This window comes from Callospermophilus lateralis, chromosome 6, assembly GCF_048772815.1.
Source record: "Callospermophilus lateralis isolate mCalLat2 chromosome 6, mCalLat2.hap1, whole genome shotgun sequence".
Lineage (NCBI taxonomy): Eukaryota > Metazoa > Chordata > Mammalia > Rodentia > Sciuridae > Callospermophilus > Callospermophilus lateralis.
Genome location: NC_135310.1, coordinates 144,200,677 through 144,272,293, shown reverse-complemented (window position 1 = coordinate 144,272,293; position 71,617 = coordinate 144,200,677). Strand labels below are relative to the sequence as shown.

The 71,617-nt window shown below is 47.1% G+C and overlaps 1 long non-coding RNA gene across 4 annotated transcripts; it reads left to right on the top strand.

The window, feature by feature from the left end:
• The first annotated feature begins 15,304 nt into the window (after positions 1–15,304).
• Positions 15,305–66,679, top strand: LOC143401562 (uncharacterized). Of its 4 annotated transcripts, none has more exons than XR_013091677.1 (3): positions 15,305–17,762; positions 19,081–19,484; positions 23,022–26,526. It is a non-coding gene; the product is annotated as an uncharacterized LOC143401562 (long non-coding RNA). The 4 variants fall into 4 exon arrangements; XR_013091680.1 differs by lacking the exons at positions 15,305–17,762; positions 23,022–26,526 and adding exons at positions 56,308–58,742; positions 62,047–66,679 and having other exon boundaries at positions 18,090–19,484; XR_013091679.1 differs by lacking the exons at positions 15,305–17,762; positions 23,022–26,526 and adding exons at positions 56,308–58,742; positions 60,002–66,679 and having other exon boundaries at positions 18,090–19,484.
• The last annotated feature ends 4,938 nt before the right edge of the window (positions 66,680–71,617 follow it).

The window sequence follows — 71,617 nt, the reverse complement described above, 5'->3', positions numbered from 1 at the left end:
AAACTAAAAAAATAAATAAATGTTAAAAAATTCTCACACTCTCTCTTTAAAAAAAAAAAAAAAAAAGAATAAGGCATTTGAAAATTTTTCTGAAACGAGGCAGGCTGTGTGTGCAAGCACGTGTGTGTGTGCACACAATCAAATACCGGTGACGTAAAATGCTTGAGTGAATAAGAAATATTTGTCAGGGGAGCTGCTTGACTTTCCATTTAGCTCGCGCCAGTCTTTGGGAATGTGGAGAACAAAGCCATTGTTCCTGCCCAAGGGCTTTACAGATTATCAGGGGATTCGGATGAGCTACTGGACCGCCGGAGAAGAGGACAGAGAGCACACAGGGGTTGGGAACAGACAACATCCAGTGTGAGCCAGATGGTGTCCCCTGTAGCCCTCCCCACCAGTCCCCATTACCATGGTCCTCGGCACAAAGCAGGTCCTCAATAATCAGAGCTGATTCAGGGTAAGTTTTTGGAGAAGATGACTTCTCCATCAAAAGTTCAGTACCTGGGTTTGCAGGCTCCTTGGATATCCATTAACCTGCAGATGTCAGGATGTGGCTGGGAATGACCACATTCGGTGACCAGGAGAGACGGGGTGAAGCATCTCTCAGGATGGCTGCATTCGTTCCAACGCTGATGGAGGAAAGAAACGCCGAAGCCCATTTCTGCCATCTGTTATTCTTAGTCCCCAGGACAGTGTTTAATTTGGCATTAGAAATTTCACAGCTGAAAACTAGAAAGATCTTCATATATTTCTTGTGTAGAAAGACTGTTTCACCCTCTTTATATTTTAAAAATTCATCCGTGTATCTTATTTTTTCTTTCTATGCATTTCATATTTCTTTGCCATATTTCTTCACCCCTGGAAGAAAGTCTTGTTCAACAAGTCCCTTCTTGGATGTCCCCAGGACTCTGGATAGGTGGCATTAACTGTCACCCACAGAGCCACCAAAGGACTTCATTTGCCCGGCCTCATGGCTCTTCTCCTTGGCGTCACCACTATTGGGTATTAATTAGACAAGGAGTTTCCTCTGGGACTCCCCCAGGACCCATCACAGGGCCTGTTACCTATGAAGAGAACCCGCAATAAACGGGGCTCATTGAATGAATCAGCTAATGCCATCTGCTGTGGTATAGACGTGTCCCTCAAGAGTTCCTGTGTTGGAAGCTTAGTCCCCGATGTGGTGCCGTGGACAGGTGGTACCCAGCTTTTGGAGGTGGGATCTAGTGCACGGTAATTGGGTCAATTCCCTCGGGAGGATTTAATGCAGTTCTCCCGGGAACATGGTTAGTTCTTGCCAGAGCATTCATTGTTATGAAGGATAAGCCTTCCTCTTCTCTGGCTTCCTGTCTCACTATGCAATTTCCCCGCCTCACACTCCTACTATGATGCCATCTGCGATGATGTCACGAAGCCAGGGAGCCCTCACTAGAGCCAATGCCATACTATTTGGACTTTCAGCCTCCCAAACTGTGAACTAAATACAACTCTTTGCTTTATAAACTACCCAGCCTCAGCCATTTATTATAGCAATGGAAAATGAAATAGATGCCATCTAGTTGCTCCCAAAATTAAAAAAATTATGCTGTTCAGTGATTCCTTCTTTGCCATCACTCTTTTCCCTGGTACCATTTTGTGTGTGTGTGTGTGTGTGTGTGTGTGCGCGCGCGCACGCTGGGGATTGAACCCAGGGACATTTTACCACTGAGCTATATCCAAGTGTTAAGGTCTGTAAACAAGTCAGATTGGCACCTGTTATTTTGCCAGAGAAATGTTAGAGTCTGTAAACAAGTCTGCATGGTGCCTGGCAAAATGCCAGAGGGAGTGGTTTGTGAAGTAACAAAATCGAGCCATTAAGTGTGGAGATTCCTTATTGGTTGACTGCTGTATCTATTTTATGCTAATTAGATAAGCTGTGTAAAATGTATAAATATGGCTCAGATCCTACAATAAAGGGCTTCCACTCCTGCTGTATCAAGGTACACAAGTTATTCGTCACCCCCCCCCCCCCCCCCCCCCCCCCCCCCCCCCGCATCCAAGCCCTTTTCACTTTTTAATTTTGAGACACATTTTTGCTTAAGTTGCTTATGGCCTCTCTAATTTGTTTAGGCTGGCCTCAAACTTGCACTCCTCCTATCTTGGCCTCTTGAGTCACTGGGATTACAAGCATGCACCATTGTGCCCAGCTCCTGCTAACTTTTAACACACACACACACACACACTTAAGATTCTGTTCAATAAATAAATAAATAAATAAATGGAAAAAGAAAAAAAATAGCAGATGGCTGCCTAGTCCTGGCTGCTGGGACATTTAGCAGGGTGGAAACTTTTGGTTGTGTCTGAATTCAGAGCTTACCTGTAGACCTAGTGAGAGCCTGGGCTTCTGAGTGGGCTTGGGAAACCCTTATTTATTATAAAGCTAAAATTAAACTACAAGTTTTTACATGTGGCGCAGCAGCAGCTGATGCAAGTCTTAGTGAGCACAGTGCTTCTCACACCTCGGGTTTCAACTACAGTAAAGGGATTACCACGCGTCATGCCCGGATCGGGCTTTGGCCATGGAAATGAATGAAATCGGGGAAATTAAAAGTCATGTTCTTTCACTTTCTTTGAGTTAAAAAATCTCTTTAAGATCTTTCAGAATTCCTGGCACTTCTCTCTCTCTCTCTCTCTCTCTCTCTCTCTCTCTCTCATTTGGCATCTGTGTCCTGGTGCCTGCCAGGACGTCTGGATCCAAATGGAAAATGCTGAGACAGTGAGGCGATCGTCTTGCCTGGAGCACTTGGGAAGTGCTGGGGTTTGAAGTGCTCATCTCCCAAGCTTGTGTTTGAGGTGCTGAATCTGACAGTCGGCTCTGCGGCCTGCTGCCCCACTGCCCACATGAGTTTGCTGCTGGCAGATGGTTTGTCTTTTCCCTGTGTCCCTACTAACCCATCATTGACAGAACATCCTGATGGTGGTGACAGATCCAGGATCCACACATGGGCAGAGTCTGCTCTCCATGCCAGGTTCCTCCTGGTGCAATACAGCTCTGTTCCTAACAACCCCCCACCCCAACCTCTGTGCACAAGGTTTCATACAATGTGTAGAATTTCCAAAAATACAAAATCACAATGCTCTCACTAACATGCCATTACAGAAACAGCTATGGGCATCAAAAATAAAATGGCAGCCAGAGCATAGGGTGTATTAGTCAGCTCTGCATTACTGCATTGAAAAGCCTGATGCAGGACACTTACAAAGAAGACAAGATTTGTTTGGCTAACACATGGAGGTTCAAATCTAAACAGCATAGTGCAGACTCTGGTGAAGGTTAGGGGCCAGTGGATGGCAATGGTGGGAGCGTGTGTCAGAGTAAGGGGGGGGGAGGATGGGTGTCCTGCAATCCCTTCAAGGGCACACCCACCAATGACCTAACTTCCTCTCACTAGGCCCCACCTCCTAAACCCCTTCAAGGGCACACCCTCAATAACCTAACTTCCTCTCACTAGGCCCCACCTCCTAAAAGTTCTACTACCTATGAACAGTGCCAGGCTATGGACCAAATGTTAGATCACAAGGGACTTTTGGAGGACACTCAAACCACACCCAACTAAGAAAGTGTCATTCCCTGAAATGGAAGCTGAGGATTGAATTAGCATTAAGCACAAAAGCCACTCAATGTGACATGGTGTCTGATGCTGTTAGGATTTGTGTGTTTTTAGTGATTCTGATTTTTTAGATACTTACATCTTATATAAAGTATTTTCTCAATGTTTTTATTTTTATTTTTTTTAATGGAGGACTATTTCTAAGAGTAGTATTGGGTTTATAAAAACATTAAGAGGAAAGTCCAGAGAGCTCCATAGGCCTCCTCACCCTTTCATGCACAGCCTCCCCAGGATCAACCTCCCCATCTGGAGAGATGCATTTGTCACAGTCAGTGACCCCACAGTGACACATCATCATCGCCCAGTGTGCACTGTTGACATCGGGGCTCACTCTCGGTGTTGTAAAGTATCTATTTATTATTTAATGTGTGTGGTCATTAGCCTTGAGCCAGAAGTAGATGCTGTAATCTTTTACATGCGAGGAAGCTGAAACGTACAGCAGTGAGGTGATCCTGTGCACAGATGCCCAGCCAGTAAGCGGAGAGCCAGTGGAGGACAGCCAAGCACGCCCCGTACCATCTTAGGGCTGATGAAGTGGGCGTGTTTCCTTAGATAACTTTGGGAAGCAGACAAAAAACCAATAAGGTCTAAACTCACTAGGGTGGGAAAACCTGCTACAAACTGCAAACAGATGGAGGATGAGCTTCCTCGGGTCTTGAGAAGGGAGTGCTAGGATTTGCATGTGGTTGAGTGTGTCCTCCGGAGGTTCACACACTGGGAATGTGATAGAACCCGTAAGAGGTAGGGAGGTAGGGCCTGGTGCATAATAGTTAGATACCCAGGAGCGCCACCCTCAGTGAGGATTAATGCAGTTCTTGAGAGGCCTCCATTAAGAATGAGATTGTGCTAAAAAGCGCAAATCTGAATCCATCTGGCTTCCTGTCGTGCCCTGTAATCTCTTCCTTTTGGACATGCTTCCCGCAAGGTGCCATCCACCATGTCGTGTTGTAGGTAGAAGGTCTCCACCAGAGTGAAGCAAATGGCACCATGCTCTTGAATCTTCATGACTGTCCGCTAACTGAGCCTCTTTTCTAGTACCTAGCCTTGGGTATTTTGTTATAGCAACAGAAAACAGATGAATTCACAAAGAATAAAGCTAATGATTATTGAATTTTCCCAGCACTGTCAAAAGAGAAACACAGATGTTTAAGAAACAATAATATTCTGGTCTTGTACACTAAAGAAGTATATTCTTCACTGGAGAAGAGATATTGCATCAGCCTGTATTGCAACTATTTAATGCAACATATCAGATTAAGCAAGCCCCATAGTCATTCAAATCCTTTCTTTTTGGCTTGTTAATAACCAAACATCTGGTTATTAACTAGTTAGTACCTAGAAGCTGGAGAGGAGTAGGGTGTTGTTAATATTGGACTATAAAACGATAGTTGTGGGAAAAGTTTGTATTTTCATCTAAAATTAGGGTCTTGACTTCCAGCTTGTGACTTGGGCTTCTGGTGAACTTGACTAACAGGAATCAATTCCCCAGCACCAACTCAAACCTGGGTGAGCTAGTCTTGACTGAGTTTCTGCAGGACTAAGCAGTAGATACAGCATCCATGATTATCATCTCAAATGCAGCCATTTGAGAGTCCCATCTGGATCTGCCTGCTCACCTTCCCCACAACTTGATGTGAAAATAAATCTGATTAAATGGTCCACCAAAGCAATGTCTCTACTGGTAACATCGTTTTTGTTTTTGTTTTTGTTTTTTTAAATTTGGTACTAGAGATTGAACCCAGGAGTACTCTACTACTGACCTACATCCCCAGCCCTTTTTATTTTTTATTTTGAGACAGGGTCTTTCTAACTTGCTTAGGGCCAAGCTATTTGCTGAGGCTGGCTTTGAACTTGTAATCCTCCTGTCTCAGCCTCCTGAGTTGCTGGGATTACAGGCGTGTACCTCCATGCCCAGCAACCACCTGTAGCGTCTTTGAAGTAAGAACTTTGCATGATCTTGCCTCACCTCTTCTCTATGTAGAAGTCCCATGAGTGGTCAGTTAAGTCATTAGTGAGTTTATGTCCTCCACATTGATTTTCTTTGGGAGATCTCTATTTGTTAGAATTTCTTTTTGTTACTATATTGAGCTGAATTTTGTCTGCTTGTCAGTTCATTCTCTAGAACTACACAAAATAAATCCACTTCATCCACATGGGAACCCTTGGAATATCAGACTTGCAGCAATTAAACGTAACAGGTAAACCTTCCTCACAAGGGAATTTTCTTCTCCTTAACCATTTAAGGACTGTTGGCTTTAAGAGAAGAACTCGGTTGGGTGATTTTTATGTTGTAAGCTGAGGAGGACGTCTGCCTGGAACAAGAGTTGAGCGCTTTAATGTTTCATTACATGGCAATGGCCAAGAACGTGAAGGTTCTGAGATTTTACTTGACTTGTAACGTTAACAGGTTAGCCTGCCAGAGTCACATCACTTTCTAGTGGGGGCTCCCTAGACCCCAGTTTCCTCAGAGTGGGCGAATGGGGACAGACAACACCTCCATGCACAGAGGGTGTGTTCCAGGAGAGAAGCCCCGAGTTTAGGAAGACCCCATCTCTTATTATGGGTCATCAGCAAATCTGCCAACTGTTGCCTGGGAGAAGAGGTTTTTCTTGCTATACTGGGGAGCAAACAAATCAGTTCTTTGCTCTGGATAGAGATGCTCTATCTTCCAAGGCTGTTCTCTAGGCACGTATCCTTGAAAAGATAGTCTGTAGCAAAGGCAGCGCCTCTGCTTGCAAGATGTGCAGAGACGCAAGAGGCCCAGGAACTGTCTCCCGACAGCAACGGCTTTTGACTCCGCTTCAGCTCCGCCACCAACCTGCAAATCACTTACCCGTGCATTTACTTTTCTCAGCCTCTCACCAGACCCAAACTCGATGCCAAAACAGGCTAAAGAGAAGAAAGGGCAGGTGGGAGCAGCATCATTCCCTATTTCCCAATTGAGTTTTATTTGCAACTTCCTCTATTAAGTTCTTTTCATTCACATCCAAGAGACGGTTTCCCCTTCAGATAATGCAGATTTTTGGCAATGCATGAATTCAGTTAAAAATTTATTATAGACTGGAAGGACCATATGATAAAGGATAAAATTATTAGAAGTCAAGTGGGAAGGTGGGCATGTTGACATGGACCCGCAGGCCCAGCTACGTGGGAGGCCGAGTCAGGAGCATTGCTAGAACCATTTGAGAAGTAAAAAAGAAAAAAAAAAAAAAAAAGGCAAGTGAGAGACTTGAATAAACCATTTGCAATTTTCTTAATAGACCAAGGATTAACACTCAGTCCATAGAGCTGTGGATGTAGCTCCATGGAAGGGCATTTGTCTAGCCTCTGAGAGGCCCTGGGTATGATCCCTAGCACCACAAAACAAAAACAAAAACAAACAAACAAAAAAATGAAAACAAACAAACAAATAAAAACCAACAGAGAAAGAGAATACAAAAAAGTAATTCCCAGAAAAGTCAATAAAGTGACTGTTCATCTTATGAAGAGACGTTTAACCTCAGACACTAATCGGGTAAATGCAAATTGTAGATAATGAAGTGACTTTAACATATTGTAAAAATGTGAGAGTGATAATAGCCAGAATTGGCAAGGAGTCTCTCAGAGGCTGGAGGCATAGATGAGTTTATAACACATGGTTTGTGCAAAGCCCCTGGGTTTACACACATGCACACACACACCACATTCCAACACCAAAAAAAAAAAAAAAAAAAAAAAAAGAAGATCCCAAACCAACCAAAAAACATTTTCAGCAAGGCTAAGGATGATATAAATTGATAAAATCCTTTAGAGGCCAACTGCTAAGTTGAATCTCTTGAGAGGACTAATTTAATACTGTTGGAAATATTAAACTATTGGAAATAAGATAATTGGCCATTAAGCAGAGAAAGGTTAAATGAATAGGATATTCACTATATCCATATTATGAAATGCAGTCATACAGCTCTAAAAAGAATGAAGCAGTTTCTAATTTTGATTTTTTGAAGGATTTCTAAGAAAAAATATTTGTCTAAAGAAGTTGCAGAAAAATACTTAGGATATGAGGCTATATTTTTTCTTTTAAAAAAACCTCCAAACGATATATTCTACATATGAACATACATGTATATACATGCATGCAAGAAAACAGAGAATAATACACACCTAGTGTTCAATATTCTTTAGCTCTGGGGAGGAGAGTGGTGGGTATAAAGGTTGATTGGTTTTAAGTTCATTCTTCTTCAGTATTATTTTAATTAAATGTGTGGCTATTTTGCTTGAATGATTAAGAGTGCAATAAAAATCGCACTGACGTCAATCAGTTTGGTTATTCTGTGGTATTTGCTTGCGTGGTAAAGAGCCAGTTATGGATCGAAACCATACCTGGGCTGAAAAACACAAGCAGAACTTTAGAATAACTGCGTGGGAGAAAAAAAGTAGGATTTTCATGAAATCCTCTGTGAATGCCCAGCACACGCTGCCTGGTTTTCCATGTCTACTGCAGCGCATCACAGTGAAAGCTCTAAATGAATCACATACTGAGGCTGGGCTGTGGCAGGGGCTCAGGGGCAGAGCGCTTGCTTTGTGTGAGGAACCGGGTTCGATCGATCCTCAGCACCACATTAAAAAAAAATAAAGATATTAAAAAAAAAAACATGTACTGAAATCAAGGAAGAGATCAAGATAATTAAACCATAAGAAGGGAGATGGGGGTGTAGCTCAGTGATAGAGCCCATGCCCACCATGTACAAGGCCCTAGATTCAATCCTCATTCCCTCCCAAAGAGGAAAGAAAAAAGCCACTTAGAGGAAAATTTAGGAATTCCAGGAATTGAGAGGTCAGCACATATAATGAAGCTTTTTGTTTGTTTGTTTGTTTTTAATTTGATATTGGTGACTTGGGCATTGTGGTATCACAAAACAGTGGTTCCCAAAGTGTGGTCCCCAAACCAGCAACAGCATCATCACCAGGGAACTTGTTAGACATGCAAATTCTCAGTCCCCGACCCAGACCCATTGCATCTGAACCTCTGGGGCTGGGGCTCACCAAGGTTTTGCCAGCCTTCTAGGGGATTCTAAGGTGCGCTCAAGATTGACAACGACTGCCTTAGACCAGGGCTTCTCCAAAGTGAACCCAGACATCACCCGGGGAGCTCGGAGGCAGCACCTTCTGATGTAGCAGGAATGGGGGTGGCCCTCAGATTCTGCACTGTTTTAGCATTTCCCGGGTGAGGTCGATGCTGCTGTTTCTCAGAGCACATTCTTGAGTCACTTTTGGAGGAAGATGGAGTGAGCATTCTATGACTGGAAGGCTTCATGAGGAAATGATGAAGGAGAAATACAAAGAGCCACATCAGTTTATTTCCATCGGTAACTTAAAGGCTATGAGCAAGAAGAAGGCGGATTTCTTGGAATGGCTTCGGGATGCCTTCGTAACAATGTCTTTGCACGTCTCCAACATGCTTCCTGAAAGCTCCGAGTATTAGCTGCTACTCCTGATTTCTTGTTCTCCATTCCTTCTCCCAGATGGAGAAGCCCAGGCTGGCCCACAGAGCTATTTGCATCTCAAGGTCACAGGGACCTCGGGCTGGCACAGGCCTCTTGGCTGACTGGCCCCTGCTCTCTCCACAGGCCTTTTCTAGCTGTCTTTGTCCCCACAGTGGGAAGTAGTGACGGAGCTCCTGAGATCAACACGGCTGGGTCTCCCTTGTGAAAACCTGACCAGCTCCATCTCCAGGCTGGCCAATGAATAATAGGAATCTTTATCATCCTTTCCGTCAGAAAGCATTTATTTAAAACCCTTGGCTAACGCCCGGGTGAGCTGGCCTGTCACACACCATCACATGGCATGGAAACTGGCGATTAAATTTAGCAACCCACCTTGGCAAATTCAGACCGGGATGTTTACCGGCCAGTCCAACCCAGAAGGAGCCCAGGGGTCTCCAGAAAGAGGGAAATAAGGCCCAAGTGAGTTATGACAGATTACGAGCACCTGTCCCCGTCAGTAACTTGGTGTCCTCCAAACGCTATGGCAGGACTCAGAGGGCCAGGAATGCTCCCTCTGTACTGGCCTCCTCTCCGAACTCGCAGGGACTCTGGAATGGGAGGCGTTGGCTCCAAGGACAAGTTGTTTGTTTACTGACTCTGGGGACCAGACCAGGAGAGACAGCATTGACCAAAGAATAAATGCCATTTTGCTCCACACACCCGCTGCAGTTGCAGTCTGTGGTGTAACTGTAACAACTTAGCTGAGCAACTGTGGTGGCCTTCCTTGATAGAGAACCGGACGCAGAGAGGAGGGTTTTACTGGTTTACAAGGTGCCATCAGAATGATGGCCCAGATTCATAGGTGAGGCTGCGCCTGCGGCCCAGGAGGCTTTTCAGATGTAAAGATCTTCTTTCTGGAACATTCTTTGGGTTGAAAATTAGCAAAAAAAAAAAAAAAAAAAAAAAAAAAAAAAAAAATGTTCTTATGCCTTTCCGGACCCTACTAGTGTGTGCTGGGATGTCTGAACAAGAGAGATGGCGTTCATCATTTTAGCCCTGGACTCAGCCAGGGTCCTCTGTGTCAGTGCAGCTGGGAGTGAGATCGTGGGGGGCGGGGCGGGGGAGGCTTGCGCAAGCCAGGCTCTTTAGTCACCTCTTTCCCAGCCCTGGATGTGCCTGGTAAATGACATCTGCCCAGCTGCTGTAAAGGTATGTCTCCATGCCGCGGGAGGGAAGGGGACCCTGGCCACCCTAAGGAAGGGCGCCAGGTCCCACCCTGGCTCAGCCACAGTTGAGACTCAGTTGAGACTGGCAGCGCTGCGGGCACACCCACGTGAGTATCTGTGCTCCCACCTGACACAAGAGCCTCTCCCAGAAAAGGGAACAGAACTTCAAGTGTCACAAACCAGGTCTCCAGGGGAGGAGAGAGGCCCGCTGATAGGGGCCCTCCCCCTGCTGAGAACCGAGGGGCGTGGCCTCCGGGCTGCGGGTCGGAGCGCTGGTGAACTTCCAGTAACGTGGGGTCAGGACGTGAGGGCACCCAAGCCTCGAAGGTCGGTCCAACCGAGCCTGCAGAGCCGGGTCCGCCCACACGCCATCGTTAACGGCGGCACGTCCCCCAAGCCAGGCGCTTATCTGCGCTGGCCGTCTTGGGTCCTTTCTCTCTCTCCCTTTCCCCTGTGTCTCCTTTTTGTTTTTTCTTGTTCCTTTGTCCCTAGTTTCTAGACCTCCTGGCAAAGAGCGGCAGTCGGGACGTCCCACGGGCACTGCGGCGGGGTGCTGGTGGCCGCCCGTTGTCGGTGCCTGGTGCGGGACGGGGAGAAGGGTCCCTCCCTTCCTCCACCAGGATGAGGTCAAGGGACAAACGGGATCAGAACGTGCCCGCGGGGAAGGGCACGGCGGAGCGCAGGGCACCAGCGTGGCTCCTCTTCCCCGTCTCCAGCCCTTCTGACTCATCGGGTCTCCTCGTCTCGCAAAGCAGGTTGTGTCTGGGGAGTGGGGTTTGGCTCAAGGTCACGCAAGGTCGAGTGCCTCCGCTGGATTTCAACAAAGAGCAATTGAGCTCCTCATCTGCGGCTCAGCCCAGGGGACCGCAGGGACCTCTGGTCTCCGCACCTGAAAGCCCAGCCCGGGTGGAGGAGGCCGGGCCTGCTCCCCGGGTGGTGTGGAAACCCGTCGGGCGGCTCCTCCCCCGCGGCCAGGCCAGCCCAGCTCGCTCTTTCCACCCGCCCAGCGGGGACTGGCCAGGCGGATGCTCAGTCCATGCCGAGTCTGAGGATGCAGACCCTCTTGGGGAGTTCAGGGGAGATGGACAGCCAGCCCGTGCGCGTTTTCCAGGCTAATTAAAATGTCCCTGTCTTTCCGGCTCTGCGTTCAGTTCCTTTGCATATGAGGCATGGTGCGCAGAAATGGCAGGGCAGACTGAAAAAAAAAAAAAAAGAAAGAAAGAAAGAAAAGAAAAGAAAAATGCCCTCTGAGCTGGGGACCACCCCTGCAGCCGCTCAGCCCTGGGGAGTCGGTGAGGTTGGATTGACGGTTAGGGGAGGGAGAAGGCAGGTGTCTCTCTCCGCCTTGCGCCATCCTGGTTAGGGTGCCTAACATGGTCCTCTGCACAGTGCCAGTCCTCACTGGGCAGCTCAGGATTCCGGTCTGGATAACGCCCCTTTCTAAGCCCAGGGGAGGGCGGGGAGAGGCGTCATCCTGTTCCTTCCGCCTGGGCTGCCTGACCACTCCCAGCGGCTCTGCATTCCTCGGGCACCTTCCTAACCTGTCTCCACCTCCTGTCCCCTCTGTTCGACCCACACTGGGCCCTGCTGTCTTAAGGGACCTGTAGATGCCTCTGAGAGCGTCTGATCCATTTCACCAACCCCCCACCCCCACCCCAAGCTCGGGGAAGCCACGGCTCTACCTGTGTGCATGGGCTCGTGGTGGGACAGCAACCCAGCAACCAGTGCACCTTGGCAGGATCCGTGGCTGTGCTTCGGTTGGGTAGGGGCACTTTGGATCTGAGGCTCAGTGTGGGCCGTATTTTCTGAATAGGAGAAGCCCAGAAAATAAGCTGAAATTTCCAGTTGATGCACAGAAGTGGTTTAAATATTCTAACTCAGCCTGCCTTTGGAAAAAGAAAAGAAGTCATGATAAAGATCAAAAGAGAAACTCGAGCATCAAAATTTTAAGGAAAGAGGGGGACCCTATTTCTCCTTTCTGTTTGCCTCTGCCGGAAGAGCCCAGGCTGGGAAAGTGGCTTCTTTGAAAGAAGAGGAGGGGTCCCTCATCCCTTGTCGGGGACCCTGATGGAGACCCCCGGGCCATAGCCTAGACATTTTTCAGTGACTCCTTGGGGTACATCTAGAGCCTGCCACGGTCACAGCCAGGCCCCATCTCCAGGGCCTGGTGTGTGTGAAATGGTGAGTTCTGCACCTGCTCTGTCACTGTCCCGCAGTCTTCCCAGAGGGCACCGCAGGCGCCAGGGCCTGGCAGAGCCCTGGAGGGGCCCAGTCTGACAGTGGTCCCTGACTCCTGCATTGTCCATGGGCCTCTGAGCAGAGCTGACTGCTGTCCTGCAGAGGGATTGGCCTTTTTTTTCTTGGTACTGAGGATTGAACCCAGGGGTGCTTCACCCCTGAGCCACATCCCCCGCCCTTTCTACTGTTTATTTTTTAGGTTGAGACAGGGTATCGGTAAGTTGCTGAGGGCCTCGTTAAGTTGTGGAGTCTGGTTTTGAACTTGTGGTCCTCCTGTCTCAGCCTCCCAAGCGGCTGGGGCTCTAGGCATGAGCCATTGTCCTCGGCTCTTCTTTTAACTTCATTTTACCTTCTGTTGTGGAGAAGGACACACGACATAGAATTTACCACCTTGAACACTTTCAGTGTACGGTTCAGTGACTCTGCGTACATTCACATCGTCTGCAGCCACCACCACCGTCCGTCTACAGGACTTTTTAAAAATTTCCAAACCGAAACTCTGTACACATTAGTCACTAACCCCATTGTCTCTTCCCCCAGCCCCTGACAACTCCTTCTTTCTTTCCTTCCTTCTTTTCATAGTATTTGGCATTGAACTTAGGTGCTTTCTGCCTGTGAGCCACCCCCCACCACCCTGCTTTTAAACCTTATTTTGAGTCAGGGTCTCATGAAGTTGCAGAGGCTGGCCTAGAACTCTTGATCCTCCTGCCTCAGCCTCCTGAGTTGCTGGGATGACAGGTGTGTGCCACTGGGGCCTAGCTTCATTCTGTTTTTATGAACTTGACAGCTCTGGGGACCTCCTGGGAGTGGAAATGGGTGTTTGTCCTCTTGTGCCTGGCTTATTTCTCTTAGTGTCGTATCCCTGAGATTCATCCATGTTGTATGTAGCAAGTGCCAGAATTTCCTCCCTAGTGAAGGTTGTGTGATATTCTGTAGCATGTGTACAGCACATTTTGTTTCTCCATTCATCTGTCACGGACATGGGCTTGCTCCCACCTTTTGGCTATTGTGAATGGTGCTGTCGTGAACATGGGTGTATAAATGTTTGATTCCCTTCTTTCAACTCTTTTGGGTACACAGATCAGATGGTAGTTCTATGCTGAACTTTTCGAGGCCCTGTGCCATTTATACACCTGCCAACAGTGAGTGAGGGAGGGTTCCAGTTTCTCCATACCCTTGACAACTCTTGTTATGTTCTTTTTCTTTTTGTGCCTCACGTTTTAATTTTCTTTTTTGGTCTAGGGATTGAATCCAGGGCACTTTACCACTGAGCTATGCTGAGCTACATCCCCAGTTCTTTAATTTTTTTTTTTTTTAATTCTGAGGCAGAGTCACACTAAATTGATGAGGCTGGCCTCAAAATTGTAATCCTCCTGCCTCGGTCTCCCAAGTCACTGGAATTACAGGTGTGTATCGCTGTGCCTGGCTTTGTTCTTCTTCTTTTTATAATAGCCTTTCTAAGGAGGATCAAATGCCTTTTAACTTTTAGTTTAATGGTAAAAGTGTTTTCTCCATATGGAATAAAATTTTCACAGTGGTTAAGGGGATGTATAAATGAAATTTGATCTTTCATTCCTTTAACTATGGATTCCTTGTTTTCTTCTCCAACAGCAACAGTTATATCTCAAAGTGCTTCCCAAGATGCCCTGTGCACAGACAAGCTTATGATTTATGTGTGTCTGTGCATACATCTTTTAGAGAAACAAATAGAAACCTAGAACAATGTACTTTGCTTTTTTAAACAAAATATGCCATTTCCCCCTGAATTTAACTGTATCTGTAGGTGAGAAAGGACTTAAACCTACATAGGATGCAGATCCCTAAAATTAGAATCCTCATCCCTCCAACCTAGTTCAGAAAATTTGGGCTTCAGAAAGATGATATCTACACATGCTGTATGTTGGTGCCACTCTCGGCAGAGACTGGAGCAGCATCCAGTCATCAAACACATCCATCTTTCTGCAGAGAAAAATAAGAATGCATTCCTCTGAGATAAACAGCTGTGCCTGGGTGGTACTCAGGCTTTGCCAGAAGATGAGTTCAGAAAGATTTTCGTTTTCAGAGTTTTTTGGATTTCAGAATGGCAGGTAAGAGATGACAATCTGTGATATCTAGGGCCTGCCAGACCCTGGGTGGAGAACGTTTCACATCTTATTTTCGATACTCACAATAACCTCAGGAGATAGAGATTTAGCAGGAGGGCAAACAGGCTCAGAACAGAGAGTTATTTGACCAAGTTGCTGTCAGGATTCGAACCCAGACCTGCCTGAGTCCCAAGCCTGGGCTCCTTCTGCTCCTTTCCGGGCCACGTCTGCCTTGGTCGGCTGTGATAATCAATAGAGCCCCTTCTCTCTCCAGGAAACCCTGACTCAGAAAATACGCCCTGCGGTCCTGCTAACCAGACGATGCTGAGCCGCGGGGCCTGAGCCTCCTGGGCCTGGCCCTGGGCCTGGCGGGCCTGGCCTGAATTCCCGTTCACACCCCCAGGGCTTGAGGACCAGCCTCACTATTCGCTGGGCCTCCTTCTTCACTTGGATCCACTTCCTGGCTTATCAAGAGGGGCGTGAAGAGCCACCTGGGCATGGCCTCATCCAGGAAGCTCCCGGCACCTCCCCGTGTCCCAGGAGCTTGGGGTCCATGTCCCACAGCTGGCCTCTTGGCTTTGTGGGATGATTTGATGGTTATTTATTTTAATTTAACAAATTCTGATAGAATGCCCATAACATAAGATTGTCCCTCTCAGTCATTGCTGAGTGACCAGCCCCATGGGAGCAGGTTCAGTCGCGTGGCTGGGTGACCATCACCGCCACCCATCAGCCCTCTTCATCTTGCAAAACGGGGAGTGTTACCCATTAGACACCAGCACCCCACTCCTGCCCCCCTCCGCCCCCCGGGAGCCCCCGTCCTCTTTCTGGCTCTGGGAATTCGTTCTCATTTATTTTATGAGGATGCCAAGACGAAGGGAGCCCCACAGGACCTGTCTTTTGTGACTGGTGTGTTTCCCTGGGCATGGTGTCCTCAACATGTCGGAGCATGCTCTGGCTTGAGCGTCCCTCAAGGGACGTGTGTTAAAATGCATTCCCTGTCGGTATGAAGAGGGTAGACCTTGGTGTTCACAGGTAGGGCCTTTGGGAGATGATGAGGATTAGATTAGGTCACCAGGGGAGAACCACCGTGGTTGAGTACTGGTGGCCATTTGAGAAGACAGAGACCAGAGGATTATAGATGTACACATGTGGTCCCTGTGTCTTGTTCAACCACCTTGGGACTCTGCCAGCAAGAAGGTCATCCCCAGATGCAGCCTTTCAACTATGAACCAAAGCTGTGAGCCAAAAGAAAACTATTTTTTTTTTCTTTTTAACTTTCTTTTTAACTTTAACTTACCCAACCTCAAGTATTTCATTATAGAAACAGAAAATGGACCAATGTATACATGTGCAGGGGGGCATTTCCTTCCTTTTTAAGGTGGGCCTTCTAATTAAGGCTAAGGCTCTGAAGGTCAGGACACCCTTGTGTCTTCAGTCCATTTTCTGTGGCTCTAATGGATTACTAGATAACTGGATAATTTATAAAAGCAAGAGGTTTATTTTTTACAATTTCTTAAAATTCTGGAGGATGGAAGGTTCAGATGCTGGCTTTGTTGCTGCAGCCTAAACTGGTAGGAGGCATCCCCTGTAGACAGAGCAAGTGCGCTAGCTTGGGTCTCTATTCCTCTTCTGATAAAGCCACTCATCAAGGGAACCCACCCTCATGACCTCATCTGTCCCTAATTATCTCCCTAAGTCCCCACCACCAAATACCACGAGCATGTGAGTTTGGAGTTAAAGTTTCTACCACATGAACTTGTGGGAGACACAGTCAAACCACAGCGGGACTTTTTGACTCTCATGCCACAGGGCAGCACATCAACTCCTCGGTCCGTAATAACGAGTGAGTGAGCCAGGCCTGACCCTCTGCCGCCATTTGTCATTACCCTTGGAGTGAAGCAAGAGACTGGTAGGCGAAGAAGACCCTCGAGCAGTCAGTCCATGGCTGGCCTCTTGTGGCACTAGTGCCATTGACCAGACCTACACTTTAGTTCATGGCATCGATTTCTTACTGGTTTGCTGCACTTTGAGTGACAAGCTAGACTGCCAACCAGGGGTAGCCTCTCCTCCTGGGTGTCCCGCCTTACCAGAATCCTGGCTTTAGAGGAACTGTGGCGATGCCAGGTTCTGAGTCTGAGGCTCTAACTGGGCTTCAGTGGTTCTAAAAGGAAAGAACAAGCCTTCAATTTCTTTCTCCTTCTTTTGAAGCGAAGGGATGCTGTCTTCAACAGAGGCCTAGAAGGAGGGCGCTGGTCTGTCAGCTCTTGTCTTGTTTGAAGCCAAGGTCACCACAGCCTGGGCTGCCCTTGGCCAGGGTCTCCTGTGGCCAGTCGCTGTCCCACGTGGTCTCGGGCCAAGGGCAAGGTTAGGGTTTTATCAGACTGATTTATGTTACACCAGGGGGAGGCCTGGAGAGACCTGGTGACAGGCACATGGTCACACAGCTGATCCAGATGGGGCCATCGGGCTCTGGCGAGGAGCTTCGTTTAGGGCCTGGTGTTGGGTGTGAGTGGGTCGGGCCGGCCGCTCACGTGTGCTGGACCAGCAGCAGCCTGGTGCTGCCCACGGCCTCTTCCTGCTCCTCTCCCCTGCCCTGTGCCAGCTGACGGGGCAGGAGGACCCCTGTTGAAGGAGCCCCAGGAGTTGGGTCCGACATCCTCCCTCTGCAGGTCTCAGGCCTCACTTGGCCTCTGGACTTTGCTCTGAGCTCAGCCTCCAGTTCTGGCTGGCCTCCGAGGCCCATAGCTATGCTCCATGGTGGGAGCACTGCCCCTTCTGGAAGTTTCCCTTGGTGAAAGAGAAGCCCAGGAGCAGGATGGAAGACGGAAGATGGACGGCCTTTGAGGTTCATCGTCCGGGGACAGTTCTCTTTGTGTTTCCGGAGCTCTCGGGAGTCTTGAAAGCCAACGGGGATCGCACACAGTTTGAGCAAACAAACGGAAGCCAGGGCAGGGCACTGCCACCTCCAGGATGCTGCCATCTGAAATGTGCATGGTGTCCCCGGAGCGGCCTGGCCTGGCAGATGTACAAAAAGAGCCCTGGGTGGAAACGTGTTGGGGGCCTCACGGTCCATCCCAAACCAGTGGGGACGTGTCCGAGGTGGGCCTGAGATTAGAGTCAGAAGCGCTCTAGGGGTGTGTGTGTGTGTGTGTGTGTGTGTGTGTGTGTGTGTGTGTGTGTCGGGGTGGGGCTGGGTATACTGTGTGATTTCCAGCATGTCCTAAGGTGCTGGGAGGAAGGCCAGCCTGCTTGGGTCAGGGTGGTGGACGTGGCCTGCAGAACAGGTTCCCTGGTGAGGGTGGCCAGCCGGCGGCCAGGCCTGGAGCTGGTGTGCAAAGGCTGCTCCCCGGCCGGCCCCAGGGGAGGAGGAGGAAGGAGCCGCAGAGGTGGCCGTGGGGGGGGGGGATGGGGGGGGACTGGAGGTCTCAACCTGGGCCTTGAGGGGCAGGGCTTGTGCAGGCCACCTCTCCCGTCAGAATCTGGGTTTCTTTGGGGCCCAGGACAGTACGGATCCAAGACAAGCAGCCTGCCTGGTTCCAGTCCGTCCCTTGATACGTTTTAAAATCTCGGGTTCACGTTGACTTTGACCCCAGGCCACCCACTGCTGGGGCAGGGAGCTGGGGCTCTCCTAGTCCTCCCCCAGGGAAAGGTCCTCTGAGGCCATTGTATCCAGGCAACCCGAGGCCTGATTGTGGGAGAAAAGTCACAGTTTGGCTGTCCTTCTGTCCGCTGGCTGGTGGTGGCTGTGGCTCAGTGCACCTTGCCTGTGACATGGCTGTCTGTCATGTGGCCAGGCTCTGATGGAGACCCTGGGGTGGGGATGGCGGGGGCAGGTCCTCCCAGAGGGCAGGTATCTCCGCGGGGTCCTGCGGTCCCCGGAGCTCACATTCACTGTGTGTGCTTGCACGACAGTCTGAGCACCGGCATGTCACCTTGTGACCTTGAAAACCGTTGCAAGGCAGCCACTTTGGAGAAGGCCCCTGTGAGGAGCTGTCCTCTGGCCTGCCCAGGGCTGGTCAGCCGCCCCAAGGGCCCAGCAGCCTGGCCTGGCTGCCGGAGTTTCATTTTATTTTACTGATTTTTATTTTATTAAAATGTATTATTTTTTTGCGATTTATTTTATTCCATCGTGTAGACTTTATTTTTAATTTTAAAATTTATTCACTTAAAATTTATTCGATCATTTAAAAAAAAAAGATTCTTTCCCTTTCACTATGTTTTATTGATGCTTTATTTTCTGTCCCATCTAAAATTCATTTTGATCTATGTTATTTTTATTTATTTTTAAATTTGTCTTATTATGATTTCTAACCTCGGTGGTCTTGGGTGCAGCCATTAGAGTCTGGCATGTGTCCTTCTCTCTGGGGACCCAAGACCTGCTCCTTATTTCTTGACCTTACGTTGCCTTCGCCCCTAGGGACGTATTTTTGGCAATGACCCCACCGCACGTGGACACTCTGATTTTTCCTGGTTCTCAGTGGGGCCCGGGGAGGAGCCTCGTCTCCCAGCCTCCCCTGATGTCAGAGGATTCAGGTGAAAGGGACAGGGCAGCAGGAGAGGCCTGGCGTGGGGGAGGAGGGAGACTCCAGCGCAGTCGTCCCTGGGTATCCATGGGCTGGGGCCCAGGACCCCTCAGATACCCCGCCCCTGATGCTCAAGAGCCTGCTGTAAAGTGGCAGGATTTGCAGGAGAACTCTGCACACCCCCCTGGGTACTTTGGACCATCTCTAACTGACCTGTGATACCTGCTGCCAGGTGGGCGGTTGTTGTCCTGCCCCTTTTAGGGAATCAAGGCAAGAAAGGAAGTGACACGTGTTCACGGTGAGCATCTATTTTTCCAAATATTTTCGACCCAAGGTTGGTTGAATCCATAGGTGCGCAGCCCAGGGGTGGGTACCGGGTGGGCTGTGCCAGTTCCTTTCGGGCATTGGGAATAATCCCTGTGATCTGAGGCACACCCTAGACCCATGTGGAGAGAGGGGTCATGAGGGAGACCTTTTGTCACCCCTCAGCCAATTTAGGCTGATCTTGCCTGCTCCCCTTGATCTCTTAGAGAGACTTCAGACACGAAATAGAAGGATCCAGAGATTCTCCCGGTGGAACACCCCAGTCTCTGCTCAGGGACCTGTGTTCTGAAAGGTTGTAGCCTATCCAGTGTCCTAGCACCTACTGTGCTCCTAGCACCTACTGTGCTCCTCTTGAAGCCAACAAACCATCAAATTCTATTAGTTCTACCTCCTAAACATTCTTCAGTGCATCCATTTCTCTCCGTCACCCCCTAACTCAGGGCTCAGTAGACTGTAGGCCTGGTACTCAGACTGGCGCTATTTTGTAAATAGTTTTCTTGAAACATAGTCACACTCATTCTTTTGCAAATGCTTTTTTGTTTTGTTTTTGTGGGGCTGGGGATTAGAACCCAGGGCCTTGTGCATGCGAGGCCAGCACTCTGCCAACTGAATGCTACTAGTGGTTGCTTTCTTGCTACAAAGAAGATTTCCCTCCCTCCCTCCCTCCCTCCCTCCCTCCCTCCCTCCCTCCCTCCCTTCCTTCCTTCCTTCCTTCCTTCCTTCCTTCCTTCCTCCTATTAGCTGCCTCTAAGAATTCTAGATACAAAACAAAAACAAAAGCACTCCACGCTCCTTGCTGCTCTTAGAAGCTTCCGCGCTTGCGGGGAGACAGAAATACAACTTTAAGACGCTGGACGGAGAATGAGAGAGGAACCAATCTCCTAAAGAGAAAAAAAAAGTAACTGGGGAAGAGGGTGTGAACACGGGCACTGGCCCTTAGGATGGGCTGGTCCCCTGAGATGTGCCTTTTGAGTGACGGCTTGGAGGGAGGACGGGGGAGGGAGGGAGCCAGGCATCTAGACCAGGAAAAGACAGGCCCAGGGCTCTGGAGGCTGGGGATGTGGCTCACACGGTAGCGCGCTCGCCTGGCATGCGTGTGACCCCGGTTCGATCCTCAGCACCACGTACAAACAAAGATGTTGTGTCCGCTGAAAACTAAAAAATAAATATTAAAAATTCTCTCTCTCTCTCTCTCTTTAAAAAAAAAAAGTGTGAGCAACTGTCAAAGTCCTGAGGCCATCCGAGCCCCTGTCTAGAGGCACATTAGTAGACGCCCGTGTGGGACACTTGCCTGCTCTCCTGATGGCCCAAGGCCACTGGGAGGGTCTGTGGGCAAGGGGAGGAGGACGGCAGGGGAGTGTTTGAGGGCACAGTCGGGGATGAACTAGGAGAAGAGGAGTCCCTGGTGGGGAGGGGCTGGATAGCTCTCTTCAAGTATCCAGATTAGTAGGTCAGAGAGGGCTCAGAATGACTGGGGTCGGGTGGGACAGGGCCAGCGGGGTCAGCCCAGCCAATGGGAACACTGTCCCCACAGTAGACATGTTGGCTCAGAGAGGGCAAGCGACAGGCAGGAATGCCTGAGAAGGGGCTGAAACATCAAGGAGACACTTGTTATTGAGTGTGGTAGAATCTGTCGGCCACTCCCTGAGATCCAGCTTCTACCTCTTCCTTGGTAATGACCTACATTTTTACCATGCCTTTCTAGAATAAGGGCTGCTTTTCCCAGCCTCTTGTAAAACTAGGTGCATCCACAGGGTAAAACCATGGCTAATGAACTACGACTGAAAGTACTGAGTTTAACTTCTGAGTAGTGTTACAGGGAGGACTATCTTCCTCCACACTGCAGGATGAAGTGGGAATGTGATGACCGGAGCTCAGTAGCCATTTTGAGCCATGAGGTAGAAGTTCTTTGTTGATAAGGAGCTGGGGTTCTTGATGATATTGGCCACTATTGAAACCATAGACTTCTTACCTTTCTTCTTTATTTATGTGAGAAATACATAAACTTGTGTTTTTGACAAGACGACAGTTACGATGGTTTATCTGAAAATTTCAGATGACTCTGTTCCTACCTAATATAATATAGAAAGTACACACACACACACACACACACACACACACACACATGAAGGAACAGCATTGAAACCAAGGGCAAAGACTTAACTCAACCTTCCTGTCTTCAAATCTTAGCTTCATGACTTGCTAGCCCTGTGATTTTGGACCAATGCCGTATGCTCTTTGAGTTTCAGTTTTCAAACCGGTATATCAGAAACAGTAATAGTAACAACAATCGTGTAGGTTTGATTTGTTTATTTTTGGAGGGGATTAAATGAAAGAATATATTTACTTAAGGCATAGGATTGTGGTTGGCCCATGGCGAGTAAACATTTGATGTGTGAAAGCTATTATCATTCTCTTAGTCTATTTTCTATCCTATAATGAAACACCGGAGGCTGAGCATTTTATAAAGGGGAGTGCTCCTCACCTTTCCATCACTGTGACAAGATGCCTGAGAAAGCTGACTCCATAAAGGAAAAAGTTGATTTGGGCTCACAACTTACCAAGTTTCAGTCCATATGGTGGCTTGGCCCTGCGGCAGCACAGTCCATCTCGGTGGGAATGGGTGCAAGTAGGTACTTATTTCATGTGGCCAGGAAACAAAGAGAGCGGGAAGAAGGGGCTGGGGTTCATGCTCCCTGTGACCTAACTTCCTCCCACTAGGCTCCGCCTCTTAAAGGCACCACCACCTGACAACACTGTCACAGGAGCCCTTGGGGAAACACTCAGTCATGTCCCAACCAGCATCGTCATCTAGGCCCAGCCTGCACCTTGGTTTGCTCCCGCGGTCCTTCTCTCCACACCAAGTGTTTCCTTGTTTCTTCATTTGATACCTCCATTGATGTTCCAGAAGATGAAAGGAAGCAGTCTAGGTCAAAACGCAGTTTCTGCATGCAGAGTGGAGACGGTTTTCTTACGACAATCTGCTTCAAGGCACCTGTGGAGACTGAGTCGCGTCTAGGACGGGAATTGGGATTCGCTGTGTATTCTGAGCACCTGCCCGGTTCTGGCCACTGGTGTTTAGATCCTATGGAACTATGCATTGCACGTCCGTAAGCCTAGGGAAAGAGCGGGCTTCTTCCCTGCTTAGGGGTTGTCTTTCCGAGTTTCTTAAGGAATCCAGTCTGGGAGTAGGGCTAGGCCTCTCTAGTCCCAGCTACTCAGCCCATGGGCAGGAGGCTCCCTTGAGCCCATGAGTTCAAGGCCAGCCTGGGCAACATTGTGGGCCTCTATTTCTTACAAAAAAAAAATTATAAAGAAGAAGAAGAAAAGAAAGAAAGAAAGAAGTCGAAGTTTGAACACCACCCCTTCATTCACTTCTTAGTTCATGCAGTCCAGAGGGAGTAAGGGAGGGCCCATCCCTAGGATGCTCACAGCTTCCTAAGGAGGGCAGACCTATTTCCTGCACCCCTCTGGACGTGCCTCTTCTCATGTCTGGCTCTCTGGGCTGCAGGTGCCAGAGGATGAGTAAGAGTTTGTCAAGAATGGGAGCTGGGCGGTGCTTCTGGGAAGTTCTGCCCTGGTGCCGCCGGCTCATGAATGGAAGGAGACACGCACCAAGTTACTCATGGAAGTACTGTGCGCAGCCTGGAAGCCCTGGAGCCACCAGCGGTCACCGCTTAGAACAGTGGGTAATCTCTGGATGTCCTTCAGTAGAACACTATGCAGCAAGAAAAAAGGACAGGCTTGCTCTCGGTGTGCCAATAGGAAAGCTTTCCAGAATATACCATTAAGCCAAAAGAACAAGGAGCAAAAGGATGTAAAATGGGTTGCTTTTGGGGTAAGAAAAGGCGGGGGGAGATAGCTATGTTTTCTCATGTTTACAGAAAGACTCAAAAGATACATGAGGAACCTGTGAAAGCCGTGATTTCCCAGGAGGGAGTGGGGTGAGAGGAGGGAAAGAGCTGATGAGGTCGGGGTGGGAACAGAGCTTCCCAATCATTCTTGTCACCTGCTACAATTTGAATGTGGAATGTTCCCCCAAGGCCCATGTGATGGAGACTTGGCCGCCAGCCCATGGCACTACGGGGAGGGAGGAGGTGGAACCCTGAGGAGGCGGAGCCTAGTGGGAGGAAGTTAGGTCATTGAGGATATCGGGCGCCAGCCCTTCCTAACTCTCTTTGCTCCTCAGCCACAGTGAGGTGAGCAGCCTCCTCCACCACACGCTGCTCCCATGAAGCATTGTGTGCCACCAGCCCAAAGTGACAGACTAAAACCTCTGAAACTGTGAGACAAAATGAGTCTTTCCTCCTTTTAAGTTGCTTGTCTCAGGTATTTTGTTACAGTGACGGATGGCTGGTTAACATATCACCAGTTCCAGGAAATAAAATGGAATGGAATAGAAGATGGGAAGGACACTCTCAGGAGAAAATTAGTATATGCAGCAACACGGAGATTCTGACGGAGAAAGTGGCCAGTTCCCCTCACTCAAATCTAGTGTTCCTCTGGTTTCCAGAACTGGGCATCTTGGTGTTCTTTTTTTTGGCTATCAACTGGAAACTACCCATCTAAATAAAAATATGTAGCTCTGGATGCTCTCTAAATACACGTGTATTTAAAAATACGTATGAGCGTGTACTTACACACACAGAAGGCTCTGTGCAGTACCCAATGATAGGGCACATCTCTTACCTAGGACCAGAGGGGCTACTTGAGTAATTTTTCTAGAATACTGGTTTTCTTTCTTTCTTTTTTTTTTTTGGTAGTGAGGATTGAACTCAGGGGCACTCAATCACTGAGTCACATCCCCAGCTCTATTTTGTGTTTTATTTAGAGACAGGGGCTCGCTGAGTTGCTTAGTGCTTTACCACTGCTGAGGCTGGCTTTGAAATTGCGATCCTCCTGCCCCAGCCTCCCAAGCCGCTGGGATTACAGGCATGTGCCACAGTGTGTGGCTTAGAATACTGGTTTTCAAGAGGTCTAGCTATGTACCTCCTCAAGGAATTTTAAGAAAACCTTCCCAACGTTTACAATGCAATCTCTAAAAATTTATCTACCTATTTTTACCGTACTGGAGATTCAACCCCGGGGTGCTTTATCACTGAACTACATTCCCAGACCCTTTTAATTTAAGATTTTTGAAGTTTGAGATAGGATCTCACTAGGATGCCAAGGTTGGCTTTGAACTTGTGATCCTTCTGCCTCAGCTTCCTGAGCTGCTGGGGTTGCAGATGAGCAACTCCACGCCTGGCAACACCTACGCTATCCTATGATAAGTTTAAATAGTCGCAAACAATGTGCCTTTGGGCAGACTACAAAATGTTGACATTTTAAAGTAAAAATGTTAACATTACTTTAGAATATGTGCCTCATGGAATTTAAATGCTATGCTGATTTTATACCTGTTACATTGTAATATTTTTTTCAAGGACTGAACCCAGGGGCCCTTTAACCACTGAACGTCACCCCCAGGCCTTTTTATTTTATTTTATTTTTAGACAGGGTCTCACTAAGTTACCCAGGCTGGTCTCCAATTTGTGACCCTCCTGCCTCAGTCTCTCAGGTAGCTGGGATTACAGGAACATGTCACCATGCCCAGCCACCTGTCACATTTTTAATTACAGGAACAATTCTTACTAACATTCAGAAATTTTTCATTTTCCCTTTTCTCCCTTGAGTTCCTATGTCTATTCTATTTCCTTAAAGCTTTTTATTCTAATGTAATATATGCTCCTGCCTGAGAGTCTTTTACTAGACTTGAATTTATCTCTATCAAATCTATAAGGGTTGGGGCTGGGGATGTGGCTCAAGCGGTAGCGCACTCGCCTGGCACGCATGCGGCCCGGGTTCGATCCTCAGCACCATGTACTAACAAAGATGTTGTGTCCGCCGAAAACTAAAAAATAAATATTAAAAAAAAATCTTTAAAAAAAAAATCTATAAGGGTTGGATGGGGTTGTGGCTCAGTGGTAAAGCACTTGCTTCACATGTGTGAGACGTAGGGTTCGAATCTCAGTGCCGCAGATAAATAAATGAGTAAAATAAAGCTCCTTTAACAACTAAAAAATGTTTTAAAAAATCTGTGTCAATTGCAGCATTGTATTTTTTTTAATTTCCCGAGCCAAGTCATCAAAAGATAAAAAAAAAAAAAAAAAATCTTTCCTTCAGAATGGAGTTAGTGCTGAAATAGATGGTAGAGAATTTATCAAAACAAAATATTTTAGTGTTCTTTTGCCTGAAATAGGCCACAGACATTTGCAAACATAACAAAAAGTCACCTGCGCTCCAGAGACTGTGCCTAGGCTGAGTGGACCTCCAGGCCTCGGGTGGAGGGCTCCCTGGGCCACCCTCTCCAGCAGGCCAGCCGGGTTCTGCCCAGGGAGGCACAACAGGGCTCCAAGAGAGCAGGTGGGATCAACGAAACCTCTCAGGGGGATTCAAGATGGACTCCTCACTTCTGCTTCTTCCTATTGGCCAAAGCACCTCCTGAGGCCGCCTTGAGTGGCCTCAAGGTCACCTTGCAAGAGGCAGGCACAGGGGAGTGTGAGGAACTAGAGACAATCTGCGAGTCGGGGTACCCCAAGTTTTACTAAGTGAAATAAAAAACAATCATTCAACATAAAAAGTAGATTTTAAAAAATGAAAATCCATAAAGCAAATGAGATGGACGGCAATCAGACCTTTCCTTAGCATTTTAGGGGAGAGAAAGGAATCCACTCTCAAAAACTGGTTGAGCAGCAAATTAGCAAATCTTTGTTGGGGGAAAGGGGGGTGTCAGGGATTGAACTCAGGGTCACTCCACCACCGAACCACATCCCCAGCTCTGTTTTGTATTTTATTGGGAGACAGGGTCTCACTGATTTGCTTAGCACCTCGCTTTTGCTGAGGCTGGCTTTGAACTCGCAATCCTCCCGCCTCAACCTCCGGAGCCACTGGGATGCCAATCTTTTTTTTTAAAAAAATAGAAATTTTAAAATATTGGGGACGACTCTCCAGGATTAAATAAAATAAAGGGTGACTCAAAGTGGAATAGGATTTTAGAAACAATCTGATAACTCTCTTATTAAATAACATATTGCATTAGAAAGAAATCACGTGAAACTTTAATCCGGGGGGGGGGGGGGCTTTTTGCTAATGTATCTTGAAAATGTTAAAAACTGTGAAAAACATTCCCTTGTCCGTGAAGGTGACCAGCATCTATAAGCTGTAAGGCTCCGGCTACATTAGTGTGTTTTTCTTTGCAGCCGATGACACCTCCTAGGGATGAGTTTTAAGAACAGCTGCAAAGGATTTCTTGGTTTTAAAAACGTGGGGGAAAAGTCTTTTTTTAAAACAGTCTTGCAGCTGTCCCCTTGACTCGCTCTTGTAGGACAGCAGCACCTCTCTTTCTCCACCCCCCCCCCTTCCCACCTCACCACCCCCAGGTGAGGAAGTGTAAGGGTCAATTTTTTGAGGAAAAGCTGTATTTCTCCATCCTGTCACTGAGTGTGGAATATGCCCACGTAGGAATATTAACAAATAAACAAACAGATACATAAACCAGAGGACTCCCCAGAGCCCTGTGAGTTGAGGGGCCTTTGTTGGTCATTGAGGGGGGCTTCCCTTTTCTTTGCTGCCCGGAGATTTCCCGTCACGGGATCCTGAACCTTGGTAAGATGTGGGGGAACTGAGGCGGGGGTGGGGTACCTTCTGGGGAGCAGGAGAAAGGCTATTATGACCTCAGGGCACCCTCTCAGGCCAGCTCTGTAGGAAAGGGTGCAGGGAGGTGGCCACTTGCAGGCTGACTCTCCTGGGAGTATCCCTGGAAAGGTTCCAAGGATCCCGAGGCTGGAGCATGCCCAGTGAGTCAGGGGATCTCTCAGGTGGTCAGGGGCAACTGGGGCTCTCAGGGCAGGCATTTCTTAACAAAGAGGAGGATTTCACCCATCGTCAAGAATCGGGCTTTGTGCAGGAGGACTGGGGACCAGCAACTCTGAGGACTTTCATTGGGGATCACGTCCCGAGAGGCCACAGAAATTTCTTTGTAAATAGAAATGCTTGACTTATGACGGCATTGGACCAACAAACCCCTCGTAAATGGAAAATACTGTCAAGTTGAAAACGTGTTCACTACGCGGAAACTCCTGGCCACCCTAGCTTAGCCTCATCGGCCTGTTTTATCATGAGGCACTGGATGCCTCGTGCAGTTTATTGGATCTGTTTATTGGAAAATCGTGGGCTCTGGAGGTGTTTGCATTTATCTTCTCTTTGTGAGAATTCAAATTTAAAACAAAACACAATGTTAAAGCAATTTTTCTAACTTTAAAAAAAAAAAAAAATGTTGGTGCTCTTCTTGGGGAAATGCTGTCCCTCTCTCCCAGAGAGTGCTGGCCGTCTGCTCTAATACCGGTTCTTCCCCAGTCATCTGTGCCCTCGGCCACAGCTGGGCACCAGGCTGCCCAGGAGAAAGACTGAATTTCCCATGCTCCCTTGCACCTGGCTCTGGTCAGAAAGACAGCTCCGGGAAGCTCCGTGCAAGACAGTAGACACGTGCTTTGTTCCTCCTCTGCTCCTCTAATCCATTGTTCTCTGTTGTCTGTTGCTTGCACCAAATCGTTTCCCACACGAGTGGCTAAACTCACGGTGGTTCACAGACAGCCTGTTTGTTGGTGTCCTGGGCGATTACAATGGAGGTGAAAATTCCTGTCGCCCCCGTGATGTGGTGACGTTGGTGATGTCATGGAGCAATGCACTGTTCAGGGGATCTGCCTGTGTGATGCTGGTATCAACAACAGTGTGGTGAGGGTCTGCAGCCGTGTTCTGGCTCACACTGCCCTGTTTAGAGTGCACAGCTTCCGCTGATGGAAAGGTTACGGTGTTTACTGGTCTCCTGATGGCAGCAAGAGGCCACAGGAGTGATTGACCCGTCCACCCCCCAGGTTACTGTGAGTGCACTCTCCAGGATGTTTATACAATGACAAAACCACTGAACAATGCATTTCTTAGAACCTGTCCCCATTGTTCAGTGACACGTGGCCGTAGTATTTTTTGTTCCACAATCTGGGAGTTTTCCCACGTGGGTCTTTCCCCGTGTTATTGGACATGTCCAGCGGCAGGGGCCCCTCAGCTCTTCTCCACGAGGGGTCTCATCCTCCCACAGGCTCTGTGGGCTTTGTCACAACATGCAGACTCGGGGTTTCACGAGGGAGAAAGGAAGCTTCGGGATCCCTTAAGGGTCTCTAATTCATTCAAAGTCACATCTGCTATATTCTGTTGGATTCAGGGACAGACCCCAGCTCCTGATGGAAGGAAAGACTTTTTGACTTTATAAAGGGATTTAGACACAAAGAGGGAGGATTTGCTGAGGGACTGTTATTAAAAATGATCTATCATACTTGTAACTGGGATATGGGCGTGATGTCTGGAATTCAAGCTGCAATCTTAGACTTGTATGGAGGCCATATGCTAAGAATGTTGGAGCTGCAGCCGGGAAAGACCCCGAGTCCCTGGGGACCTTGTGGAGCTTCCTTAGGCACCCTGGACTCTCTACCTCCAGTGTGGCTTTGCATTAGAAGTTTATAAACTCCTACATTATTTAAGTCATTGTCACTTGGGACTTCCTGTTGCTTGAAGCCAAATCTGATTCGAAATTCCACGTTTTCCAGTTCTCAGCCTCTCCTAAGTTTTCAGCTCTAGTTAGCAGCCGAAGTTCCCACCGTGTAGAGTTTTCTACAGATTCAGGGTTGGAGAGGGAGGGAGGCCGGGGACCTAACACTTGGGGTGAACCCTAATGATGTCATTTCCTGTCCTCCTTGGCCAGAAGGAGGAAGGTGAGCAGGAGGGAGGCTCCCATGGGACTGGGAGAGGTCAGGGATTATCACAGGCCCGAAGCTCTGCCTGGTCCCACATCGGTGGATGCCGTCTCGACAGCTCACCGAGGGGAGGGCCCAGGAACCACGGCGACGGGTCTGGGGACGTTCCAGACACACTGAGGAGGCCAAGCGTGCCCACGCATCGACGAGTGGATGAGTGGATCGTTTGGATGTGGTCAGAAGTGGGCCTGCCCCCTGATGTAATGATAAGCTGCGTATCTCAGGGTCCATCTGGAAACCATTTTTCCATTTACATTATGAAGACTTGATTCTGGAGTTGGGGCTCTCTTGGCTCATCTGTTTTACATGTGCACGGGGTGGGTTTTGGGGATGAACAACAGCTTTTCTCCTCCCCATCTTCCCCCCCACCCCGCCCTCAAGTTTTATGGTTGAGTTTTGCGCTTTATTTATAACATGTCACATGCAGATACAGAGCAGGGCACTATCCGGAGGCCGGGCAGCGTGGATCATTTTACATAGTCCCCACTCATAATTAGTTTAGGCTGTTTTAAGTTTGCATTTTTTTTTTCTATAATGATACAGTAGACACAAAGTGTTAAGTAGAAACAGAAAGAGGCCCTCTACCTCTGACCCACCCTTCTTCCACCCCTCCCCACGGCACCATCCCACCACCCTCCTTCCCCCAGGGAAAAGCAGATTCATCTGGAGGTTTCCGCCACCCTTAGAGGCCAAGGGACCTCAAGTTGCTTATCTCACTTCTCTGTCTCCTCCCGTGGAATGGTACACAGACAACCTGGGCAGCTAAGACGCATCCAGCTACTTCCGAGGGAGCCTCCCGACGGGCTGGGCCCTGGGCCCTGGCTTTGTGGCTCATCTGAGTTTAGAGGCCTCGCTCCTGGGGAATCTGCCCTCTGCTTCGGAGGCCTCCGATGGTGTGTGGTCTCCTTTGGTCTCAGGGACTCCCGCTGCCGACTTGGGATGCTGCGTCTTGCTGATGTTTTAATGGCCTTTAGATCTCTCTGAAGGACATGCTGGTGAGACCAGATGCAGAAAAACTAAGAGACAGCAGAATACAGTCTAGTTAAAAGGAAAATTTGGAAGGGGGGCTGGAGCGCAGTGGTCGAGAGCTTGCCAGGCATGTGTGAGACCCTGGATTCCATCCCTGGCAACACTACCCCCCACCAAAAAGAAAAAAAAATAGGAAATACATTTAAGGTAAATTTGCATGTTTTCCTAACTTTGCATATTTTTGGGTCCAAATTTGTATGTTAGTTTCATAAGTTTCTACCTCTCAATAAAGTTATATGAAAACCCTCATTTATACGATTGTGTAAATACTCCTGCTATTGTTCCACTTAGACCCACGTCATTAGCTGTGTTACTGATGTCCTGTTTCCCCGGTTGATCCTCGATTTCCCAGAATTTGTTCTGATTTTGAAGAAATGCTTACTAAAAATCACCACTGTTGTGAAACCATTCCCTGAAGGATGTCAAAAGACCCCCTGTGAACTGGTAGCTCTTGTTAGGAGTTGGCTGTCGAGACACGGTTTCCCCAGAGACCTCCCACACAGTCCTCCAAAACAGAGTTAGTGATTAAGTTGGGCCTTAGATCGTATTGATCGAAATTATTATGTTTATATTTGTAGAAAAGATCATATCTAAAAATTATACTTGCATAAAAAAGAAATTTACCCAAAGCACTGGGATTTACATCATAGTCACTCTCAAATCTGGTATTAGGGATATTTATTGGTGTTCAAGAGCAATGTTATAAAACCTACCAGCAGAATTATGTGTGGACTTGGGTAAGGTGTGTTGAAGGAAAGACACCAAATCTCAACACTTCCCAATCTCAGGCCTTTGTCATTTTTGCCATATCCTCGTGTGACTTTATATAATTGTCTTCCTATTTTCCTGGAATTTAAGAACTTTTCAACATAAACTGTCATATATATATATATTAAGAACATGCATAAAGAACTAAGTAACATGCATAAAGAACTGTAAAAGGCCCTCAGTAGCAGCGGTACATGGCAGCTGAGGCAGAGATGGCTGGTCTCCTGGTGCAGCATGCCTCTTCCTTCATTGTAACAGAGCACTCACCTTCACCTGGGCACACACCTAAAATATGACATTTCCCAAGATCCCTTTAACCTATAACCACCAACTATGTTTCGGACTCCATTTGGAGTAAAAAAATATTTGGTGAATTTCTAAGAAGCCCTTGTTTTGGTTTGAATGTCTCCTCCAAAACTCAGGTTGGAATTTAGTTGCCATTGTGACAGTGTCAAGGGGTGGGTCTTCAAGTCACGAGGGTTCCTCCTCCTTCATGAACGGGTTAGTGCTGTTATCACAGGGGTAGATTCCTGATAAAAGGATGAGTTCACTATCTCCCGTCTGTCTTGCCCATGCAAGTTTGCCCTTCGCCATGTTCTGATGCAGCGTGGAGGCCCTCACCAGATGCTGGCACCATGCTCTTTGACTTTCTATCTTCCAGGGCCATAAGTCAAATAAACCTCTATGCTTTACAGATTACTCAATCTCTCTCTGATAATTTGTCATAGCAGCAGAAAATGGAGTAAGATATCCTCTTAGGATAAAAAACAGACACGCACTTTGGCAACTTCCTTCATTCTGATCATTCAAACTTGGATGGAATGTCAACCATCTTGAACCATGAAGATGAGGGCTGTCTCCAAGGGCTGGCAGAACCAGGAGCCAGGAAGCCAGGTTCTTGATAACTGTCTAGGACTACCATTGTGGTTCTGCACTACCTATCTGGATTTCTTTCACATGAGGGAGAGACAAACTTCACTGTGAAATCACTACCTCTTAGGAGTCTCTCAGCTGAATATAATCCTAGTGATACCATATTATGTCCGTGGGTGGATGTCATCGTGAGCTGGGGCTGTCGTATAGGTGGAACTGGTCGTTAATTTTTCATGAATTTTGCATGATGGTGAACATCATATTAATACCTTGTAAGTGGTCATGGTGGGGAGTATTTACACTACCGAAATTGGCAAATGCTGCAAGACTATCAGGGCTTTTTCTTTCCTCTGAGAGATCCAATTACTGACCACTTACTATTTACTCTGACATCATTGATGGAATTAAAAGATGATCCATAAACGTTTGATGATGTAGTGAGGTGATCTGACTCCTTCATTTGCTCTCAATTTGTTCAAATTGGAAGATGGGGCTACATCGGTCCCCGCATCCTTATTTTCTGGCTCTGATCGTGAGCAGAGTAAGCTTGAATGGGCCTTGGAGATCTGATGTGCTCAGGGCCCCACAGATTGATATATGCCTTCCCATGACAATAATGATCAGAAAGATAAAATATCATTCCGACTTTGTCGTCAGGTGCTTAATACGTTGAGGCTCACATACATATGATTAACCTAACTACTGTTTTTTTTTTCTTTTTTTTTTTTAAAGATGGGAACAGATAAATGGGTAGTAGACCTGCCCACATTTAGCATATACTCCTGTATCACAACCACGTGTACCTCCACAATACATGCTGCATATTGATGAAGCATAAATATAAATATTTCACATTAGTGTAGCTAATGAGTTTAAATCTTTCAGAGTCATATCTTACCTTTTTTACTTTTCTTGCTTTTTTATTAGGAAGTATGTATTGACCTGTTTTCTGTTGTTAATAACTGAATACCACAGACTGGGTAACTACACAGAAAAGAGGTTTATTTTGGTCTATGTTTCTGGAGGTTGAAGGTCAAGGGACTGCATCTGGGTGGCAACTTTCTTGATAGCAGAATCTCAAGGGTGAAAAACATCACACAGCAAGAGATAGGGAATACCTTTCTTTTCTGGTCTCTCTCCCTCTTCTTATGAAACCACCAGGATTCAATCATGGGAGCCCCATATTCTGATAACCTTATCCAATCCTAACCACCTCCCAAGGCTTTGTCCCTATGCACCATAATCAGATTAAGTTTCCACCCTCTTCCTTCATCACAACGGGGACTAAATTTCCACTTATGAAACACAGCTGGATGTGTTTGTTAGCTTTCCAACACTGTGACAAAATGCCTGAGGTAAGCAACTTAAAAGGTTTGTTTTGGTTCACAGTTTTGGAGGCTTCAGTTCACAAATGATTGGCCCTACTACTTTTAGGCCTATGGTGAGGCACCGCATTGTGAGAGGAACATGTGGAAGAGCAAAGCTGCTCACCTCTTGGCCAGGGAGCCTAATTTTTACAGACTAATTCTTCAATCTTGGCCTCTGGGTCAGTAGGGATTCCTGTGTGTTCCTAGTTCTCCTGCTCCACCACTTGCATAGAATGTTAGGGTCTGGTAGGGCTTATGTCTCTTCTTGTTAAATTTTCTTAGACAGCTTCATTAAGAAATAATTCACATGTCATACAGTTTGCCAATTAAAAGTGCATAATTCAATGGGTTATTAGCATATCTACATCTACATATCTATCATCACTACAATCAAGTTCAGAACATTTTTGTTACCCCCCAAATAACTCCCAGTGTGGCTCCAACTAGCTGATATCCTGGAAGAGGCAACACTGTGCAGACGGCAAAGAGATTGGTGGCTGCTGGGGGTAAAGGGAGGGAGGGATGGGCAGACAGCATGTGGGGTGTTGAGGGCAGTGCAGCCTCTCTGCGTGGCTCTGTTCTGGAGAACATTTGTCCAAATCCATAGAATGTTCAACACCAGGAGTGAACCCCAATGTACACCGTGGACAGTGGGGGCATCTGGATGTGTCCATGTAGGTTCTTTGATTCTAATGAATGTGCCACTCTGGTGGGGAATGTTGATACCAGGAAGGTGATTTGTGGGGCAGAAGATATATAGAAACTCTAACTGCTTCCCAGATTTTCTGTGAACCTAAGACTTCTTTTAAAGACAGTCTTAAAAAAAAGAAAAGAAAAAGAAATCCCATACCCATTAGCAGTCACCTCTCCTCTTCCCAGCTCCAACAACCACCGGTTTCTCTCCTTTTCCGTAGGCCTGCGTGTTCTAAACATCTCACGTAAATAGAATCATACAGCATGTAATCTTTTGCAGCTGGTTTCATTTATTTAACAGTGTTTTCAGGGTTCACCCATGTAATGGCATGTATCAGTGCATCATTATTTATTCATTTGCCAAATAAGCATCCACTACTGTAGCACATTTTCTGTGTGCATTCATTTCTTGATGAACACTTGGGCTGCCTTCACTTGCGGGCTATTATGAAGAAAATCACTCCGGATATTTATGCAGGAGCTATTCTATGGACATATGCTTTCATTTCATTATTTTGGATACAATGGAGTGGAATTTCTGGGTCACATAGTTTGACCTTTGGAGGACCCGGCAGAGTGTCTAGGAAATCTTCCTACCAGTCAGGCATGGCAGTTCCTGTTTCTCCAGCTTCACCAGCACTTGTTATTATGTGTCTTTTTACTTGGAATCATGCTAGCACTTCTGGTTACTTCTTGCTGCATTAAAAAAAAAAAAACAAAAAACAAAAAAAAAAAACAAAACAAAAAAAAAAAAACACAAAAAAAAGATAGATAGCTACACGTGGCAGAGTTTAACAAACGGTTTGGGGCTGACAGAAGGTGGCTGGGGAGAGGCCTCCCTGTACAGCAAACAACCTAAAATTAAGTGCTGACATGGGGCCCTTCTGGCTGGTTGAGTCTCCTCTTGGGGACCTGTGGTCTCGTTCTCTGTGCAGGCCTCCTCTTCCCCTCCATGGCCACTCATTTCTGGGCTCCCCTGACTCTTGCTCTGGGACTCACAGTTCTTCCCAGTCTGTTACATAGAACCATCTTAGCTCCCCAATATCACCCTTATCCACCAGACTTGCCCCCAAACTACCTTTCCACAACCAAACAACTGCTAAAATGGATTCATTCATTCATTCATTCTTCTTCTTCTTTTTTCTTTCGGAGGGGGATTTGACTCTAATGTTTTCCCCTCTGAAAATTTCCACACAATCAAAATGCACACACACACACACACACACATACACACACACACCTCACATCCCAATAATAAAGTTACAGAATGAAGAGTAAAACCCTCTCTCTCCTCATCCCAGCCCATTCCCCCAAAATTGACAAAGGTAACTATCTCATGAGTATTTTCACTATTCTCAAGAGCTGAGATAAATAGGCACACGTGTGTATAGCACCTATCATGCCGGACACTGGTCTGCAACTTTTATCTTTTCATTAATAATATGTGATTACAGGCCTAGGTCCAAGTTTAGTTCATCCCATTTAATAACCTGTGCAGTCTGCACTGTGGGTCTAGCATGATTTGCTCTCCCATTTCCCAATGGTGGGCATCTCGATTGCTCACAAGCTAGCACCATTGCTACCTTCCATCATCAATGATAATGGGCCTCTGACTCTTGCTGTGGTGAAATCCTTCAACAGGTACCTTTGTCTACCAGGCTGGGACTGAGATGAGGCAAGTAAACACCTCACTACTCCAATCATTCGCAGGATCCTGGTAATGAGCACCTCCTTGCATTTGGCTCCCAAGACCCCCGCTCCTTCTGGCCAGGTCTTGGTCCCATTCCTATTACCTACTATATATTGCCACCTCTCTTAGAAATGGGTGGAATTAACAGGGTCTTAACTTTAGTTATCCAAATATGGCGTTGCGTTTCCCTTCCCCACTGAATTGGAATGAAACCTTATTCTATATTAAGTCCATACACATGCTCTAATTTGTTCCATTAAATCCATTTATTTTTACTAGGTGAGAGCCATATTGTATTTGTCTGTAAAATTTTATAGTAAGTTTTAACATGTAGCAGGCCAAGATCTCAGCACCTACTAATCTTTTTCAAAAACGTCTCAGCCATTGTTTAAAATATATTTTCCTACTCGACTTTTAGAATCATTTGGACGAGTTCCACCTATTTTTAAACTTCTAGAAAGTATTTTGGCTGCTCTAACAGAGTGTGGTTGACCGAGGGGCTAAAACGACAGACATTTCCTCCTCACCCTCCAGAGGCTGGGAATTCCACCATCAGGCGCTGGCAGACCCGGTGTCTGGTGAGGGCCCTCACCCTGGTTTGCAGATGGCTGTCTTCTCCTTGTGTCTTCCCACGGCCATGAGAGCAGAGATCAAGAGCAAGCTCTAGGATTGCTTCTCGTAAGGGCACTGGTCCCAGACACGGGAGCTCCAACCTCTGGGCCTACTCACCTTCCAAACATCATCATGTTGAGGGTGAGGGTTTCAACAGACTAATTTTGGGGGAGGGGACACAAACCTTCAGTCCATAATGAAAAGTCACCCATGGTTTCCTTTAATCCTCATCCCAACCTGATATGGTCGGTACTACAGAGGAGGAAGCCGATGATACTCAGAAAAAAAGGAAGGTACAGTACAGAATCGTACAGTGAAGCAAAGTACAGTCAACAAGTCATTTAACTGCAGAGCCCGCTCTCAAACACCCTTAAATAGGAGTGGACAATCATAGACTTTCAGGGTGGCTGCCATGATTTTGGCTCTCCCACTGGGAAGGAGCTTGGCTGATGGAGGGTCTTCCCCACAACGTTCCCAAATCCATCTGAGTCCAAGGTGAGGCCACGCTCATCAGGCAGGAGAGATTCGTGTGGCGCCCAGAGATCCCCTGAGTGCTCTCGAGACCCCCTACCTCCCAGCAAACCTGGACAGAGAGGGTATCAGGTTCCTCCAGGAATGAAGTTTGGGGCGTTCCCCTACGTAAGCCACCAGAACCTGCCAAGGTGAGAGCTGAGAATGAGTGACCTTCGGGCTGGAGGGTGGAGAAGGGAGAGCATGAATGTGAGTTTGGCCTCAAGATCGGCTGCAGCTCTGGGGACCGACTGTGTCCCACTAACTTTCTTCTTCTGAGTTTCCTCTTGGGACAAGGGCTGCTACCTGAAACTGGGGAGAACGAATGCTTGGCATGTTATAAATAGAGTTGTGTCCTCCCCAAATTCGTAGGCTGGAGTCCCAAGCCCCGGGACCTCAGAATGTGACTGTATTTGGAGAAGCGGGGTTTTTAAAGAGAGGATTAAGCTTAAATGAAGTCAACAGGGTGAGCTCTGATCCAATGCACCTGTGTCCTTATAGGACGAGGTTAGGACACAGAAACACACAGAAGGACAGTCATGTGAGGGCATCTGAGGAAGACAGCCATGCCAAGCCAAGGAGAGAGGCCTCAGAGGGAACCAACCCTGCTGACCCCTTGGCCCTGGGTTTCCAGACTCCAGAAATGGGGGGAAAGAGCGTTCTGCTGGCCACGTCCCTCAGTCTGTGGTGCTGTGTCACACACCACCTCTCACACACTAATATATGGCTCAGAGATGGACGATGGTGTCTAAGAAAATGTGCCTGTCACATCTCCAAGGACAGGGAGGACAGCTGTCAATTGCCACCTCTGAACCTTCCCCAGAGCTCTGGAAGAGTGAGGCCAGGCTTCCTGCAGGCTGCTCCCAGCCAGTGATGAGCACAGAAGGGAAACTGAGGCAGGCCTGTTCGCAACAGACCCGCGACTTTGGGTTGAGGGCTGCCCCTCAGCTTGGCTGACACTGCAGTGCAGATGCCTCCCCCGCCGTCTGCTTCCACCCCCCTCTCCTCTGCACGGTCAGGTCTGCCGCAGGGGCTCCCTGCTTTCCCAGCCTCTTCTGGTTTCTTCTCCATTTTCTGCCACAGGTGTTTTCCTAGAGACATCTAAGGCATGCCCACGCTGCTCTCTTTGTCTGTTTCTTAGGACGTGGATGAATACACCTGGTAAGGGTGGACACCCTCCCTGCTCCATTTCACAGATGCATTAACTGAGCCCACTCCACAGGATTCTGTCTGCACCACCTCTCTGTCCCTAGGCACCTGCCGTGATAGGGAGCAGTTTTGAAGCTTCTCTTTGTTCAAACTGTGTTTTGTAATTAATATTGTGAAAAAGAGGGTCTTTTTTAGGAATTTTCTTTGAGATAGTAAATTCATATCCCTGTTCTCTGGTTTATTCTCTGTTTGGCACTCAGGGCTAACATTTTTTCACATTCTACTTATTTATCTTATTTACTGTCTGATGCACGATTACTGGATGAATGAGTGAACCAGCTCCCCACTTCCGTTCCCTCTGCTCTCCCAGTTGGATAGCTGATGTCAGTGATCATCTTGCCATTTATTTTATTGGATCTTGGAATGCTTGTTGATTGGAAGCTCCTTGAGGGCAGGTGAGACTGAATGAGGGACTTCCAAGTTCATCCTAGGTTGTGTTCCGAAGGTGTGGTGGGACTGTGGAAAGCTCGCCCTCCTCATTCTGCTCCCCCATGGCTAAGTTTAGAGAGGGTGGTCCAGCGTGGAAGGGATTCAGATTGTAATTCCTGATGAGTCGGCAGATAACCAGTAGTGAATCCAAATTTCCAGGTAAACAGGTATGAGGCAGAACCAAGTAGGAACCATGTGCTAAGTGGGGTGACCACACGGCTCAACCATTAGGACAGAATCAGGGTGACATTGTATTTTAAAAGAAGAGGGGCTGGGGTTGTGGCTCGGTGGTAGAGCACTTGCCTAGCCTGTGTGAGGCACTGGGTTCGGTTCTCAGCATCTCATATAAATAATAAAATAAAGGTCCATTAATAACTAAAAAATATTAAAAAAAGAGAAAAGAATAAAGAAAGGAAGAAAGAAGGGGAGGTATCCAGAGAGACAGTGCTAGGAGTGGATGCTTTGGGCTTTGGGGCTGAGACTGTCCTCTTGGAAGTTGGGGGTTGAGGCACAGCTGGGAAGGAGGGAGGTCGGTGAGGCTTGTCAAGAACAGGGCTCTGACTTGGGCACCAGCATCCTCCAGCAAAGGGGGTTCCTTAGAGCAGGAGCCCCAGTCCCAGGAGGTGCTAGGGAGGCACTCAGGCAGAGTCTGTGCTGACCGGGGCTGGACCCGGCTTGCTCACCTCTGGGGCCAGAGCATAGGAAGGAGGCAGATACCCTAAAGCTGTGGGTACCAGTGACAGCCCCAGGCTGCGTTGGGAAAGGAATCCCCTCCTGCTCCTCCTTAGGGGTCATAGGGTGCCCTCCTCCTCCCCCTTGATGGAAGGAATGGGGCTGGTTTAGCACCTTGTGGAGTTTGGGCCTCTGCCCCAAATGTTACTGAACAACTTGGTGTTGGTTGATACTTAGTGACACATTTACTTTATTGAAGTCAAAGTATGACAAGTTTACAGTATTAACTTTCAGTGGGTTCCTGTGGTACCAAGGCTCTGCGGACATGTCTGGCAAATCAAACCCTTATGCCGCCTTCAACTCCTTAAAAAAAAGAAAAGAAAAGAAAAAAGAAAAAAAAAAGAAAAGAAAGCTTATTTTCAGATTTCAAAGAAAATGCATGCGATTGTCTACAGGCTTTCATGTTTAAATAATATTTGCAGATGTAATGTTTTGAGAGGCAGGAAAAAAAATTGTAAAGTTATTCGTTCGTTCGTTCATTCATTCATTGTATTAAGTGTCTATTAGATGGGCTCTCTAGACCGATACAGAACTAGGGATCTTACTTCAAGAAAGAAAATGTTGCAGGAGCAGACAAGTAATGCACTTCTTGGGAATTCTTCCAGCTCTCAGGTGATGGATTAGGTCTGCTCTTTCGATAAATGGCTCTTGAGCACCTGAAATGTGTCTTGTCCATAATGAGATGTTCCATAATTTTACCAAAAACATTGGATTCCAAGGAGTTAGCATGAAAAAAAAAACCCACAAAATATATCACTGATAATTTTTAATATTGACTGTATGTCCAAATGATAATATTCAAATTACAATGGGTTAAATAAAATGTATTACTGGGCTGGGGCTGTAGCTCCGTGGTAGTGTGCTTGCCTAGCATGAATGAGGCACTGGGTTTGACCCTCAGCATCACATGAAAACAAACAAATAAAATAAAGGCATTCTGTCTATTTACAACTGCAACATATATTACTGATGGACGTGGTGGTGATCACCTGTAATCCTAGTGGCTCAGGAGGCTAAGTCAGGAGGATTACAAGTTCAAACCAGCCTCAGCAACTTAGCGAGGCTCTGTCTCAAAAAAAAAGGCTGGAGATGTGGCTAAGTGCCCCTGGGTTCAATCCCCAGTATAAATAAAGAAATAAGTCAGTAAAATTAATTTTAGGGCTGGGGCTATACAGCTCAGTGGTACTTACCTAGCATGAATGAGGCCCTGGGTTCTATTCCCAGCAGTGTGTGTATGTGCATACACACACACACACACACACACACACACAGAGAGACAGACACACACAAACAAATTTCTCCTGGGTACTCCTTACTTTTAATGTGAGTACTACCAATCTTAAAACCTTGTACACTTGTACAGTAAACCCCCAGTATCCATGGGTTCTATATCTTCATAATCAACCATTTGTAGATCAAAAATATTCAGAAAAAATAAAATTGTGTCTGTACTGAACACATTCAGACTTTTTTCTTGTCATTATTCCCTAAACAATATGTTGTAAGAGTTACCGACCTAGCACTTACATTGTATTATGTACATCTAGAGATTATTTGAAGTCAAGAGAGCTGTGTTCACAGTTCACAGGCAAATAATATGCCATTTCCTAGGGGATTTGAGCATCTGAGGACTGGGGGACCTGAGGGGTCCTGGAATCCATCTCCCTCAGAGTTGAGGTGTGGGTTAGACCCTGAGAATTCATTTCCATCTTCAACTTTCTGTGGAAACTTTAAAAAGTCTTTAGATATTTAACGGAGACACAATGGCTCTATGCAAGGAAGATTTGAAGAGTTTCTCAATTTAGGGAAATTTTGTTGGAAAGCTGGGATTTTGTTCTCCCAGAAGATAAGCTTTAAACAAGGGCACACGGGTATGGGGGCATGGAAGATGGCGGCTGTGGGGTTGCAGGTCAGATAATGCCATCTAGTCTCTGTTGGAAGGTCCGTGCGAAACTGGCACTGTGTCGGGTTCCTTCTGCCAATTAGAGCAAGAGTTGAGGGGAAACAAAACAAAAACAAAAACAAAACACTTGTAAATGCAGTGTCCTGACTTACGGGAGTCCCAGGGACTGGGTTCCTACAGCCTCAGGGAGCAAGCACAGATGACAGCATTTTAACTCAGATTCATAATTAAAAATAGAACTCCCCGAATACAATGTCCACGAGCTTCTTTGAGCCCGGAGCTCACCAGCTGTTAGGGAGTGTGTGAAAGAAGTAAGATCATATTAAATGCAGAGAAATGCCCATCACGGTAGCTAGAGGCTCCTTTCCCCCTAAGTGGATTGAGCTGGAACTGAATAACAGCCTCTCAGTCTCAGGGCTGTCTGCCCACCAAGGCCACGTGGGAAGCAGGCCTCGGATGGTTATGCAAGGTGTGATCCACAGAGCCGTAAGGACTCTGCGTAGGGTGCTGGGGGGTCCCCAGGCTGGAGAAGGGGCGTCCTGTAGGGGAATCAGTCTCTTCTCCCTCGATTCTCACTTTGCAGTCATTGATCCAGACACGGGATTATTTAAGCACATTAGATGACCTTTGAGATGTAAATTTGAAATCTACAGAAATGAGGAAGTTGACCATTGAGACGAAAATGCAATATCATACTTCAACCTTGTGTCACATTCAAGGGACTTTCTAGAAAAGAGTTTGGGGTAAGATCCTCCAACGCTGAGTTTCCTTTTGTGAAGGATTTTAGTCAGTTGGTTGCTTTTTCTAGTAAATACTGACATACCAGGTGATTTCATTTCATTTTTCGTATCTATACATTATCCAGCAAGGAGAACTCTGACCACTATTTTCTCCATTCAATATAAAGATGCTGTTCATAGAATTCACCTGTGGCAACCACAATCCCATTTCAATGCATCCCCTGCTCAACTGTATAGTGCAGTAGGAATTTGAGCTAATTTACAGTAGATGCTTGTCTATTATACCTCTACAATTAAAAAAAACAAAGACAGTTTAAGCAAATTTATTTACTACATGTTTGGAGCACAACCCCATTGATAGTCCTGGGGCTCAGTGGGGTAGGAGAAAAAAGAACAAAATAGCTTTTTTTTTTTTAATCCAGGGGGGATTTTATGCTTAAATATGGGCTTTTTAGATAAATAAAAGGCAGAGAGGATAATGAGTATCACATTATCTTTTCCTTTTGTTAAAACTATTTTTTAAAAATTTATAGTGGGGCTGGGGAGATAGCTCAGTTAGTAGAGTGCCTGACTCCCATGCACAAGGCCCCGGGTTCAATCCCCAACACCCCCCCCACACACACACAAAAGGTGAATATTGAGGCTGGGTTCAGTGGCATATACCTGTAATCCCAGTGGCTCAGGCAGCTGAGGCAGGAGGATTGTGAGTTCAAAGCCAGCCTCAGCAAAAGCAAGATGCTTAGCAACTCAGTGAGACCCTGTCTGTAAATAAAATACAAACTAGGGCTGGGGATGTGGCTCAGTGGTCGATGGCCCCTGAGTTTAATCCCCGGTACCCCCGACAAAAGTCAGTAAATAAATAATTTAAAATTTATAAACAATAGAAATAGATTGCTCATGGTTCTTCATGAAGACTAGGAAGTTCAAAATCAAGAAGCCAGTAGATTTAGTGTCAGGTGATGATCCGATTCTCATAAGTCTGCTTTTATATATCCTCTGTGGAAAGAGAAGGGACAAAAGGGTTCCCTCCAGCCTCTTTTTAAAAATTTCTATTATGTAGATGTGTATATATGTACACGTGTGCTTGTGTGTGTAGTTTTCTTTCTTTCTTTTTTTTTTTTAAAGACAGAGAGAGAGAGAGAGAGAGAGAGAGAGAGAGAGAGAATTTTAATATTTATTTTTTAGTTCTCGGCGGACACAACATCTTTGTATGTGGTGCTGAGGATCGAACCCGGGCCACATGCATGCCAGGCGAGCGCGCTACCGCTTGAGCCACATCCCCAGCCCAAATAATTTTATTTCTTATCTTTGCAGAAGTGGAGATAGAACCCAGGGTCTCACCTTGCTGGGCAAGCACTCTACTACTATGTTGTACCCCCTGAACCCCTTCATTTTTTTTTAAGATACATAAATGTCACGACTATTTTTAGTCTCAACTGATTCAGAAATTGAGGCACCCTGAGATCCCACTGGGTCCCCCTTTCCTTTGCTGCTAAATGTTCCGATGTGTGGCTACACTTTTCATCTCTTGGCCTTTCCTCTAGTAGTCACTCAACACAGTTTGGTCAGCCCATCCACAGTTACTCCCTCGATGTTTCTCCAATAGTCCAGGCCGTGGAGTCAGACAGTTGGGTGTAGCCTCACTTGTAAGCTGTGTGACCCTGGGCAAGTTCTCCCCGTCTTCCTAAACCTCATCTGTTAAACAGGCATAAAAGTGGTGCCAAGTCCCAGCGCTGGGTGAGGATTAAAAGAGATTATGCACATAATGCCCTTAGCCCAGAGCCTGGCATTCTGTAAATCGTGACTACATTTATTATCTCTTTCCTGCCAACCGCACCCTGGCTTCGTACACAGCAGCATGCCAGGAAAGGTGATTCCAGAAGCCCGAGCATCTCTGGGAGCCGGTGAGAGCCCTGCCGCACCCTCAAACCCACACAATCAGAATCTCTGGGGATGGACCTCAGCCATCTGTGCTGATGACAGGCTCTCAAGGCCAAGGGTAAGAAGCACCATCCACAGATCCTGGCTTCCTCCCACCTCCCGGAGATTCTGCACATGGGCACACACCTGACTCTCTCCTTCTGCCCCACCTCATTCCTGGGAACAGTCTGGCTCAGGTGTGGGAAGAAATTGAGGTGGATTCTGGGAAACGGCTGTTGACTCAGGACTTCCGGATGGGTAGACCCGGGTGTGGAGGGCACTTGGCCCGGCCCTGCCCTCAACACAGCTGACAGGAAGGAGAACTGAAAGAGGATTAGGCAGGCCCTAGCGGGGAGGGAGGCAGGCCTGAATCCCTTGCTGGAAGGTGAGGCCTCTCAGCCCTCAGGATGCAATTCACCAACTAGAACTCCACTGGGTGATCCTGGGGAGGAGCAGGGAACTGCTCTCCCCCTCACACCCCCAGTCTCCCACAATGGCCTCGAGCAATGCCTGTGTCCCACCTGCTGTACCTGGCTTCCTCTGTGGCTGTACCAGAAAGAACCCCCCCCAGCTCCTGTCACCCCATCATTCCAGCCAAGTAACCCCAACCTTGATCCCCGCCCATGTTAGTCATAGCCAAGGGAGTCACGTCTTTGCCAAACTTGGGAAGTCCTGAGCTCCCTCAGGCCAGGGTTTTACTCATCCTCTTGCAGCTGGGCCCTGTCTGGAGGTTGGGGCTACAACTTGGGACCAGGTAGACCTGTCCACATCTAGCCTCCCCGACTCCAGGTCCCTGGGGCCCTGATAACGGGGCCCCAGACTGATTTCCTTCCTTCTGATCTCCCTCCCTCCCACCCACTTCTCAGACTTCCCCCCCAGAGAGCACTGAAAAATGCAATCACTTTAAACTCCCAGCTGGGAATTTCCTACTGGCTTCCGGTCCAATAGAGTAGAATCCACATTCCTATCTGAGACATACAAGGCTGTGCGTGCTCATTCTAAAAGCCTGGGCCAACTCTCTGCTCTCATCTCCTTCCTCTCTGTTCTACCAGCTTCCAAACTTATCCCTGCCCCAGGGTCCCCCTCCTGGGGTGCTCTTCCTACACCCCAAGACTGGCTCCCTCTTGATCACTCACCTAGCATCCCATCTCCTCCTCCACTCGGTTTTCTTAGTAATGTTTATCACTATCTAACATTACAGTCTATTACTATTAAATTGCAAATGCTTTCGTTGACTCATTTTTATCAGCCACCTTTAAAATTTAGAGGCTCCTGGAGGCAGAGGTTTGGGTGGACTTGTTCACTGGCCTCTTGCTGGTCTCCTAGAAGCTGGCAACCCAAGGAACTCAATAAACAGTTGCTGAATGAATGGATGAACATATGAGTGCCCTTGGAGCGTTTCTTTTCTTTCTTTGGCACCAGGGGTTGAACCTGGGGTGGGGGTGGGGGCTTCATCACTGGGCCACATCTCCAGTCCTTTTCATATTTTTATTTAGAGGCAAGGTCTCGCTGAGTTGCTTAGGGCCTTGCAAAGTTGCTGAGACTGCCTTTGAACTGGAGATTCTCCTGCTTCAGCCTCCTGAGTCACTGGGGTTATAGGCGTGCACCACCATGCCCAGCTAACTTCTATCAACTAGCAGATTTTGTGCCTAACAGATGTTTGCTTAAACAGATACACTGAGGGACCCATAGGACTGTCCCCTAGGTGGGGCCACCAAGTAGGATCTGAATTTCCAGTTCTGATCTTGGGGTCTGGATGCTTGGGAGGGTGGAGAGGGGAGTTCCTGGGACCCTGATGGGTTGGCCGAGCTCTCTGGAATTGAAGGAGTGGGACCCACAGAAACCACATGCTCTTCTGTACAGAGGCAGAGCATGTCTAGAAAGTGCCTATGTTTAGTGGATTAGGCCTGGGTTCTAATCCCATCTCTGTCCTCCAGCTGTGTCAGCTTGGATTATTCTTCATCTAAGGGATGGAAATAAAAAAAAAAAAAAAATACTGTCTATATCCGCCTCTACCCATTGGAATCTTAGATTTCTGTTTTTGTTGTTGTTGTTGTTAATAATGGAGCCTCAAAGCCTGGATTGGTGCCTGGGATATAGAAAGTGCTTAAAAGTATATGTTAAATAAATGACCTCTACTGTTCATCTTCCCACTGCTAAGAAGACAGCAGCATCATAGAAAAATCCCTCGTTGCATTCTAATAGGACACGTGGTGGGTCTCTCTTATTTGTAGTTCTTTCTTTGCTTTCTCTTTAAAGCTCAGCTCATAAAAGGTGCTTTAAATATTGGCTTAAATGAGGCTTCAATTCCTCCTAGACTTGAAAGACCAGAGTTCTAGAAAAGGGATCTGAAAACATTTTCTATAAAGGACCACACAATAACTATTTTCTGTTTTGCAGGCTACGCAGTCTCTGTCAAAACTACCACGTGGCCTGAAATCAGCCATAGACCAAACAGAAGTAAATGGTCAATGGTTGGTTTCTAATAAAACTTTATTGACAAAGCCAGGTGGGGTGGGGGGACCTGTTCTAAAGGAGACCATAAAGTCTGAAGTGTGGTTCTTTAGGTCACAGTTTTCTCATCTGTAAAAGGAGTTCTTACATGAACTTGAAAAACTGCCTCTTAGCTATATTTTTAATTTTTTTAAATTTAAAAGTTTTTAAAATTACTGTGTGCGTAAAATGAGGAAGTGATTCCTCTATCAGCTAGACTAAAAATTAGACAAATGGCTCTTTAACAATTTCATTTCAAATCAAGGGCACATGCGCATCTTCTATAAAAGTTACATCCCCAACTGACCACATTCTGTGCAAACATGTGGTAGCAGATAAAACAGGCCACCCTAAACGGTTGCCTAGTACAGAGGCAGAAATGAAGAATAAACTAGCCGGGCCAGGCTGCTGTTTGCAATAAAAGAAAACTGTCCTCCCCCTCCCCCAACCAATTGTTAAGGTTCAAATTTTTCTTATTGTTTTTTGACTTCCTGGTCTGCTGTTACTTTGTGAGCTGCTGCAGATTGTATCTTAAGAATTTATTGCCCCTTTTATTGAAATACGCAGGTAATCTTGTTTTTTTCCACCTTTGCACTGCCTGGACCTCTGGGAATATGCATTTGTGTCAGGCTAAGTCCATTGGGGTGTTTTTTAGCTGAACAAAGAAACCATTTTCTTTGCCACTTCTGGAAGCTTCAGAATTTTCCAGATCAGCTTAAATTGCTGGTGGTTCACGTCCCTCATCACCTTCCTTATAAGGTTCCTGCTTTCCTTGTGCTTGAAGGAGCTGACTTTTCAGGAGTACTTTGTACTAGCATCATTCTTTAACTTCAGTTGCAAGTTGACAAGAAACCTAATCTAAACAAGTTTAATCGAAAAAGGGAATTTGCTGACTGGCTTTAACGAGCAGAACAAAGTAGACAGGGTGCGGCAGCAGGTCTGACTTATTCAAGTTTGAAAGGATCCAACGTGGTCTGTTTTAGCCTCAGCTTCCTAAACTGTGAGCTCTGTCTTTGCAAGACCTCTGCCAATCATCCCAGGTTCAAATGCAGCAGAAAAAGGGAAAACCTTTGGCTCAGCATAAAAAAAAGCTCAGTTGCATGCACAAGGCCCTGGGTTCAATACACACACACACACACACACACACACACACACACACACGGAAAAAAAAAAAAAGCTCATGCTCAGGTAAAAAAAAAAGCTCACAGCACCTCATGACCTCATGGTCTCTGATTGGACCAAGAGCCTCTCCCTGAGCAAATCATGGCCAGCAGCTTATGAGATGCTGATTAGCTCAGACTCGCGTCCCGTGCTCCAGAGTTGTTTAAGTGCCCCCAAAGTAAATGGGATGTTGAGAGAGCTTGGACCAGCTGCCCAGGATCTGGGTCCGAAAGGAAACTGGACAGTGAAAATGGGCCGCCCTCCTGCATTTTCAGAGAAGCCAGAGTAGAGGGAGTGGTGGAACACATAATTTCAAAGAAATTCTACAAATATGATCACAGTTCTTGGGGGGGAGGCGAATTTAACCAGCAGTGGAAGTTCCTAACTGGTAGGTTATCTGGGTCGTTAGGACAGGAGAGTTTCGGGGTGGGACCCACTGAGTGGAATGGGTCTGTACTTTCAAGATGGTCCCAGGTGATTTAGAAGGTCGGCTGGAGCAGGGAATCCTCGGATGTGCCCCTGCCCCAGCACAGGGGACAATCGGCTGGTTGGTTTGTGTTTGAAGCTGTCCCATTGCCTGCAGCATCAAGCCCACAGAGCCTGGCTCCTGGCGGACTTCTCTGGTTTATCTCACTTATCTTCAGCTTGCACTTTTGATTTGTCCATCTAGAAAGTCAGTTTCCCCAAAATGCTTCCTACCTTTTCCATTTTCCTGTCCTTTCCTATGTGACGTCTTCTGAAAGCCCCCCTCTTCTTCCTACCCGTGACTGACACCTGGCCTTCACTTCGCCCTCTCTTGGAAGTCTGGCTGGATCACCTACCCAGAGGACTTAGGAGGATAAGTAGAGTTTTTTCTTAAATAAAATGAGAAAGGCAGAAAACCTGACTGAAGAAAAAAGATCGATAGATTTGAAAACTAAAAAAAAAATAGACATTTCTACATGGGAATGTAGATCTTAAAGTTGACAGATGAGAGGGAAAAAAGTTGATGATACTTATAAACACCAAATTTCACTAATTGATATATTCATGATTTGATATGCAAAAGTTAACACCCCAACCAAAAATGGGCAGAGGATAAAAATGGGCAACCCCGAGAAGAGGCAGGACAAGAGCCAGGGTATGGCATGATGCCGGGCGGCATTGCAGAAAGGGAACAAAGAGTGAATTTAGCCAGATGTCAGTTTCAACCCATCCAAGGTTCAAAAAATTTAAAACAACCCATAACATCCTGAGCCAGAGGGTGGTAAAACGGGCATCTTCTCCATTGCCCATGGGGGTATGAACTGCTAGAAATGTTTACCAAAGTAGATTGGAAACATCTCTACAATAAACGATGTTTATATCCTTTAATTGAACCACTAATCCTATTTCTAGAATCCAACTGTGCAGCTTGCAAAATAAAACCGCAGATGTAAGACTAAAGGTATAAGGATGATTTCAGCTCCGTTTGAGGTGGGGGGGCGGAGGAGCATGACTACCCCACCGTAAAGGAATACGCATTCACAGGAATCACAAGGAGATCTGCATGTGGAGGGGAAATGACTGTGATCTGTATGGCTTACCATTTTTATAAAAAGGTGATAAAACCCTTCCCTTTCCAAGTACCCATATTTCTACATGTTTATGAACACCTAGAGAAAGGTGTTATGGTCACCTACCAGTACACCCAGGTATTATCATCTCAGGAATAGAAGTACAGTGGGGGAGGTGGCCTGCCCTTAGCTCTGTGAGTGGGTGTGGGGTCCCATCCCAGAGGACAAAGAGAAGCTCCACTTGGTCTCCCTTGTTCCTTCCTGCAGCTCTGGCGTACTGATGGCCTCAGGCACAGATGTTGGCAGCCTCATGGCTCCTCCCAAATGCTTGGATGGGGGGGGGTGGGCTATGGGTGCCCTTGTCCCCAGCAGGTCCAAAAGGTGCTTGGGTCTTCAAAGGGGGCTGGAGGCCACCGGGACAGAAAATTCTAGCATCCTGGGTGCTTGGGGTGCCCGGACTCCAGTGGGCCCATCTCCCGGGCCTTGAAGACGCCTGTTCCTTGGAGGATGCTCAGCCTCCTAGCAGAGAGCGCAGGACCAGGGCCCCAGGTGGCCAGGTCTGAGTGAGGTTCAGGGGAGAGAGGAAGGTGGCAAAATATTCTTTTATGGTTCTCTAAATTATTTGGCCCATTACAATCAGCATTCATGGCCCTTTTGTTAAATTTAAAAACACTCATTTAAACATTTTAAACTGGAATATAAAAATCTAATACAGAAAAAGAATCCCAGCTAAACTAATCTCTAATACAGAAATGCTAGGCACAACGCTGACTCGCAGGTAGGGAAAGAGCGGAGCAGCCGGCCTCACCTCTCCTTGCTCCATCTTCCCACCCTGAGTAGCTCATTTCCTCTAAAGCACCCACATCCGTAGGGTCGGTCAGGCACACATAGGTACATACACATTTTTTTTTTTTTTTTTTTTGAGGAGGGCAATGTCCATTTGTTTTAAGAATTCACTCTTTACCGAGGGCTCCTGTGATCAACACCATTTCAGGAGCTGGGAACACAGCAAAGAAATAGCAATGATCTCAATTTATGAGGCAGACAGAAAACAAGACAAATCTATAAAAGCAAAGGTGTGTTCAAAGGTGCTACAAATGAAGCCAGAGAAGAATGAGGGTCTGGGACTGTTTTTTTTTTTTTTTTTTTTTTTTTTTTTAAACATGGAATGGCTAAGAAGGTCTTTCCTGGGAGATCTGAATCCAGATGGGTGGGAAATGAGGGGGCTCAGGTTGGACTAGGGAAGAAAATCAGGTGGAGTGAAGGGGCTGCCCACTCCCCTCCGCCAATCAGTTAGGAAACAAACCAGACGCAGAAAGGTGTGGAGGAATCAAATGCATGTTCCTAAGTCAAAGAAGTCAGTCTGCAAAGACTGTAGGTGAATGAGCCTAACTATCTGATATTCTAGAAAAGAGACAGTAAAAAGACCCAGGTGTACCAGGGGTGAGTGGCGGAGTTTTCAGGGTGGTGAAGTGGTTCTGGATGATCATACAGTGGTGGAGACATGACCCCACGCATTTGTCAACACCCACAGGCTTCAGAGCACAGAGAGGGAAAGAAAGATGAGACTCATTTAGAAGGCGAGGGAGTCCCAGGAAGAGAGGCAGACTCTGATAAGAGGTTCTGAGAGCATGAAAAATGTGTGAGACCATCTCCCTGAAGAGGGCGGGGCAAAGGTGGTGCTGATCTGAGCTACTGAAGACTCAAGTTGAAGGCAGCGGTAAGATCTCGTGTTAAACTTAATATACAGATGGAGGGGTGTGTGTGTGTGTGTGTGTGTGTGTGTGTGTGTGTGTACACGTGTGGGTTGGAACATCCACAAACGTTTCTTTTCCCTGTCAGCTGACAGGGTCTAAAAAAACCAAACCAACAACAACCGGAATAGACCCTCCTAGTAGCAAGGAACCTACCCAGCACTCGGATCCCGGCTTCTGGCACCCTACTCCCCTAAAAAGACGCAGAGCTCCTCAGGAAAGTACGACTGGGTCAGGAAATGCACAGGATGAGCCCGGGGAGTCTGTATAAAGTAAACACCCATGAGTCCATGTGGATATAAATAAGTGATGGAATGCATAATTAAATGCCAGGTGGAGCAATCTGACACATAGTGCCTCTGCCTGGTGACCGAGGTCAACATCCCAGCCATAGGCCATGTGGACAGCAGGTACCCTTGGCATGCAGGGCTCTTACCTCTGCGCCCTTCCACCCAATAAACCATAACCCAATCTAATCATGAGAAAAAGCATCAGTCAAACCCAACGGAGGAACATTCTACAAAATTCCCGACTGATACTCAAAACCCATAAACCAGTAGGGTCTGAAGGATCACAGAAAAAAAGAAGCCTAAGGAAATATGATCATGAAACATGAGATGATGCCCAGAAAGTGGTGGTGGTGGTGGGTGAAATAACTAAGGCAAAAACTTAAGAAATCTAAATAAACTGTGGGCTTCACCAAATAATAATGTATCAATACTTATTCATTAATCGTAACAAAATGTATTATACGAACACATTAACTAAAGGGGGGACTGGGTTTTTGGATATATAGTCAAATGTGTACTATCCTCTCAAAATTTCTGTAAACCTAAAACTGTTCTTAAAAATAAAGTCTATTATTTAAAGTAAATCTGGGTATTAGTCTATCATCTGTTGCTGTAACAAAATACCCAAGGTTGGGACTTAATTTAAAAAAAAAAAGAGATTTATTTGTCTCACAGTTCTGAGGGCTAAAAATCCAAGATTGGGTGGTCTAATGGATTAAGTCTCTGGTGAGGGCATTTTGGCTACATCACAACATGGCATATGGCATCATGGCAAGAGGGGACAATCACATGGCTAGACAGGAAGTCAGTGGAGAGGTGCCAACCTTGTTCTTTTACAATAACACACACATGTGGGACTAATTGGGGTCCCATGAGAACTACATTAATTCCTTTTAAGGGTAGCACTGCCAGTGACCTAATTTCCTAGTATTAAACTTCCAACATTGTCAGGCTGAAGACCAAGCCTCCAACACACGAACCATTGAGGCACGAGTTCCAACAATTTGTATGTACCCATAAAGTTACAATCAGGATGTTTTAATTCCAGTTTTGTTCGAGGGAAATGTAGTTCTGAGCTTTTGCATGCATGCACACCAGAAATGTATCATTAGCTTCTGAACACTGGCTCCTTGGGTGATTTCCAAGACCTTCAGGTGGCTTTGGGAGGCTGGAGCTCCTGGAACTTGAGCAGCCACAAAAATAACTGCAGGGGACCTTTCCTTCGTCCTCAATGTCCACAGTGAGCATTTTTTTGCTTTTAATACGCTGAGAATTTACTAGGATGTGTAAACTGGAACTGCCTACTGGAAATGGATTCTAACTCATAAAGAATGGACTGTGTCGTTTTGGGTGCAGAGAGTTTCCTGGGAACCTGTAAAGTTCCATCTCGTGTTGAGGAGTTAGAGCCAGGCTTTGTACACCGAAGAGTTCTTTTGGTTTGGGGTATAATTTTTTTTTTTTTTTTTCTGTCTTCCAGAGGAAACTGTTAATGAATTACCTTGTGCAACTGCAGGTAATTGTCTCCTAGATTTTCCTGAATTTTCTGCTGAGTAGTAAAGTGTGATTTCTTCTTTTAAAGGAAAACAGATCACTGTTCCCTGCTGTTGGGGATGGTAGGGATGTCAGAAGCTGGTCTCCAGGAGGGTAGCATTGTCATGAAGATCAGGTACAAGGGGAGGTGGGAAGGAAGCCGGCCTGGGATGCAGAGATTATGAATGATGACTTGTTATACAGACCACCAGGTGAAGTGGGGGTCAGATGTTCAGACGAGGCTGTAGCCCTTCCCAGAAGCAGTTCTTGAAGGAATTGGACTTGTTTGCCTTTAAATAGGATCTGAAAATACTCAGAGCATTTTGAGTGACTCACAGCAGCCTGGTGTATTTGTAAATATCTTTCCTTGGAGAGATTTAAACAGGAAGTCTGGTGAGTCTGTTTCCCCAACATGTTGAATTGGTGGTTGAATTCTGCTTCTGGGGAAGTCAAAGAGGGGCTCATTTCCAGTCTCCTTGGAGGTGCTACCCTAAAACCATCCATCTTGGCCTTGAAGGAGGTAGGGCAGAGATGTTCTGAGAACAGTCCTACTTAACCCTCATGAATTACAAATAAAGCCTCTGCAGTAGAAGACCACCTCATGTGCAGACACCCTCCTTGCCTAACCTTAACATTCTCCCTACCACCATCCCATGCTAGGCCAGGCCAAGCCATGCCACACCATGGATCATCTCACTCCATCCTATCACATCCCATCTATCCCATCCCATCCCATCCCATCCCATCCATCCTAGCCTACCCCATCCCAATACCATCCCATCCCCTCTAGTCCCATCGTGCTTGGGATAAGCATCAGGGTTGTTTTGGACTTTCAGCTGCTTAAGTAAAATGTGAGTGAACAAACCATAGCCATAAACACCCCCAATGGAGTTATGCAGCCTTATTTACCTCCTTACATTTCATTTTTACATCTCATCTACTTTGTACACACTGCATTTCTTATATTTTTATATTTACGTTGTTTTTTCCTTCCCTGTTTCCGATTCTTTAACACCTTTCTCTCTAAACTCAAGGAGGTGGTAGGTTAGTGAGACCTGTCCCTTTGTGGAGCTGTCTGGTGTGACGGTGGAGGTTAGGGTGTGTGGAGCCCTCTAAGGTCGGCAGGCTGAGTGGAAGTCAGATATGGGCTGACAACCAGGAACCCATGAGTTGGCCCTCAAGGATTTTCTTTCTCTCCCAGTGCGAGTTGGGCAAAGGTGTGATTTTTCTTATTTCTCCTGTGATTTATAGACATGACTGTCCTTTTGCCAGAATGATCTTCCCTTATGCACTCTTGAATTAATTCCTGCTTTAAAGAAAATGATTTAAGCTGGGCACGGTGGCACATGCCTGCAACTCAGCGGTTTGGGTGGCTGAGGCAGGAGGATCACGAGCTCAAAGTCAGCTTCAGCAACTTAGTGAGGCCCTAAGCAACTTAGTGAGACCCTGTCTCTAAAATAAACAAATAAATAAATAAATAAAATAAAATAAAATAAAATAAATTAAGTGTCTCTGGGTTAAATCCTGATCCAAAAAAAAAAAAAAAAAAAAAAATTCCGCACAAGGGGTGATGCTCACCTGCGCATGCGCCCTGTCCCACCTGGAGGAGTGCCAGAGCCAGGACAGTTCTTCCCCTTCCCTTCCCCCATGTCTAGCCTCTCCCTTCTTCCCTCTTTCATTCTCTCTTCCTCTCCTTCTCTGCATCACAAAGAATTGGGTGCTTGCTCATCCAGGTAGAGGAGGCTTCGGGAGGGAAATGCTTAGGGAGAAGCAATCAGAAAGAATGTGGACACGCTTTGATTTCCAGCCTTTGCTCCTGGCCAGGCTCTGGGAGGAAGGGGGGTGCCCTTCGCCCATCTGGCTCCTGCTCGTCTGGGATCTGGGTTGCACGTCGCCCTGACACCTGGCAGCTGGCGCCCCTCCCCCCAGCAGGCACACAGGCCACACTGTTGGGGATTAAGTGGGACATATGCACATAAGATGCTGACAAGACCACTCCCAGCCCTGGAAGCAGCTTGGGCAAAACAGGGCAATTAGATGAAGTCTCCTGCTGGGCGCAAAGCCGGGCCGGCCGAACCGAACGCCTGACCCCTCCCTGCCGCAGCCACACCCCTTCTGGTCTTTTTTTTTTTTTTTTCCTCTCTTTTCCTACTTTTCTTTTTCACCCATCTACTCCAGCTCACCTCTTTCTGACGGCACTCATCCTCCGTTTCCCCTGGTTTCCGTTTCTCTTTTGCTCTTCTCCCGCCCCGCCCCCACTCCTCCTCCTCCTCCTCCTTTGCTTACTTTCCCTCCCCATCTTCACCATCCCCCTCCCTCTTCTTCGGGTCCATTGCAGTTTTTTTTTTTTTTTTCTTGGCTCACCTGTCAGCTGAAGTGGGTTGCGGTTCTCCTGGAGGGGAGCTGCCAGGGGCGTAACTGAACACTAACGTGTGGCGTCGTGTTTTTGCTGCTGAGGGGCACAGGGGCCCACACAGGGGCCCGCACAGGGGCCCCAGGACAAAGGGAGTCACAGCCGCCACTGATTGGGCACTGCGACAGATTCCACGGCAGACCCACTAACTAGGAGATGGTTTCTGCTTTGTGGTTTGGGAGACCCAGGCTGAGACACCAGCAGTCTCACTCAAGGTCACCTACAAGTTAGAATGCGGCAGTCTTAGAGGTAGTGGCTCAGTGGGTATGGGTGTTGGGTAGTGGCTCAGTGGGTATGGGTGTTGGGTAGTGGATCAGTGGGTATGGGTGTTGGGTAGTGGATCAGTGGGTATGGGTGTTGGGTAGTGGATCAGTGGGTATGGGTGTTGGGTAGTGGATCAGTGGGTATGGGTGTTGGGTAGTGGATCAGGGGATATGGGTGTTGGGTAGTGGATCAGGGGATATGGGTGTTGGGTAGTGGATCAGGGGATATGGGTGTTGGGTAGTGGATCAGTGGGTATGGGTGTTGGGTAGTGGATCAGTGGGTATGGGTGTTGGGTAGTGGATCAGTGGGTATGGGTGTTGGGTAGTGGATCAGGGGATATGGGCGTTGGGTAGTGGATCAGTGGGTATGGGTGTTGGGTAGTGGATCAGTGGGTATGGGTGTTGGGTAGTGGATCAGTGAGTATGGGTGTTGGGAAGTGGATCAGGGGATATGGGCGTTGGGTAGTGGATCAGTGGTTATGGGTGTTGGGTAGTGGATCAGTGGGTATGGGTGTTGGGTAGTGGATCAGTGGGTATGGGTGTTGGGTAGTGGCTCAGTGGGTATGGGTGTTGGGTAGTGGATCAGTGGGTATGGGTGTTGGGTAGTGGATCAGGGGATATGGGTGTTGGGTAGTGGATCAGTGGGTATGGGTGTTGGGTAGTGGATCAGTGGGTATGGGTGTTGGGTAGTGGATCAGGGGATATGGGTGTTGGGTAGTGGATCAGTGGGTATGGGTGTTGGGTAGTGGATCAGGGGATATGGGTGTTGGGTAGTGGATCAGTGGGTATGGGTGTTGGGTAGTGGATCAGTGGGTATGGGTGTTGGGTAGTGGATCAGTGGGTATGGGTGTTGGGTAGTGGATCAGTGGGTATGGGTGTTGGGTAGTGGATCAGTGGGTATGGGTGTTGGCTTGATTCAAACATCTAAAGCGAAGATCATCCAACTTCAGTGGGTTCCAGAGTCACCTGTCTGGCTACCCCAGAGTTACCTGGCTCAGATCTGGGCTGGGATCTGAGAATGCGCATTTCTGACAGGTTCCCTGGAAGGGTGATGCTAATGATCTGGCACTGGCTTTAGAGCTGGGAGCTGATTGGAACTTAACCCCAGGGGACAGGAAACATCTAGACCTTCATATGTGTGCTGGGTAGGTATACTGAGGTAGGTATATTTGAAAGCTCTTTCATAGTTAACCCCTGACTCTTTTCACAAAGTTTCTTGAAAATGACTTAAAAATACTCACCGACTAAAAAATGACACATTGTGGAAAAGTTAGGGGAAAGGAAAATAAAGATAAGAATTTCGTATAAATGATTGGAATCTAATCAGGATTTTTCTTCTCTTTGTGCAGAGTTATGTGGTCTTCTCGTTTTGTTTTCTGGTTTGCATCTGGGGAAGAGAATCTTTGAATTTGATCCCTCCAATAAAAATTCTTCTTGCCCAAACTCCTCACAGAGAATGTCTTCTTACTTAAACAATTTAGATGGTTTGAGTTGATCGATCAATCTTTGTATAAAAGTAATTCATAAAATTTTGCAAAATGACAATTGTGCAATAATTAGATATAATTAATAATAATAATAATTGAACAATCGTATATGTTAAACATCTGTCACCTGTTTATTCAAGAAATCTAAGAAATATAATGGGGGACCCACATGAAAGCTAAAATAAAATTCCAGCTTTCAAAGTACTTAAAACCTAGTGTGCAAAAACACATGTACAAAATAGCAAGAGAATAATTATGTCTTTAACAGAGTCCCAAGATTTTAAGCGTAACAATTCGAAGAAAGGAAAGATCAAAATAGGCCGGTAAAGGCACAAAAGAGCAAATTTAAATTTGATAGAGAGGAGAAAAAAGAGCAGTGACAGTTTTGAGCAGTTTTACCAAAATTCAGATGCAAAAGTCTCACTTTCCTCAAACAAAAAAACTCCAAGACTTTATATAATACACATACAGCTGTGGCATAGTAAAGAGAAGTAAATTTGCAATCAGAAAACTTGAATTGAGTTGCAGAATTGCTATTTACTACTGTATGACCTTGCAGGAGTCATATGACCTTTTTGAGTCTTGGTTTCTGCAAAAATAAGATGGGAATTTCCAGTATCAACTGGGCTTCAGTTAGAAACACAGAAACAAATATCTGAAGCGAAAGGGCAATGGATATGGGTCATCAGGCGCTTAAAAACAGTAGGAAAGACTGGAAGAACAGACATGGAGAGAAGTAACAGCACTAGCTTTCTCATTTCCTGGCGTAACTGCGGAGTCCACTCAGAGGTCCAGGAGCCTCATGCTGGAGCTAACGTCCAGAGCAATGCAAAGCTCATATTTACCTGTGATCACTGAGGATTGGCTCATGGTCTGCTGGAGGAAGGATAAATTGCATTGACAATCTGTCTTCCAAATGTCGCACAAGGCCATCACATTGGGCATGAATTAAACTAGAGCCCTGTCAGTAAGGTAGTTGAGGAAGTATAGTTCTTAGGTTTCCAACCCTGAGAATTCATGGAAGTGGGTAGAGCTGAAGGTAAGTCCTGACAGTGGTCACCCACTGAATGAAAGGGTGATTGACAGCTGAAGTTTGCATCCCGTTAGTGGGTCATGAAATCAATTTAGAGGATTCTGGCCTGCATTAAAGAAATAAAATTAGATGGAATAAAGTAGAAAACAACATGATGCTTTGCAGACTAAGGGTAAGTATTATTTTGTGAAACTTTTATTTTGATGCTCTATCTTTGTGTGTGTATGTGAGATATACTGGCTCAGGATATGTAAGGGTCAAAAAGATTTGAAAACGCAAGAATAAAAAATTAATTAAAAAATGGAAACACTTTGTGTACTTTATGAATTGTAAAGTGCAAAGCAAATATTCTGAATTACTGACCTATTTGCCTTTCCTGAGCACTATTTTCCGTTTTTATCCAACCTTAGTATTGTGTCACTGTCACATAAGATACCACCTGACTTCCCCTGGCTTGTACACTCAGGCTTTTCACACACTTGTTGGTGTCCACAAAATAAAATTAGTAGGGACAGAAAACGGAGGACACATACAGACACAAACTGGACCTGGTGTCTGATCTCTTTCAGAACCAATCTAACTTTCTTGGTAATTGGCATATTTACTCATGAGAAATGCCTGCTGCCATTTAACTACGGGGAAGGGAAAAAAGAAGCAGAATGGCATGTAAAATTTCTCTCAAAAGATAAATTAAGCACCTTCCTCATCATCGTGAGGTCAATTTCCACATGGAACGGTATCCCGTTCATATGACTGACTGCTTGGCTTTTCCCATTACCAACATCTGGACACTCTCAGATAATATTCCAGGGTCAGATTCAGACTTCACGGAAAGCATGCTTTGAAATTTTATTAACGGAAAGATCATCAACATCTTTTTCCTCATAGGCTGCATTATTTCAAGGCTTCTCATATCTTTTGGAATGGGTTGAATTTCATTCTGCTGGAGGGTAAGTGAAATTTTAAACGGGGTACAAATCAAATCATGTTCTTGATTTTTTTTTTTTTTCTAGTGTGGAAGTTTCTCCTTATCTACCCTTCCCTGTACTTGCTCTGTTTTTTTTTTCCTTTTAATTGCTTGTAAGAGGGTTGTCTGTGATAGAATAACTGGTTTTTCCTGGAACGGTTAATACATAATAAAAAGAGCACCATTCACTAATAACAATTTACTGATTGTTCTCGGAGCCCCCTGGGAGGCCAAGAGAGGTGGCGACTCCTCTTTACTGCAAGGGTGTAAAACAAGGTGGTAGGATCCAGGTCAAGGCCAAGTAGGAATTCAAAACCGAGACGTGTTTATTCTATAGAACAGCATTTTCTACCTCTCCTCCAACTCAGGTGACCGGAGGAGAGTGGCTATCAGAGCCAGCTGCACTTATCAAAATGTTCTATGCTCATATTTGTCCCCAGGCGTCAGGGAGACCCAGGAAATGAGAACGAATCTTCTCGACACCCAGGACAGGTGGGGTGGTGGGAGGGGGAATAATTGGTGGGGGAGACCTGAGAGGTGCACCCTTGGGAAGATCAGCAAGCAAAGCAAATTCAGGAAACATGAAGAGTAATTAAGTTAGAAAACATCTCCCAAGGCTGATTCATAGTGGGATAGGGAGGGGGCGCATGGGCGGAATAGGCAAACTCTAGATAGGGCAGAGGGGTGGGAGGGGAAGGGAGGGGGCAGGGGGTAATTAATGATGGTGGAATGTGATGATCATTGCTATCCAAAGTACATGTATGAAAGACACAAATTGGTGTGGATATACTATGCATACAATCAAAGGAAAAAAAAAATTCCTTCTTTTCGTTCTTTCTTTCTTTTTTTTTTTTTTTTTTTGTACCAAGGATTGAACCCAGGGTTGCTCAAACACTGAGAAATATCTCCAGCCTCTTTTCATATTTTTAAGTTTAGAGACAGGGTCTTGCTGAGTGGTTAGCGCCTTGCTTTAGCTGAGGCTGGCTTTGAACTCGTGATCCTTCTGCCTCAGCCTCCCAAGTCGCTGGGATCACAGATGTGCATCACCGTGACCAGCTTTCCTTCTATCTTTTAATCTCAATTTACTTCTCCCGGTGATCTTATGATCGATTTTACTTTAAACGTGAAAGTTTAAGATTCCAAGAAATTAAATAGCTCACCCAAGTTTATACAATTAAATGAACAAAGAAGGTTTTCGTTGAGCTTCTCTTAATTCCCAAATTTGCATTCTTTCCAAAATAGTACTCTACCTCTCCTCCAGAAAGCAGAGCAGAAAATGTCTGCAGAAACCCAGTTACGGTTCCAAGCCGTCCTGTGCAGTGAGACTGTGCTTCGAGTTACCTTTATGTATATGCAGCCTGTGCCCAACACTGCCATAAAATTTGACCTCTGCATAGCTGGTTATCTGTTCCTAGAATTTTGTGGAGCTCTACAGGGGAGGTGAGAAGGAAAGGCCATGATCAGGATGGCATGTCCCTTGGAACAGAAATTAATTTGCCATTGAAGGATGTCACTGGGAGTGCCAGACAGTAAGGTGGTTTGGTGGTGGTATTTTTATTTCCTTTGTGTTTCTGGTACATGTAGCAGCGTGGTTCAGGCTGGGGCTAACCAGGACCAACTGGGCCCCGATTTGCAGGACCCAGAGCAAAATGGAAAGGTGGGACCCTGTGTTAAGTCAGTTTTCTGTCATTGTAACAAATACCCCAGAAAATTGACTTATAAAGAAAAAAGGTTGATTTTGGTTCAGTTTTGGAGGTTCCGGCTCATGCTCAGTTGGTCTCATTGCTTTTGGTCTTGTGGAAACAGCATGTTATGGTGTTAACACAGGTCAGAACAAAACTGCTTACGTCGTGGACAAGAGGCAAGAGAGAATGCGGGGGGCGGGGGGGGCTGGGATTCTATAGCCCTCCTCCCAGGGGCACAGCCCAATTGACCTAAGACCTCCAACTAAGCCTCACCTCTCAAAGGTTCCTAATAGTGCCATGCTGGTGACCAAGAAGTTTGGCACGTGGACATTTAAGATCCAAACTACATAGGCTGGACATGTGGCTCAGCGTATAGCATTTGCCTGGCTCCTGTGAAGTCCTGGGTTTGATCCCCACCACTGCAAAAGAAAAACAAAACAAGAGGTCCGAACTAGAGCAGGCTCTTTGTGAAAAGACCATTAAGGGTTTCAACATGGTCAAATCAGGGCATTAAACCAGGTACAGAGAACTCTGAAATCTGGCCCTGGCATCAGCTCTTATTAATTTGGTCCAACCCAAGATATTCAGTGAAGACTTGTCCCTTGTTTGATCATGAACACAGAACCACCTGGCAGGGTAGAGGTGGGGTTCTGTCAAAAGGCACATCGACAACAGCAGCTGTCATAAACGCACTCGGTTTTTTTTTTTTCATGAAGTATTTAATTCAAGAGGCATTTATTGACCTCTTACTGTATTCTAGGCATGTTCTGGGGGTTAGGGACTCTAGTCTGATACACAATCTGTATGTTTTGCTGCTCCTAAGCAGTAGCCATGGTCCTGGAGAGGAGAGGCTTAGAGAGTGGATGTGGAAATAAAAGACCACTTCACCTCTTTACCCAGAAGTCTATTCATCCAGGAGATGCTCAATGTCCCCCCCCCCCCCCCCGATGCTGTCCCTGAGGATGCACTGGGTTCTTTGATGGTATCCAACAGAAGCTGATTGAGAGGTATTAATTTCTAGGGAGCTCATAGAATGGAAGGGACTGAGGAAAACTCAGGCTTGGAGAGATACAAACTCAGGCAGGTTTTTTAATTTAATTTAATTTTTTTTGGTATTGGGCATTGAACTCAGCATCACTTGACCACTGAGCCACATCCCCAGCCGTATTTTGTATTTCATTTAGAGACAGGGTCTCACTGAGTTGCTTAGCGCCTGTCCATCACTGAGGCTGGCTTTGAACTTGCAATCCTCCTGCCTCAGCCTCCTGAGCCACTGGGATTACAGATGTTCAACACTGCGCCTGGCTTCACGCAGGCTCTTGTGGGAGTCAATCAATTTTGCCTTAAAAAAAAAAAACTTTTTTGTGGGATTGGGCAAGGTTCCATTTTATTTGTTTTCTTTATTTGATCCCTAATTCCTATGTCCCTCATCTCTGTAGACAACCAAATGAGCTTGATTTTTGTCCTTGATTTATATATGTATAAGTGGATATAAAACTCACAGGGTCTTCTGTATATGAGGATGTTTCAAATTGCATAATTGTTTTATACTATAGATATTGTTCTGATTCTAACTTGTTGCTGATGACACTGTTTCTGCAGTTGGGCCATCTGATGCTGTGTGTACCAGGTTCGGAGCTGCCATATTGAATTGCCCCAGCCACAGAGAATCACCCTCCCTATTTTTTTGACCTGCTTTCTGGAGATGGCCACCTGATTCTGCCTTCATTCTTGATACACAGAGTCCCTGGGATAAAAAGTCTCATGTGTGTCTCCTTTTGATCTGGGTGAGAATTTTCCTGGGAAAGAAATCTTGCCAGGCATCAGAATCACTTTGGATTGGGCTCAGGGGCACACACCTATAATCCCAGCTACTTGGGAGGCGAAGCAGGAGGACTGTAAATCGGAGGCCAGCCTCAGCAATTTAGCAAGATACTATCTCAAAATAAAATAAAAAGGGCTGGCTATGTAGCTCAGTGGTAGAGTGCTCGCCTAGCAGGCATGAGGCCCTGAGTTCTATGCGCAGTTCTAGGGGAGGGAGAACACCTTTGGGAGGAGGGGTGGGGAGTAGTGAGGAGTTATTAAGCATGCAGACTCTTGGGCCCTTTGGAGTTTCCAATCTGGTAGATCAGAGGCAGGTCCTGCCATCAGTGGGTTTAATGAGGTGATTTTTATGATCAAGCATATTTGGGGAAAAATGATCTACATTAGATACACTGAAATCAAATTGCTGGGCTAAGGTGTAGCGGCCTTCATTTCACTAGAACCCTGCATTGTTCTCTGGAAGGACTGGTCCATTGGGCTCTTCTGTTCTCCTGTAGCATTGGGGATGGAGCCCAGGGCCTCACGCGTGCTAGGTAAGTGCTTTACCACTGAGCTTCCCCCCAGCCCATTGGGCTCCTTACTCCATTACGAATGCCTTGTTTTTAACGCCCATGGTCTCTAATTAGTTCTCATTTATCACCATTAGCTTTACCTTGCTAAATTCTCCCTTCTGTCCTTGAGAGAATGTAGCAAGCTTATTTCTCAATTTTTTCTCTCCTCCGTTCCTTGTAGTGAATCGTCTAAGCATCCACGACTCCGTCTATTTTCCTCTGTTGCTCTCTTCCCCTCTGAGCTCAGATTCTCCTAGAACATCGGGTCCCTCGACCAACACTGTGCACCTCCGCAGGGGGCCTTCACTCATACCCTAGACAACCTCTCTCCCAGAGCCAAGGAAGAGGAAAAGCCAGAGGAATGAGGGTGGGGCTAGAAGGAGCGGTGGGGGCGCTCCGCGGCGCCAGGGGGACCCACGGGCCAGGCTGCACCTGATGAAAACTGAGCTCAGCTTCCTGGATCCTCTTGCTTGGTGTGTGTGTGTGTGTGGGGGGGGGGGGGTCTGTTTTCTGTGTCTCCCACCTAATGCTTGAGATGGGCTGGGGTCTGGAAGCCGAACTTGCAAGGAATGGAGGGTCTATCTGTCCCCTCTGTACTTTCTGATGTCATTTCTGGAACTCTGGGAGGGTTTAGTGAAGGCAGGAGCAGGATAGAAGGAGGCATTTCTTTTTCCCTTTCTCCCTCTCTGCCCCACCCCACCACCCGCTTCCTCCTCTTGTATAAATGTATGGGGTCCAGTGTGCTGTTTTGGTACATGTATACACTGCATAATGGTCCATTCAGGGTAATTAGCCTATGCACCGACTCAAGCATTCATCATTTTTTTAATCTTTATTTTTATTTATGTATTTATTTTTATGAGGTGCTGAGGATCGAACCCAGGGTCTCATGCATGAGAGGCAAGTGCTCTGCCACTGAGCCACAACCCCAGCCCAAGCATTCATCATTTTTTTTTTTAAATATTTATTTTCTAGTTTTCGGCGGACACAACATCTTTGTTTGTATGTGGTGCTGAGGCTCGAACCCGGGCCGCACGCACACCAGGCGAGTGCGCTACCGCTTGAGCCACATCTCCAGCCCTCATCATTTTTTCTTGGTGAGACCTTAGGCATCCTCTCTTCTCGCTGTTTTGAAATACACAGCACATTATTCTTTACTATAATCCCTTTATTTCCCCATCTCTATGTAAGTGGTCCATTTTATGCTTTGAATTTAGCCCTTGCTGCTCGGCCACTGCGACTGATTTTTAAAATGGACATGTTTCTGTCTCCTCCTCTCTCCCTGCTCTTCCCTAATCTCTTCCTCCCTAATCTCAGGGGAAACAGGATTCCCTTTCTTCCCCAACCTAGGCAGAGTTATCTGTCCTTGGGCACACACCCACCATAAGAGGAAGTCATCCAGACTTTGGGGGATGGCACCAGAAGATCTCAGAAATGACTGTCTCCCAAATTAACAAGTGAATGACGGCGCCAACAGAGAGCAGGTGGAATGCAGCTTTTGAATCACCTCTTTAAAAGCCCCCTGTTCCTGCTGATGGGCAGAATCACAGCCTCTGGGACAGGAGTCCCCTGTGTTTCTCCTTTGCTAGCAAAGCAATAAATCTTCTTTTTCCTTTTTCTCAAAACCGTGACCTTGCTATTGGGTTGGCACCGGGGAACAGAACCGAACTTTCGGCAACGTGAGCATCCAGCCAATTCCTGCCCCTGGTGCTGACCGCCACCTGCCCTCCTTCTTAGGGTGCCTTTTGAGGTTCCTCCCAGGTTTCATTCCGGCTCCTCTGCTCTTTCCAAGCTCCCTGAGGCTGAGCTTCCAGGGAGGAAGACAGCAGCCACATCGCCCTGCCCTCTTCTGGCTGCCGTGGTCTCCTCAGTTTAGGCTGATGTTGGATGTTCTTAGGAGAGAGGGTCTCCTTGGCTGGGCCTGTGCCACACGGACACCTCTTAGTCACAGCAAGACATATGTGGACTGTCGCAGGCAAGACCAATGCAGTGGTTGGGGCAGGGAGGTGACTTAACAGTAGTTTTATCAGCATCGCAGAAAAGTTCCTCCTCTGGTTCCAAAGTACCTGTTCCAGGAAAACGCAAGAGCTTCAGGCTTTGGGGCTTCCTGGGACTGATTTCTCCAACCCTTATCCCTTAACAATGGGCTGAGGCTGGGGCTCAGTGGCCGAGCACTTGCCTAACACGGATGAGGCCCTGGGTTTGATCCTCAGCAGCACATAAAAATAAATAAATAAAATAAAGGTATTGTGTCCAACTACAACTAAAAAATAAACAAATAAAAATGGCAGCCACAGGTAGCCCTCCCCATCACTAGCTGGAGACTGGGCGTGGAGTGCACAATGTAAGTTGGACAGAAATAGAGTAATGATCAAATCATCGTTGGGAGAGACATGGAGAGACGAGATAGAGAAGAGAGACAGAAGAAAGAGGGAGAAAAGAGAGACCTCCCCCAGAGACAGAGGTCTGAGTGGACATCGCCCGGCGTGGACTAAGGCCTGCGCACGGTGGGAGCCAGGAGCTTATTCGGCTGTGCAGCCTGGGAGCTGAGGGCTCAAGCAGTCTGTGGAGAGCACCTAGGCAGGTGTCACTCACATGGGTGAGTGACAGAAGCATGCTACAGACTTCCTGTTTCTGGTTCCACTCTTTCCCGAGGCCTGGCTCCACTCCCAGGCAGACAGGACACCCTTCTTGTTTTTAAAAAGGGCCTCCTTTCTGCTCTAGCTAGGGAGAAACCATTTCTCTGACTTGCAGCCAGAAGAACCATCAACGACTCTTTTCCTCCATGTGTCATTCAATTAAAAAACAAATTGTGATTTTAAGGCTGTTGCCATCTCAGTTCACAATGGAGACCTTTTACTTCATATTTGTTCATCTCCTTTCCTAGCCTTAGGTTAGAGGCACTGGCCACTGGCCACCACCAGACACGGTGACAGTGCCCATTGAAACTGACCCAGGGTAAGTTTGTGCTTGCTTTTGTGTCCCTCGCTACAGAACCAGGGTCTGTAAGATTGGCCGGGCACTTGCTTAGCCTGGGCCTCTAGGGCTCAGGTACAGAAAATGCCTGCTGTCCGGCTGCTGTCGCGGAAGGCGCGTGTCCCACCATGCCAATGGCAGATTGCCCGCGTGTGGCACAGACGTTCAGAGGCTGAGAAGCTGGAAACCACACAGAGAAAGCCCTCGCGCTGCGGAACCCCATGATACAAGGCCACCAGCACTCAGGTCCTGGGGGATGTGCTGGGAGTGTCCGTCTCACTGGGTATCCCCAAGTTCCTCTCCTCTCCCAACATGGGGCAGTCTCTCTTCTTACCTCGAGTTCTCTCTGGGCCACAACTCTACCTCGATGCCCATATTCCTGGAATCTTTAACTCCACTGCCATCTCTTGCTTCTCTTCTGAGTTTTGGATTGTTATTTTCAACTCACCACTTTGCATATTAAATGTCCCTCAAACACAGCTGAACCCATGATCGTTGAGAGAGTCTATATGGGGAGAGATTCAGCTTGGGGACCTCTGATTAAGCAGGGTCTCTGAGCTGGAGACCCTGGATTAAAAGCTCAGCTCAGCCACATGTGAGCTGTGTAGCTTTAAAAAATTGTGTCCCTTCTGTTGCTCACTCCCATCTGTGAAATGGGTGTAACCCCTATCTCCCTGTGAGGATGAGGGACTTAATCTGTGAACATCACTGTGAATAAACTCAGTTGAGTATGCAGTAAGCAATCAATAAGTTATTCTTTCTTATTAAATTTAGTTCTCTCCTTATTTCCTTTTCCGTGAGTTCTCCTTAATCATATGGGCTAGACGTTTCTAGGTCACACTCGGCTGCTTTTTCCTTCCTTTTCGTAGTTTATCTGTTCCAAAGCTCTCTACCCAGCAGGCATTTTTTTTTTTAAATAAAATTACAAAATAAATTGAACTTGATTAATATAAAACATATGGATTAATATAATAGTCTTACTTGGTCTGGCTGTCAGATGGTCATTGGAGGTCAACAGTGACCCCATCACTCCCCTTTCCTGCCAATGACTTGTCACAGGGGGTTCATGGGCTGTAAGGATGTCACATGGTAGGGCTAAATGTTTATAAAATTGACTTCTGATTAGTAGGATTCTTACACCTTTTTATGAAATGGGAGTTGGATATAAAATATGTATTCCAAATAGAGGTATAATTATGGCAAACTCTCAGAGGAGCTGTCAAACCTGAAGATGCTGTTTCCAAAAGTTCTGACTTTTATCTGTCTGATAAATGGCTGCCAGTTAAAAGCTATGCAGAAAATACTCTTCAAAACGAAGAACAGCCTAATATGCCCCTTCAACGCAAAAGTGACATTTTAACAATGAGCCACAGAGCAAGTGATTTTCAAAACAAAATCATGTTGTGGAGGCCGTGTGTTGAAAGCAGATCTTTGGGAGGAGTATTTTTAATATGTGAAACTCTTCTGTCTTTTTTAAAGTTCAGATTTCTCTGTGTTCTCCAAACATAGCCCTGCGCCTCCGTGCCTGGTAGCGCACCCCTCTGTCTTACAGTCTGAGCCTCACCGTCTCTCTTCGCCTCATGTGGTTGGGTGCGGTGGGTAGGGCAGGCCTGGGCATTTCGGCTCCCCACGACCAGCTGAAGGGCAGGGGCATGATGGGAGGTTCCCATGGTGGGTTTCTGGAATTTTCCATCCTAAGCTGATTCTCAGAGAGCTCATGGATACCCAACTGCAGCTAACATCAGAGAAAAACTAAAATCATTAGTTATGCTATCCCATGGGAGGCAGAAAGTTCTGTGAGTTGGGGTCTTTCAGTGCAGGGTCTAAGGCAAGGTGCATATCCAGTGGATCAAAATGTAAAGGTACCTCGTTACAACACTGTCTGTCGAAGGGCAGAAATCAGTGTGAGTCAGGCCAACCCTGGGGCTTCGCCAAAGGATTTTATTTCTTGAATCATCAAAACTATTTCCCTTTGAAGGCTGCCCCTCACCCTGACCTCCGGCCCAGTTATAATCAGTGAGGCTCCAAGGCCAATTTTTTTGCAGTTCTGGGGACACAACCCAGGGCCTTGCATACACTAAGTAACATTTACCACTGAGCTGCACCGCCAGCCCAGGCCAGGGCCCTTCTGTCCACTCCTGCTGATGCAGATCCTGTCTCCTAGGCAGCTTCCAGGCCCTGCTGGATAGGGGGACACTATGCAGGATTCCTTTGCTCATCCTGAGTCTCATGGTGCCACCACATCAGCATCCTCAGCCTGTGGATGCTGGTTCACAGTGGAGGCTGAACCTTGGGGGAGCAGCCAGAGTGTCCCAGTGTCCCCTGGGGATTGTCTCTCCTCCCTTTCAGGAGCACACACTGTCTGATTCCTTGGCCTGCTGCACAGGAGTTGGTAATCGGAGCCCCGCCACCCGCCTCACCACCACCCCGTGGGGAGCCGTGGCCACTAACCCCGGGCTGTTCTGCTTTTTCTCAACTGTTAACATGCCCCGGCTCTTCTTCAATGTCAAAATGTTTTCCCATGAACGCCGAGAGGAGCAATTTCCCTGCCTTATCAGCTCTAGCAACTCGAAGCCCGGTTTCCAAGAAAGCAGCCACTTGATCCAACCTCTGTGGTGGCATTTCTGTCCCAGCGGACTGTTTTTGTAGCTGGGGCCACATGACATCATTTCCAAAGGCCAGTCTTCTCCCGCCTGCCCCGCAGCAGCCCAGTTCAGGGGTGTAGTTTGTGGCGTGGTTGCAATGCTTTGGGCCTTTTGGGGGGGTGCACTCCCTTGGTTTTTCAGATCACCCTAGTCTTCGGATCCCCTCCCTGGGTAGGGACAGTGAGGTGGAGCCCCAGGACTGCATGCTACCGCAGGATCAGCTGGGCCCAGGACCCTCCCCTTCGTAGGGGCTCTTCCCTCCCCATGAGGCACGTAGGAAAAGTTAAGTGGGGCGCTGACAAGCCGTCCTTAGGTACTTCCCGGGCCTGGATCCTCGGTGGGGAAGTGTGGGGGCTGCTTTGTTGAACAGTGTGTCTTGGGATTCAGAGAGGTCCTCTTTATAACCATATATGTCTCCCCGGGAGAACCATAAATAACGTGGCTTCTGACGGCGTTGTCTTTCCATAGTGCCCCACGAGCCCTCTGGCCCCTGCTTGCAGCTTCTCCTATTTCAATTTCCATGTCCTCTCTGTTTTGTAACTCAAGGAGCTCCTCAGGCTTAGGGACAGCTGACAACCCCCTGGTCCTGGGGGTGGCACCTGGGGAAGAGGCAGATGGGCACTGACCCGCTAGCTTGTGCTGGGGCATCCTGTCCCGGGGGGTGGCCATGAGTCATTTGCAAGGTGAGCAAAAATTCATGCTGGGGGTGGGTAGGGACCTGGCAAGGTCACAAGGAAGTCACAAGCTGAGGATGGACACCGCCGTGTGTGGGAGAATCCACAGCAGCCCACTGAATCAATCACCTCCTGACCTTCCACCTCCATCCCTGGCAGAGAAGAGCCGGCCTGCATTCGGGGGGTGTGGCATTGAATTCAAGGGGCCTTGCATTATCTTTGGGGACATGCACAACTAGCCTCTGCTCATGGGGCTGCATCAGAGAGCTCAAAGGACCTTTGAACACCCATTAAACCCAAGCCCTGTATTTTACAGATTTGGAAGCTACAGTGATTGTCTCCAGGCTTAGGGAAGCTTGAGCCCACCCTCCTTTCAGAGCCATCTATCCATACACCACGGGGCTTGGGGACGCCAGCCCTCTACCCCATGCACTGCGGCAGCTGCACCCAGAGGCACCCTCGGACGGGTCCCTCGTTCTGCCGACCCCTCCTGCAGCACTGCCCCCCCCCTTCCAATAGTGGAGGCTTTTCCTCTTGGGTGGATGAAACCCTCCACTGTGCTGGCCTAGGGGCAGGGACAGACCAAACCAGGAGAGGTGACAGGGAAGAAGGCTGGGCCATTCCCCTCCCTCCCTTTTATCACTGAGTGCCAGGGGTGAAGGAGCCAATCTCGTCCTCTGGGGAGTGGCTGGCAGGGCCCGTGTTTGCAGATGAGCGTTTACTGTGGCCAAGAAGTTGTCGAGCTCTGATCTGTCCTGTCGCCAAGCGCTGGGTGGAAATTTCTGAGAATGCCACTTGGGATGACAACATAGACGAAGCTGCTCCTGGCTTGGGGGGCATCTTCCCTCAGAGCACTGGAATGCCACGCATCTGTTTATCTCCGCGTGGTGCCTGCCCACCCAAGCTACCTACCTCTGCCTTCGCCACGGGCCCGGCATGCCACTGGCATTTAATAGATGTTAAAAAATAGTAACATCTGAGCCTCTGACCTTCACATAAAGGTTTCCAAGACCACTTGCCAGAGAGGTTTCTCCGTGAGGCCAGACTGGTCCCCAGTAGCCCCCAGCACCCAGAGCCAGGGGCCCCAGAGGGCTGCAAGCCGGGTGAGGAGTTTGTCCTGCACCTGGCCGGGACTCAGAGGTCACAGTAAAATGGACCAGGGCCAGGTGCTTTAACTGAGGTGCCTGGGATGGTTGCCACTTCTAAACCGAGGGCTGTGACTTTGGCTCCCTGGGTTTCCAGGTCCTGTTGGTGTCCTCTGCGGTCTGACGGTTGGCTGTCAGGCTTGCGGGGAGATGGGCCATTTCAGTTCCAAGCGTCCACTTGAGCTGGGGCACTCTGTCACCCTCTCTTCCTTGACTGCCACTCACAGGATCAGTGCCACCACTGGGCAGCTGAGACTTCCCTGTTGGTGGTTAAGTGGGAGAGGAACTGGGGTTTTCCACCAGTCTATATCCACGGGTTCTGTCCTCTTCCTTCTTGTGAAAAAAGAAAAAATTATTCAGACTCCTCTTTACCCACAAGCCCTGGTCAGCCGAGTCTTGGCAAAGGGTATTTTGCAGCCTCCTCTTCCCCCTCCTCCTTTTTTTTTTTCCTTCCTGTAAAAATGTGAAGATTGCTGTGGGAATGGATCTCAGCTACTCGGGAGGCTGAGGCAAGAGGATTGCAAGTTGGAGGCCAGTTTGGACAACTAAGTGACATCCTGTCTCAAAATTAAAAATCAAGGGGCTGGTGATGTGGCTCAGTGATAGAGCTCCCTTGGTCCAACCCCTAGTATTGAAAAGAAAAACAAAGACAAGCGTCTTGCAACTGTCTTGTAATTTATTTTATCTCTACACCGAACCAATTTTTGAGGCAGTTGGGAATTGGAGAGGGTAAGGAAGCAGCTGGGTCGATGACTGCAGTGGGCTGGGGCTGTGTGGATTCCTGGGGCCAGAGGCAGACACCTGTGCAGGGGTTGCTATGATACAGACGCAGGGAGAAGCTTGATGCTCTTTGTTCCTGAACAGCTCTGTGCAAACCCAATTTACAGATGAGAACATTGAAATCTGGAGAAGACACGTACCTTTCCCAAATGGTCATTGCAGCTTCTGAGCCATTGCTCCAGCAGCAACATATGTTTTCTGGGATCCCGGACACTATGGATGGCAGGATTGTTAGAGTGACCAATCATCCCCGTTGCCCCTCAGCTCAGGGCCACTGGGAAGAACGGAAATGCTTCTCCGCCTCTCCCGCTTCCTGTCCCATTATGCTCTGTTGCCTTTCATCTTCACCCAACCTGCTGTTCCCATTCTTGGGGAAGGCAGACGAAGCTCTGGACTGTTAAGAGGCTGACAGAAGGAGAATTCTTAGGACCAGGAAGGCAATGAATGTCCATTACATGGTGGCTCTTGTTGTTAGCCTAATGTGGTGTGAGGAATGGAAAAGAAAACCTGGGTGACCCTAGAATTAGAGAACCGAGGTGGGTGGAAGCTGGTATCTGAGTGAGTGCCTCCACTTGCTG